Source organism: Malania oleifera, chromosome 4, assembly GCF_029873635.1.
Source record: "Malania oleifera isolate guangnan ecotype guangnan chromosome 4, ASM2987363v1, whole genome shotgun sequence".
Taxonomy (NCBI): domain Eukaryota; kingdom Viridiplantae; phylum Streptophyta; class Magnoliopsida; order Santalales; family Ximeniaceae; genus Malania; species Malania oleifera.
This window is the reverse complement of record NC_080420.1, coordinates 27,098,231-27,170,319: the sequence shown is the minus strand read 5'-3', so window position 1 is coordinate 27,170,319 and position 72,089 is coordinate 27,098,231. Positions and strand designations below refer to the sequence as shown.

The following is a 72,089-nucleotide window of genomic DNA, read 5'->3' as shown; positions in this document are numbered from 1 at the left end:
GAGAGTTGTAGGGGCAATTTAGGTACTTCAGGAGGTGGAGGAATTATTCGGGATTGCCATGACATGATAAAAACGGTTTTTTCAAATTATTTTGGCAATGGTACGAATAATAGTGCGGAATTAAAAATAATCAAGGAAGGAATTCGTTTGTGCAAACGTTTGCATTATGTTAATATGATTATTGAAAGTGACTCGCGAATTGTAGTTGATAGGTTTCGGAAAGGTAGATGTACTTTGTGGTATCTTTGAGAATTTTGGGAGGAGCTCGTGGTAGAGTTAGAAGGAGTGAATGTCATGGTGATGCATCAATATAGGGAAGACAATAGTGCGGCTGATTTTCTTGTTAAAGAAGGAGAAATGAGAAACGATGTAATCTACAAAGAACAACACCTTCAATCACGTTATCTGAAAGGTATCCTTCGGATGGATAGGTAGGGTCTCATTTTCGTTCGTCATTACTTCAACTCTAGAGTTTCGTTTGGTGTATTTCGTTTAGATTTTGGTTGTTATGTTTAGTTTTGTTTGTCCTAGTTTGGTTGGTTTGTTTTAACTTGTAATCACGGTATTCCTCCACCAAAAGTGAGGGTATATTAATAAATAAATGGAGGTGCAGCATTCTTTTAGTAAAAAATAAATAAATTTAATATTCCAATATTGGTAACCAAATTACATGCAGAAATAAAATTCCAAATTCCCTTAATATTTTTTTTATAAAAAAATTATATTATAACTTGGGAATTAATTTCATTCTTTAGTTGCACATGCATAAACCAACATTGAAATTTTAAATTTTACATGCTAATGGCACAACGCAAGAACAACAAACACGCCAAACAAGCATATATAAATAAGAAATATGATATAATAAATATCCGGCTATTATGGTCAAGTATCTTGCATCATAACACCGTGAATCCTTATTTGCCATTATGCAATGCCGGGGGGTGGGGCTCCAGGGGTAGCGCCCCCGGTGGGGTTCGACCTACTCGATTAGGTCACAGGGGTCTAGGTAAATTTTAATTCAAATTCAAATTCAAATTGAAATTCAAATTCAAAAATAAATTTAAATTCAAATTCAAATTCAAATTCAAAAACAAATTTAAATTTAAATTCAAACTCAAATTCAAATTTAAATTCAAATTCAAAAAAGGAACGAAAAACTGCATCACTATTCTATGGGTTTTCCTATTTTTCGCCATTGCTATGCACACGCTGCAAATGTGCCTCCTTCTCGAATGAAGCTGCATCAGATTACAAAATCCTATGCCTCCATAATTGGAGTTCACATGCTACGAATCTTGTAATAAATAATCGCAATCATACATTCGTGTGATGAAGCTACATTAGATTACAAAATCCTATGCCTCCATAACCAGAGTTCACATGCTACGAATCTTGTAATAAACAATCGCAATTACAAAACATATAGCTGGACAGAATGCTGCAAAACAGATGTTAGTGCATACACACGTTCTATCCCAATCATTCATTGATTCGATTTTTGAAGAACACGGTATTATTATCCGTATACAGTATCAATCGAGGCTCTTATACCAATTGAAGGGACTTGCGGAATAGTCCTAAGATCCAGTTGTAGTTCATACGAATAACAAAAAAAAAAAAAAAATCAAATCATGCAATCCCTAATTACGTGATTAGAATTATACCTGTGAGATCTGTTTGGTTTGATCCCAAATCTACAAGTATGAAAACGAGCTCTTGAAGATGACTAGGAATTTTCTATTGTATTCCTTGAACATGCCTTGCTCTTGAGAGAGTGGGCTTGTAAGCGGCTGCTAGGGTTTTATTCTCTCATGAAAACGTTTGCCTCTGTGAGAGTTTGCTCGTTTCCCTAGCTGCTAAATGAAGTGCGTGTATATAGGCTACCACAGGGATCTCTGGGCAAATATGAATAGGGCTTCCCACATAATTGAGAATTCCTAATTCGACCCACATTCATCCTTAATTACGTTAATTATAATTCATACCACTAAAGAATTATAATTGCACTCCCTGCCATTTTGGAAATTAAATTTCGAACTCCTACTATTAAATGCTTATTTATTTGCCCATGTAAAGATTACAGATACTCATATCTTAAATTAAATTATTGACAATTTAATTAATTGACATATTAATTCCCTAAGACCTTCCACTTAACTTAGTTGATGTGCTGGATTCAAAATCTACCGTAGGGTTTGACACAATCAAAACTTATAAGCTTCCTTAAGGGGGTATCATCAATCCCGATACCGGGACGTGGATTCCATCAATAATTAATGTTCACTATACACATAATGTATCACCCAACTCACTGAGTATTTTGATTCATAAAGAATCTCACTATTCTATGAATAAAAGTAATAAACACTATATGCACGTATCCAATAATCATATCAGGGCTAAGAGCATAAGCACTTATAATAACCATGAGGTATTAATTGTTTTACATAGTTAGTATTCAAACAGTTGCCCCAAGATAGTCCTGTTCTATACACACAAAGTGTACTAGCACAAGGAGTTAAAACTGTACCATTCCCAATAGTTAAGACAGATCTATTAAAACCTTGTGCTACAGTCCTACCAATGGTGTGTCCAATTTTATTTAAGACTGTGAACAATAAACTTATATTTTGTAAAAACTAATGATCTAATCTTCTGTGTATAAGTCGTACTCTACACACTAGATCACCTACTATATAGAATAAAAGATACATATGCATAATCATTAAATAAATAATGTCAGGCAAACATTGCTCACTAAGATTCTCATTAAAAAGGAATAACTGAAGCCATTAACAAATACTAAAACTGATTACATAATGTTATCATTGGTGTATTCCCAAGAGAGGGGGGTGAATTGGGTATTTAAAATTTCTTCCATATGTTCAACTAATTTAGCAACAATATTACTCAACTTAGGGTCTATCTATGCAATTATAAACCCAATCGTTCACAATAGTAAAATACAAACATTCATGTGCTACAATTTAAAATACGAAAATTAAAAGCACGCACAAGAAATGTTATCGGTGTTAAGCCAAAGTGCCTACGTCCCCTCCTTGGCTCACAAGCACAAGGATTCCACTATAAGCTCACTTAATGAGTGGAGCAGCACCGGTTACAATCAGGTCAATTAGAGGGGTTGACCTCAACCTACACCTACCAGGATGGTGCACCTAACTTTCCTAACTGGGTCTAAGTCAATCCGAGACTACTCAACAGGACTAGTCTCCCTCTTCAGGTCCACGCCTAAAATACAACAATCAATATAATTTTGCATACAAATAAATGCTTCTTAACTAAACAGACTATGTACCAATTCAACACAAGTACTAATCAATGCACATTAATAATATAGGATCTATAAGCTCAATGCTAAATGTGTGCAATCAACACTCGAGATAATGTCTATACTCAATCAAGCATAAGAGTGTATAAACAAGCTAATCTTTGAAAATATATATGAAAGTGTATCTCAATCACAGCCTAGGGTTCAAAGATTTTCACCAAGATAAGTCAAAATATCTCTAGAAATATTTACTCAATATTTAAGCACAAGAGATATTCAAAACTTAGCTTGTAAAGAGATTTTTGTGCACACAAAAATTATAAGCTAAGGTGTCTTGCAATCTAGATGCTAAGACCCACAAGCTTTCAAGTTTCCCACACAAAATATTTATTGATTTAAATCAAGGGAAAACTTGTACTAAAACTCTCAAATAAAAATCATTCAATCAATTAAACAAATGAGAGTTTAGGCGAGTAGAATCAATGTAGGATGAAGTTGAACACTCTCACACAAGATTATATTTCAAAGGAATGCTAAATGGAAGAGTATTTTTTGGCTTGAAAGAACAAAAGGACCTCTCAAAATTCAGAGAATTTTTCCACTAATCAAATTGCTAATCTCTCTTTAATTTGAGCAAATGAACATATATATATAGGCCCACTTAAAAAATAACTGTTTGTGACACAAGGGTAATAATTAAATTTGTTTTAAAATGAGTTTAAATCATTTAACCTAGTTTTACCCTAATTAACCGTGGTAATATTTTGGCCAACCCGAGAGTTTCGGGCGCCTAACCTGAGGTTCAAGTGCTTGAATTTTGGTTCGATTTGCTGAACTGAAGGTGATTTCAAAAGACTGTGGTTTGGTCGCTTGGTCCTGAGTTCAATTTGCCAAACTCATGTGTTCGATAGCCCGAGACCTTTTTGAACGTATAAGTTCAGGCTGCCGAGTCGATGCAAAAAGTCAAAGTAATGGTTCGGTCGCCCGTGGACACTAAGGTCAAAATGGTTCGGTCGCCCAAAACCAAGTCAATATTCTGACTTGTCAACGGTTCAGTAACCCGAAGTGTTTTGAACACTATAGTTCGGTTGCCTGAAGCCTCACTAATTTTTCCCTTTAAGTCTTGTTTTACTTCAATTAATTCCCCTGATATTTTAAGTGATTTTGGGGACTATATTATGTGTTTGTGCAAGGACCTAGGGTCTTTTCAAGTACGCCCAAAAACCTGGCGTCGGTCGACTGAAGTCAGCCCTAAAGTCATCTGATTAACTTACGGTCTGTCTACGACATTACTGAGCTCATAGATCCTATATGCATGATATGTAGTGATTATTACAGACTGATCTTATATTACTATTATAGACCCAAATTAAACTTAATATACAATTACAACAAGTGAATCTTCTAGGTCTTATTTTGCCTTTGAGTCATCATGTGCCATCATACAATCTTGCTAATATGAACCTGCACAAAAACTTGATTAACATTAAATACTAGAGTATTTGTCATAATCAAAACGGGATATGACCCATAAGGTCAACACATAAAACATGTCTTTTAGTATAAATCCCTAACAACCTTCATGGTGGAGAAGTTGAGATAGGGTTTCAATGGGGGAGAAGTTTTTTTTTTTTGGGGGGGCGGGGGGTTGGGAGAGAGGGTTGAGGTCGATGAATGCATTTTGGGGCTTTTAATTTCTATTAGACATCCCTTGAGTGAGTTTTTACACCAAGGAACTTATTAATACTAGACATATTTCAATATCAACATGATTTTTGGTATTCTATGAGAATAAAGAATAATGTCTTAAGTAAGACTAAAATATTGCAAAGACATATCGTACGCTTACCAAGTTAGTTTTTCCAGTAGACCAAAGAAGAACACTTAAGCATCATGTTCGGAAAAATATTTTAAGATATCATGAACCTCCAAATTAAAAATTTTAAGATATCATGAAACTCCAAATTTTTCTTTTAGATAAATACAAAAAATTGATTATCCACCCTATCCCTTTTGTATCTACATTTTTTTTCCTTTTTAAAAAACTTGCATGGATTATATCCATTGGTCATGATGCTTATAGCTAGCTAGCTAGGCATGCGACATGTGTGTCCTTTAGCCCATTTAAGCTAAGTTGCTCTCCACCTTATCACCTTTTTTCCCATCTCTCTCTTTTCTTGTTGGCCTCCTCGGGCTTGAGAACTGAAGTGTTCAAAGTGCTCCTACTCTCTCTTCCTCTTTCTCTCTCTCTGAGCATCCCCCCTCTTGCCCCAAATTTAGAAAACCCTCCTTTAGGAGGAACTCAACCCTAGTCTCCCAAATAGGTAGTAAGGAGGTGAACCACATGGGCACAAGGTTGGGTTCACTCTCTTTCTTAGTTGGTTGTTCAACTTGAAGATCATTCTTTGATTATATCCTTATTAACGTTGAAAATGGTTCATCCACACAATCGTAATCTTGAACTAGTGTCATGGTCATGGTTCATAGGCCAATAGACATGTTCGTTTTTTTTGTCTGACCTACTTACAAGGGGCACCTTGGTTATTTTTTGAAAAGCACATAACAACTCTCTACTTGGCAGACCAATTTGTTAATGCCAAGAATCGAGCCTTGATTTCCATGTCCTCATACCCTTCAATCAACAAAATGAAAAAAAGAGTTTGGGAGACTCTCAATGATCCAAGGCCTTCTCCAAATCACAATTTAGAATTAGCAAGGAGTATATGTACTTTTCATAGTTCTTAGTGTCTTAAAGAGTGTTAGAGTATGTCTTTGAGAGCGCCTGACCTTCTTCTCCTTTATAGAGGTTTCACCCCTTGGCTTGAATGCTTTATTAATATGGGGTTATCATATTTATATTTGTTAGGAAATGATCGACGAGCAACAATCGCACAAGCAAAATTACGCAACACAAAAGTGAGACCAGATTTACGTGGTTCAGTCCACTGTGACCTACGTCCACGGGAGAGTTCAAATCCACTATAATTACTGGGAGATTTACACAAGGAGAAGGAGGAGGCTACTACCCTCAACTCCTCTCTCACTCTCACAAGGATTCACTCTGCCTCACACACAGCCCTCTACACGCACAACTCTCTGCACTCTGCACCTCACAACACAGCACACTTCTTCAATTCACCACACCAATTCCACACACACATACATTACATATATATACACATGGGAGGGGGAAGAAGTCAAATATGGAAGTTGTAATTTCAATGTGGTAGGCAGGTTGTTGGTGGCCGTCCATCTCCAGCTTCAACATTTCAGCTGGGTGCGGCTGCCGACACACATACGAGCCACACATCTCCTAACAATATTGATGACTATGTTATTTATCTTCTTTTACTTAGGATCATGCTCCTTCATATTTCTCTTTTAATTTCTCTCAGGTACCATGGAATTTTATGCCAACGAACTTATTGATAGTTGAGATTTCAACCTCTTCAATTTGAATTTTGAAAATTTACGAGATATAAAATATTTCATAAATGTCAAGTATATTCGCCAAATTGGTTTTTTAGTGGACGAAACACACTAACATCCTAAGTGTCACAATATGATAATATTTTAAGATATCATAAACCTCCAAACTTTTCTTTTTCACATAAAACATACCACAAATTACTTCCTAGTTCTTATGCTTTTTATGCCTCGATTTAAAACGAAAAAACAAAAGAAAATTGCATCCATTATATCCAAAGGGGATGAGACTCATAGCAAGCTAGCTAGGCATGCTTTATTAGCAGTATTTTAGGCTATCAAGGCTCTCCATATGTCATTATCTGTAGAGCCTTCACATTACTTTTTTGGAGCTACTATTTCATTTTGAGACTGAATTCCTAATATTCTACCCTACAATTTAATACCTTATTAGTTAACCATTCCATCAACAACAGTTATATGTAGAAGCTATATGCAACTTTCCTGGACTTAGAAAAAGTACTGGGAAGCCCTTTGTATATTGTACTTGAGATACTTCAGTTTTGATTTGAATTTTGAAAATCAAGATCATCTTTTAAATATAAAAGCTTTAGGGACATAAGCTCCCCAAATTAGTTAGTTCCAAGCATCACAATCTAAAAGAATATTTTAAAACATCATAAACCTCCAAATTTTCCTTCTTTACATAAAAAAAATATGGCAGTTAAAGTGATCACCCTTCCTATTCTTTCTATGACTAGATTTTAAAAAGGGGAAAAAAATAAAAAAAAAATAGTTGCATCCATTATATCAGAGGGGATTGAGGGTCGAAGCCAAGCTAGCTAGCTAGCTAGCAAGGGAGGCATGCACCATATGCATCCTTTAGTCATTTTCAATACAGGTTACACACTGTAATGTGAACGGAGGACCAGAAGAGTAGAGCTAAAAAAGGATAGGCAGAGGGGAGTGGTGGGGGAGGAGCAGAGTAAGGGGTCCATTCTCCAATCCAAGAAGTAAAATAAGAGAGAGAGCAGTCCGTGGTAGGGTTGGGGATTGGGATCTGCACGTGGGTATGCATGACAAATATAATCATCAAAAGGCTGCCCATGTTGACCTGACCAATCACGTTCTGTCCTGGTGACGTGGCACTCTCCTATGTGGCCGACAAAAGAATTTTAGACTAGGACCCCCCCCCCCCTCTCCTTACTTCATGAAATTTCACCCTCTATGGCTAACTGGCTATTGCTATGGCTAGCTACCTCCTTTACTTCCAAATGGAAATTTCAACTTTACACGCAGATGATGATGAAGTTTCTGACTCTGACTCCTCCCCCCTCTTGCTTCTCTCTCTCTCTCTCTCTCTGAGCTAGCACCTAACACATCTATACCCTTTTGCTTATCTGTGTTAAAGGTGGATATAAAACAAGTTAAACTTTTACGGAAAATATTAATCTAACTTGGTATCAACATTTTGTTGCCAAGAGATCATCATGAGTTCTAGTTTTACTATCCACATTTATTCTGTGGTATTATTTATTATTTATTTATCTCTCCACGTATAGTGTCGAATTTTTAGGTAAAGTGGTAATCTGACCATCTTGAAAGTTAATCTTAAACATAAAAGTATTTGAATTCTTAGTTGGTATTGAAAATGATGAATTTTAAATTTTAAATTTAATTTTGAATGAATTTATATAAATTTTAATATAATTTTATATTATATTTTATTTAAATTAACGATATTTTTAAATATAGAGTTAAAGTCTTCTACATAATCGATAAATTTATCGGGAGAAGATATTTGTCCTTTTATTATCTTTTATTTAAATATCAAGATTTTGTTTTTACTAAAATGTTGTAACCTTAGTTAAGACTCAAACTGACTCAAACTTTGATAAAAAAAAAAAAGTTTTGATTTTAATTGTTGAGTGAATTATCAATACGTTCTTTTAATTTTTCATAATAAAAAAGAGAGTACTAAGTGATGGACAATCATTACTTTATTTAACAGTTAAAGATGAGATAGTTAAAACTTGAAAGGGTATTTTGGGTCTAAAATAATAGTAAACATGATTATTCAAAAGAGTTAAAACATAGTTAGCCTGTTTTTAATAATTTGAAAATTAAAATGTACGTTAATCAAATATTTTAAATTGTTTAGTTTTTAAAAATAATAATAAGAAACATAGTGGCCATTTGCACACTTATTTTTTTTCAAAGAGAACATATTTATACATATTTGAGCCAATCAAAATACAACTTAATTGTCGGTGACTTATGTGATATAATTTTTTTTTTGAAAATGTCAGTATTTGAGATTCTTTTGAACACTTGAATAATCCACATAAATAATAAATTTGCATCACTATCTTCCGCTAGCTGCTTAAATACTAAAGAATAATTTTAAATGACAAGTTAAAATTCTAAAAACTCAAACCTTTACACTTTAATCAATAAAGCCCTAAGTTTATCATGTTTCATTTTAACTTATCACTTTAGAAAAAGTTGTTCTTAATTATGAGTTAGGGGTGTGCAAACGGTTGGTTCGGCCAAATTTGATTAATTAACCGAATTAACCGAATTTTTCAGTTAATACTAATCCCTAATTGAACTAGCTGAATTAGTTGCTGTAACTGACTATACCCGACCGAAACAATTTTTCGGGTAATTCGGTTAATCGAATTGGATAGAATAAATTTAAAATTAATTATAAAAATAAAATATGATTGCAAATTTTGTTTTTGGTTTACCAATTCCAGCTTAATTAACTATTAATTTTATTGATAAAAGGAATATTTTAAGATTTAACATATATATCATATATTAATATTATTAATTTATATTAAATTATTAATTAATTAGTAATTCGGGTAATTCGTCTAACTGAATTAAATATCCCCATACCCAAACCAAAGATCGAATGCCTGAAATTATCTAAATCTGGAACCGAACCAAACCTATATATTAACCGAACCGAGCCGATTTGACTGAACTTGGTCAATTAATTTGATTAATTCGGTTAAACACAAATTATGCTCACCCCTCCTTATCATCCTTTAATTCTGTTAAAATTTTTTCAAATATCAATCAATGTGAAATTACAATTCAACCCATTGCGTGTAAATCTGTAACACTTCACACTACTTAGAATAGTTTTCCCTTCATCTCATCCATTCACGTTTCACAGAGAAGTGAAAGAACAAACAAACACTCCCTTTGTCCTTTGCTTCTTCCACCTCTTTCCTTCTCTTTTCTCGTAGGGCATTTGGCCCATGCAAGAAAGAAGAGGGAAGAACAAACAAAGGGGGATCCTTTTGGATGAACAAGGGACAATCTGTGGCCGTACACGTGGCAGCCTAGCACACGTGAATATGGGTTGGAACCCATTATTCAACAGCCCCCTCAAAAAGTGTTTTGACCACACCCAACCAAAGTAGCTTTAATTAATTTAATCCACCTCAAGGCTGCGTTTGGATGCCCCGTTTTTTAAATTCCTTATTTCAGAACAATGTCGACTTGGGCCTCTAAAGCTCCTGACACTCAGGTGCGCGTCCATGCTGTTTGGTTGAAGACAAGAAAATCAAAAGAAGGATATGAAGATGATTCATCAATTGCCCTTATTTTTTTTCTTTCTGTTAATCCTATTTTGTTTGTTAAATAAGATAATGTTCCACATAATTTAGATACTTGGACTAATTCATTAAAATAAAAAATGAATTCATTAATTCTAACTATTTATCGAGAAAAGTACTAAATTTATCGATTGTGTTATTGACGCTTGGATATTAAGTTCGTTTATTGAAGAAAGTCTTGAGTTTATGACTGAGAAATAAATTATAATTCCTTATTTTTGTTAAACATGATTTCTTTTATGTTGCATTTGGAAATAGAAATTTTAAATCTTAAATTTGAGCTTGGATAAATTTCAATATAATTTTATTTTACACTTTATCTAAATCTAATACAATTCCAAATCAAAAACCTATCCAAACAAAAGCTCCGACTAGAATTGAAGACCAATATGTAAAACAAAAGAGAGAAGAATCCTGTAAGCTGCAATTTTTTGGCAGTCAAAAACTACTATCAAGAATCATAGAAGGCCAAACAGCATTTAGGGTATAATTAGCCTAGTTTTTGTTTGGAAGTGTCCACCAAACAGTGCTCAAAAGGTTGAAAATATTTCTAAGTATATATATATATTTTGAAGGATTAAGGGAGATTAAATTGTAGGATCATCATACCATGGATCATTAGAATGACCACTTCAAATGATTGATGGGCCTACGTGATGGCTTCATCTCTCCTTAAACCTACCTAACCTACATCCTTACTTATCCACCATATGTTTATCAGCTAGAACTATGCAAACTTTTTTGTTTTTGAGATAAAGAATTTAATCTGGTACGGTGACCCATCCTCTTCAATAAAATAATGAAATCAAAAGTGATTGATGAAATGATATTAGTCAAAAAGTTTATGTAAAAGGATTAAGGATTAAGGAGATAACAGAAAACGACCAACTTCATGCCATGCTTTGTTTTGCCAATCATAAAATATGAAACGGGTAATAATTCTTCATTTTAGCTTCTCCCCTTATTAAAATTTTATGGAGAAACAAGAAAAATTCTGATGAGTAGAATCTGAACCCTGAATCCTGGATCTTCAGAAAGCTGGAAAAGCATTTTAAGGAACCCAGAAAAGGTTCAATCTCTGTATCTCCAAGCCTATAGAGATTGTTGACTTAGTTGCAGCCAGTGCATGGTATGGTGGACAGGATACTTCATAGTTCACATTAATTAGAAGTTTAGAATTCCCTGTTCTGAGATTATGCTGATGTTGATGACTGTAGCAACTCAACGAAGAACAAATATGCACATATTCAAAGAAGGGGTAAAAGAAGAAAATTAGACGAAAAATGAAAAAGGAACATTAGAAGATGTTAAGCTATAGTTTTTTCAAATAAAATCTTAGATTAATTCAAGCTATCAGATATACATAGAGCCTAATAGGCTAATCAATACAAAAATTGTTAATTAACTCTGCGATAATATCCGATCCGCCTCTAATATTTACACTCCAGCTAGAAGAAAAAAAAAAAAAAAGAAGAAATAAAGAAAGAAAGAAAGAAAATCTTGCTTCTGGTGATCAGGTGGGCGCCTGCCCAGCCCCATCAGTCATGCCAGCAGAGGAGCATGACCACACATCTTCTTATTATGTAAAGCCTACCCCTCTGCTCTCTGAGGATCCCTCCAAGTCCCCTGCTTGAAATCCTCCTCTTGGAGCCTCCTCCCATGGTGGTACTGCCCATCTTCATCTCTCCCTTTTAGTTTTCCTCTTCTGTGAGAAAAATAAGTGTAGTGTTTGAGTTTCACCAAGTGGAGAAGTTTGAGTTGAAGGGCAAGTGCAAGGGTGGGTGTCTTATATAAGGGAAGAGGGTGTGGTCCTGGCTAACACTGGTCTACTAAAGAGGCATCTATGGGGGCATCAAAGGGCGTGCAGTGCCCCAAACTCACCAGACAAAACCATTAGGGTCCCACCCCCACTTGGAATCCATACCCCCAAAGATAAACAAAAGTGATAAAACAATCAAATTTAGGACACCCCTCCTCTCCTCTCTCTCTCCAAGTGCTGCAATGTCATTCTCTGCATCCTAACTCTTGTAGGCATCACCTAACAGCACTAAGACAATGGGTCGACCATTACACAAATGAGGAGCAGTTTCTACAGTTAATTTATGAGTTGCCCTCTAGTTCATCAGTAATTCTGAGGAAATTTTTTCTTTTTTGCTTATTAAAGTATATGTGTTTGTTGATCCTACTACATAACTATGAATTATATGTTATAACTACCTTTAACTAATAGAGTTTAAACCCCATATTTAGCTTATCTTATCTCCTTTCTCCCCTCCCCCACCCACCCTTTTTCCACACCATCCATGTAGGGACATAGGAAAATTATTGTATGAGTTGTGAGATCAAAATGATAAGGTAGATTTTGTGATGTTACACCATACCTATATGCAGTTGGAAGTTTTAGAACATTAAGATTTTAATTTTTTTTAAAAATTGAACTTTACTGTGGTTCTGCCAAGTGTAAAGTTACTTTTAGTTTAAGATATTGCCATTGGATGCCTGCGGGCTGCAGCTGGAAGCTTCTAACTTAATGAATCATGTTGCATGGTAAAATTTGCAGCAGGGAAATGGGAGTGAGATTCCCTACAGTGTTGCAATTCTCAAGATTGCCCATGTTTGTTTGTTTGGAAAGAAGAAAAGGATGTGAAAGAAGGATAGAAATTATTTAGTCGAAGAGCTTGGATATGTATAGCAGTACTAGAAATTGGGATCTCAATGGATTATAGTTTTGGAAAGGTTGAAATCATGATGGAACTGGGGAAAGATGTGATCCAGTGCTCAGTGTGATGATGACAGAATAGAATTTTTAGTCGAAGAATGGTGTAAAATCCTCACCAAATTCTAAAAAAATAAGTTGGGATTTAGAATCTGAGAATTGGTTTCCTTGAATTTGAAGTCACTTCCTCATAAAGAAAAGAATGGAAAAGAAAAGAAAAAGAAGATAGAAATTCAATATTCCCTGAGCACCTCTGATCCTTGTGCCGCATTAAAAAAGAAAAAATCAAAAACCAAGGAAGCAAAATTTCAAGGCCATGAGCTAGATTCTGTAGTTATATTACAAAAATAATAGGCTTCCTAAATTAAATTTTAAAATTAATATAAGAGCTCAAAACCCAACTAAGTGGTGGATTACTTTTATACGAGATATCTATTTTTATACTAAACCAAATGCAAGGCTGCCAAGGCAAAGCTCAACTTGCATGATCTCGTGTTCCTCCCATTTCACTTGAGACAGCTTTGGTTAACTCTCCAATTTTAATAAACAATCTTCTTCCTCTCTCTCTTTGAGCAATTTTAAGCTGTCAATATTGATTTAGGCGCTCTCCAGTTGTCCGTTGCTTCTTACTGTCTCCATTTTTAAAGTATTGACAGATGATAATTAAAGATACCGTAATGTGTATAAGTAGCATATATTATTATAATTACACACATGACCTTTGGTGCTTAATAATTTGGACAGCACGATGGGTGATTTTGATCTTCAAGATTGCATGCTCAACTCCCACGAGTTTGTGCTTCATTTGTCAAATAAAACTGATTAGTTTAGTCTTTGAATGTCTGTTTGATTCAATGGCTTCTTGTGTGATGTTCACACACATAGAGATTAAGAACAAACACATATATTAATGCGAGTGTCCCAAGAGCTTTGGAAATTCAACTAGCTAGCTAGCTAGATTAGTGAAGGAAACATTAATGATGATAAGATTAATAAGTAAAATGCACAGTTATCCAGGTTTCCCAGGTTTGGTTTGAAGTGTAACCAGCAGGATTTGTTGCACTGAATATTTTAAAAGGAAGAGAGAAAGATGGGGCCTAGTTTTACTCTACAAGGAGGTCAGGGGTGCACGTGAAGGTCTTGTGATTGGCATGGCCATTGCCTGTTAATAGACTCAACATCAACAATCTATTTCTATTTTCTTTTCTTTTCTAGTTTCTATGATTTGAACTTTGAAATGCATAATTTATTAATTGCTTACTCCATCACCATGCTCGTTCATGACGTTTCTTTATCAAGCAGCTTCCTTCCCACATGCTGTGCTTCCCCTTCCCATCCCAGTTGGGTTAATATAAGCAGACAGTAGCAAGATGGCCATAACATTACATGAACTGTTTTTTTTTTTCTTAAAAATTTTAATTCCCCTGTGGGAGCATGCATTGTTTGGCTGATACAGTTCATTCTCACTTGCATAAAATCAGATTTTATTGAAATTTAATTAAGATCAAGCATGTATGAATCACATATGCCATCTTTAGATTATTTGCTAATTACAGTACATTTGCTGTGTGAACATATAATTAGAGCGTGCATTGTTGTCCGTACCATTGACTCTATGTAGCCAGCTGGGCAATTGCTGTCTATGAAAGAATTATGGGTCTTGGCTTGTAAGTAATACGAGTCTTCTGTTGGTTGACAAGTTAGGATTTGGACTTGGATTACCATAAGAACTATATTTGGTTGGCATGGTTTTAATGAGGAGAAATGTTCAAGTTAAGGTAAAATTTGTCACTAATTTCACCAATTTGAAAGTACATTGATCTTTTGACATGGCTGCTAGATTTAGCAATAGGCGGTGAGCCATCGCTGTGGGAAGGTTCAGATCTTGATTCTTGATAGCATAAGGTTGAACCTGCTGTTTTGGAGTCCATTTGTCTATGGGAGATGATCATGTTTTCCTAGAGTCCGTCCACTTGTCACTTATAAGTTGATCATCTAGATGAGGAAAGCAATGGCAGTTTGATCAATCATGTGGCATTTCTTTCAGAGAGAATACTGGTTAACGCTTTAACGGAAGGTTCAAGTCATTGGTACGAAGGAAGGAAAAGGAAGAAATATGAAAAGGAGTGGAGGATGAAAATCAAGAAAAGGGAAGAATGTTGACTCCAACCCCACCTCCCCGCCCCACGCCCTTCTGTTCTTTAGTTAAGCAAAGGAAAATGGAAGTTAATGCGTAAATATCTTTTACCTAGTTTCCTTTCATCATCTGGAATGATTTAAGGAGTGGAAATGTTCATGTCCATCCTCAACCTCATCCACCATATTAAATGAAGGAAAAATATTGTTTTTTCACTCACCTCTTCCTTCCATCCCTTTATCTTCCTCTTTCCTTCCTATCAAACATAATTTTAAGTCAGTGACATGCAAGTGCATTAAAAATATAGTAAGTACATTTCTGAGGGCTTCTTTTCTTTCATCTTTAGACAACATGTTGTTCAGCATATCCGTAACATTAATGGCAACATAAAATTTACAAAAGTAAAAAATAAGAAAAAAATTGTACATATTAACAAGCATCAATTAGTCATTCCTCCCTGGGAATCCACTTGCTCCACCATAAGCTCTTCCTGCGTTGGTTCAGCTCATCCATGCTTTCGTTGAGTGTTCTTATAATCTTCCTCTGAAGCCGAAGGGCTGATGCAAGAGCATTCCTTTGAGCACTCGCTTTCTTTTTAGGCTCCTTCTCCTGAAGGCAGAAAGAGGCAAAAGCAATTATTAAAAAGACTAAAGGAAGTTCTCAATCAAGAATTATTGCAAAATATTATCTTCTAATTATGGTTCAGAAACAGACTCTGAGGTCCTGAAGTTGAGCTTCTGTGAAGCCACCATCCTGCTTAGTTCCTGATTTAGCCATTAGGCGAATAACCCACTTGGCAGCTTCTCCATAATCTTGTTGTGTAGCTCGAAAGAGTTGCAGCCTTAGCTTCTGCACGAAGGACAAAGCCAATAAGCCTTCCCTGTCAAAGTAGGGATGAGCTAAAGCTGTTTTTGCACTGGTTCTTTGCCCTGCTTTGTACCGAACCATTGATGTAAGAAGCTCCCATCCTACCCCACCATCTAAATCCAACAACTCAAAGCCCCTACGAAGTTCAGTGCTGGCACGAGGTTCCACATTCTTCCTCCAACTAACTAAGTCATACCCACACCTCTTTAGTTGACGGTTGAATTGTATGAGACTACCGTCGGTACGTAATGCTGGGAATGCCTGAATAATGAAAACTATCACTAAGTTGAGTAAAATAAACAATTGAGAATTCAGAATGAACGCAATAGAAGAGATTATTAGTATGAATAGTGTCTAGTATCCTAAATGATGTATGATAGACATGCAAGTGATATATATTAACCAGATATGACATTTGTGGTCCACCACTTTAAGGACCAATTGCTTAACCTAAATTCAAATTCAAAACAAATAAGAAAATTTATCAATTATGTGACTGGAATATTGAAAAAAAAATTGACATTCCAATATTGGTGAAGCTATTGAGAAACTGTTAAAATCTTGAAATGCCAGCCAGGCTTGGATTTCTTCTCTTTTATGCAAAGTTTCCGTAAACTAAGTTGGCGCAGTTTTTTCATAGTTTTCAAAGTTCCAGTAGTTCAAGCTATTCTGATCAAGTTAAAAAAGAAAAACCGAAGCTGAAATTGGGACTGTAAATGGTGCTTTGAACTTCATTCAATTTCCTGAATTAATTCCATTTGCAGGATATTCAAACTTTTAGCTGAAAAGATACCGTTTATTGATATTTGAGGTTTAAACTCACCATATTATTTTCACTATGGAAGGGACAGAAATTTAAGTTGAAGTATAATTTTAGAACTATAAATCTAACCTACTTTTGCACTGTGACCCTTAACAACATCTTGAATAATAAATTTTTTAGACAGCTATTTTCCATGCTTGTTACTCACCATTTGTAGGAAGATGAGACCGGTACTGTACATATCAAACCTATCAGGCAAATTCAACTGTTCATAGCACAACCGCAGTGAAAAGTTACTAAATTGACCAAGGAATAAATCAAACAATATGGAAGAATTCACATTTGAAATTGCACCTGCCATAGAACTGGGGAAAGTGCAGTTGCTACTGGAGCTGAGGGAGCAGATGGAGTTTGTGTGCTCATGATGTACTGCTCTGGTGCTGCATATCTAAAGAGGGAGGAAACAAATAGAAACATCATGAATGCCATATGATAAGGGAAGCAGCCTGGCATTAATACTGTCTGCCGTGATAAGTAAAGCATCCCGGGTATTTATCCTATCTGCTAAATTAATGTAAAATAGGAAAAATCCAGCCAGCAACATTTTTTATGCATTAAGTGTTGAGAATGTCATGTTAGATGATGCACAACGAGCTCACTCCACATTCAGTTTACTTTGCAACAAGCCAAGCTTCTTGCAAGAATTTCAATATGGTGGTTGACACAGCTTCCACATGGATAAATGGTCCAAACATGATTTTGAGCCTGCTGATTGGGTTGCCAGTTTTAAAGCAGCCTTTGAGTACTGCTAAACTGGGAAAGCATCGTGTAAACACAAACTGTTAGTTTTATTTGTACTGGATTCTCTATATGTTTGCATATTAGATAATATCGATGAAGAATAGATGAAACCTACAATTATTTTTCTTTACCTTCAGGCCACCAAACCAACAACAGCCATATGTAGTGCAGAAAATTAATTTTTTGAATCTATAGAATAGAAGATGCATTTAATCAATCCATTGTCAAGTAAATCAGTTCTGGTAAAACTATAACACTTGCTATGAGATAAAGCATTATTTAGTATTTATAACAAGTGAAACTGTTCAAGGAATATAATAATACATGTTTAAGAGGGCACTGGATGAACCCATCTTTTCAATTACTCCTTAAAATGGTCATTCATTTGTTTTGAATGTTGACAGCATGTAAACCGGTCATTGTTTTTCCCAGACATATTTTAAAATTAAGGACACTTCGGATTTTAATAAATGCCCTCATTCTGTTTTGTTGAAAGATTGTGGTGTCACACGATGCTTTACGAACAAAACTGGAGTTTTTTGTGGGACTCCATGCACCCACTAATAAATTAAAGAGAACAATGCTGGCCAGGGATGGAAATAAGGATCACATAAGAGACCCCAAGCATGTTTGTGCTAGATTGTGCCTATTATGTTTGAATTTCATTACTTAATACTTGGAGTTTATATAAAGTAACATTCAAAATGTCTTTGTCAGTCCATTAGGCCCAGATTTATTTTCAGTCGGTTTTAACTGGGCCGCTATAACAAGAAATCACTGATTTTGTCTTTCCCATGGTGCTGCAGACCTGCATTAATTTCATCAAGCTCGTAAACTTTTCATTTTATTTTTTAACTTTTCACAGGAAGAGATGTTCAAACTCGTAAACTTGCCACAATATCAAAGGTTAAGAGATCAACATGCTAGAAAAACAAAACAAAAAAAAGGATTATCAAACCTAAATGTGCTCCTCCAAAATGATTTCACGTATTAAATTATATGAAACTAAATAATGCTTTTTAATACAGAAAAGAAAAAGAAAATGGATGGAAGTGGCTAGACTACACCAACAAAACATTATAGAAGTTCCATCACCATCAGGTACAGTGCACCATGCACAGCAAAGAAAATGGAAATCCACAATTCATACATTTAGCTTGTTAGACAATGCCTCAGGGACATATATTATTGGCACGGAATTTTTGCAATATTTGACTAAATACGAATCAGAACTGTGTGAATGTGATGTGGAAATTACCTTGGGTCTAGAAGAAATTCTTTTGGAATATAGTTGATGCCTACTCGCAAATCTGCAGCAGCTCCAAGATCAATGATCTTGAATGTGCGAGAACCTGCTCAAGTTTTGGGAGAATGAAATTACTTGATTTGATAACAGTTACACTATTCCAATTCTTTTATTTTTATGGTATGAGGTTATATTTGATTTGAATTCAAATAGGGAGCATTAATATATCCATGCACCACAGACACAGTAATATATCTCATGTTTATTTGTGACAAATGAAGCACTAGAATGTAGTAAGCATTGGGATTTGGTATCCCCTCAGTCAACTTATGTGTATGACTGCATGTGTGCATATACATACTGTATATGGACCTACAAGTATGTACATACATATGGATTTGTAGAGAAAATTTTAGGTGGTCAGTGGCACAAATGGTGGTCTTGGACTCCTATTTTGACATGCAAGCATGTGGGGAACACATTTTGACCAAATTGGAAGAGAGAACTAAAATGTGCTCCATATGTCTAGGTATCAGAACAACAATGGTCAAGAACGCCACTCATGCAGCTATGCGGTTCTCCATAACCACCAAAACATTTCTTGCATATTTATGTTTGTTTGTGCACAAGCAAGTTTGATTTCTAGGGAAGAATGAAGATTTTCCTTTTTCTAGTGTGATTGTGTGAGTTGTTACTGCAGTTTGGCTTGTGTTGTGATATTTTAATTGTTTATGCTTGTTAAAGCTTGATAAACAATGTTGACTCACAACCTAACAGTTTAAGCTTCTAGGTAAATTGTTAATCTAACATGGTATCAGAGCAAGTTACTAGAAGGTCTTGGGTTCTAGTATTGTGCAATAGATCACTCTACTTTATCATCATACTTCATCTAGCAGGATTTTGCTTATTGTGTATGTGGATGACATTGTGATCACTAGTGATGATGATTGAGGCATCCAAGACCTAAAGCTTTTCCTATAGCGTAAGTTTCAAACCAAGGACTTGGTACCATTGAATTACTTCTTGGGTACAGAGGTATCGAGATCTCGTATGGGAACTATGTTGTCATAGAGAAAGTATGTTCTTGATCTGTTCTTGATCTTTTAGATGAGACGGGGTTGTTGGGATCCAAACCTGTTGATACACCCATGAATCCCAATAGTAAGTTAGTGCTAGATATGGGTGGTTTGTTGCCTAACCCAAGTCGGCATAGGAGAATTGTTGGAAAGTTGAATTATCTCAGTCACCCAACCTGATATATCCTTCACAACAGGTGTTGTGAGTCAGTTTCTTGATTCCTCGAGAACAAGTCACTGGATCCAGCAATTCACATTTTGAGATATCTCAAAGGTGCACTAGGTGGAGGTCTCTTATATCAGGATCAGGGTCACACTCATCTTTGTCGGTGTTAATTTGGTGTCTTGGAAAAGTAAGAAACAAATTGTGGTGGCCAGGTCGAGTGCTAAAGAATATAGGGCTATGGCGCACACTACATGTAAACTTGTTTGGCTAAAGAACATGTTGAAAGAAAGAACTAGGTTTTCCACATTCTCAACTTATGGAGTTGATGTGTGATAATCGAGCTACTATTCATATTGCCTCCAACCCTATCTTCCGTGAGTGGACAAAGCACATTGAAGTTGATTGCTATTTTATTCAAGAGAAACTTGCATAGAAGCTCATTACAACCACTCATGTGAAGTCTGAATTTCAGCTTGCTGTTTTGTTCTTAAAGCCTTGAAAGGTGCTCGTGTTAAATTCATTTGTAATAAGCTAGGGACATATGATGTATATTCTCCAGCTTGAAGGAGGGTGTTAATGGTTATTTAGCATTATTATTAATTGTTAAGAGTTTGGTTTTGTAATAAGTGTGAGTTATTAAGGGTATTATGGTCATTTCAATAAATAGAGGGAGAGACCTATCATTGAGAGTAGGTCTTCCATTTTACCCAATTATTCAACAGGATACAAGATGCTACAAATGCAGCAGTATAAGGTGCACTGCAACACTAGTGAACAGTTATGTATTATTTGTCAGCTGCATACTATCATGGCTAGACTAGACTCCATGGACAAGCAAAAAGGATTCATGGAAGACACTGCCTTCAATACCTTTCGCCTTCTTAAGGGAGCTTTTGCTACTATGTATCCATTTAACCAGTTTGATTATGGAATTAAAAGTTTAAGGCCCTGTGGTATCATTGTAAAAGTTATAAAAATGAAAACCAGAAACAAAACTAGAAACCAAAGCAAACAGCATGAAAAAAAATATATTCTCAAAAACTGAAACAAATTAAAACATTGATTAAACACATGTTCCTTTTTTTGTTGGATCAAATAACAATTAAAAAATATGGTTGGAATATTGAATCTTCAAAAGAATACAAATAAAAAGACAATATAATAAAATACAGAAATTAATTAAGTAATCTTTCTTAATTATTATTTATTCTAAACATTTTTTATTATTCGAAGAGCAATATTTGTATATGAAGGCTGCCAATGCTGTGATGATCCTCCCCCTACCCTCGCAAAATGGGGAGCCTTGTGGCCTAGGGATGCCCTTTAATGAAGGTTGAGAATTGGGGAATAATTTTTTTGAACATTTTTTTTTATTTTTCTTTCAAAATTTTAGAAAATTTATCACTCGATTTCATCATGGTCAGCATCCAAATTTTCAATCCATTCCACTCCTACCCCATTCCATACTGCACCAAACATGATTAAAAGGTCAAATAAAATGTAGTGGCTAATATCTAAGTTTGATTTTGCATAGAATTTCAAAATTCGGAAAGTTTCATATCCTAATTGTAATAATATTTATTTTCAATTGTTTTAAAAAAATAAGATTTATTAAGAGAGGAAATTCATTTTGGGATTTGAATATCAAATTTCAATTTCAAGGAAGTTTTGTTCAACCATAAAATTTTCAAAAGATTTTGTTGAAATTTCATGGTTTCAATAAATTTAGGATGATTCATGGATATTTTGCCAGAAATTTTTTAAGACAGAAATTGACCATCAGTTCAACTTGAAGGGTGCTGCAAAGTTTTCAAGGGAATTGCATATCATGGCTGTCACTTGTCTCAAGGGTTACTTAGTTGGAATTGGATGAAAGAGGGGATAATACAGAAATTCTTAGTTGGAATTGGATGAAAAAGGGAATGATACAGAAATTCATACCATTTAATTATGCCCAGGATTTAAATGCTAGAACGTGTGACAAAGTTGTTGATACTTATGCTCGAGAATTTCAAAAACTCATCACTAGTTGTCAGTGGGATGAGAACAAACAACGTGCTATTATATATATTGGAGAACTTGGACAAAATGTTTAGGCAAAACAATATGGGGAAACTTTTAATTCTGTAGACAAGGCTGATTCTTTTACAAAAATGCGAAGAGGAGATCTAAATTTCAAAGGGAAATCTTAGAAGCCTGTAGCGCAACCTATTTCTGTTTCTGCCAAGGCCTCAAGTTATTGGAAGACTGATAAAAACCCAGTGGAAGGTTATAATTATGGTGAAAAGGACGATGGCTTTTGTCCTAAAAATAATCAAATTAGGGTTGTATAGCCAAAAAACAGTCGAGTATGATGAAAAGAAGGCTCACATTAATGAGGATACTGTGAAAAATTTATAATGCAGTTAAGTATTCCATTACTAAAGAAGAAGATGGAGATCGAAAGGTTGTCAATCATTTCTTCAATTGAATGAAGTTCCATCAGACTGGTATATTGTGCATGATGGGAAACAATAGGTTCACACTATTGTTGATATAGGAGCTTCTGTGAGTGTCATATCTTTGTGATTGTTTATCTGTTCTAGTTACCTCTAATATGGCCCCACAACTTCTGTTTTACGTGGTATTCTGTATTCAGTCTAATTGCAGTTGTTGCTTCTCATTGCATGTTGACTAATTTGTGGATCGGAAAGTTGAGCTTCTTAGTTCATTGTTATGTTTATGACTTAGATACATGTTACATTATTCTTGGACAATCTTGGCAGTTCCAACCACATGATATTTGATGGCAAGATGAATTTGTTGAGTATTATTCTGGCTTTATAAGGTATGATGCGCACTCACAGTCAGTCACAGAGCTGCCTCCAGTTGTTCTTGGAATGGAAATCCAAACTCTTTTGAAACAGCAGAGAATGAAACAGCAGGGCCACATCCTGCCTCATCGGCATTGCTCAAGCCCAACAAGGAGAAAGGGGCACGTCCATATTGGTTACACCTCATTTAGGAAGAAGAAATTTTAATTGTTTTTTTTTTTTGGAAATTTTGTTTTATTTTTATCTTAGGAAGGATTACAATTAATTTTTTTTTTCTTAGGAGAAGTAGGATTGTTTAGTCTCAAGAAAATTGCCTCAGTTAAATATTTTTAGCAATAATGACTACCTTGGGAATTGATTTTTTATTAGGGTTTTAATTCATTTTTATTCCTTTTTTGACTTGTTGTAAATGAATGCTTGTTTCTTTAGCTCATGACAAAGTTGGAGGTTAACATAATTGGTACTGTTAAGGTTAAAATGCATGATTTTAGCATAAATACTTTTGGTGATCTAAGCATGTGTCAAAGCTTGGAAAGAATTTATTTTCTTTGGGTTGGATTAATTCATTGGGTTATTGTAATTCCATGAAAATTTGAACTTCAAAGGCTAGTAAATGTGTTTGAAGGTGATGAAGGGAGCGAAAACATTTTTAACAACTTGTACAAATTGCTAGGGGTATGTGATGATATGCATAATAGAGTTTGCACAACATGCAAGAAGAAAATTTCATTTGCAGTGGAGAATTCAAGCCAGCATGGAGATTTATTGGATTTTTTAAAATTTGAATTCCCAAAGGCTGCATTTATCCAAGCAGCACTACACAATAATGTGTTGAGGTTTATTGGTGGACATGGAAAGCATTTTTTTTTTCAATAGAAAAAGAACTTCATTAAATAAAGAAAGAACTTATAATCAGGACAGAAGACATCTCCTTAGCAAATTCAAAGAAACTCATTAGACAAAGAAAGAATTTATAATCAGGAGAGAAGAAATCTCCTTAGCAAAGTCTTATAAAAACCTCAGGAATACTAAAAAAGAAAATTGCAAAAATAAAAAACAACAAAAGAAACTCAAGACGCGCTAAGAAGAGACTATCAATCACGCTGAATATCTGAAACACGCATTCCCTTGAAATTTCCATAGACCATACACCATAAAGAAACCATAAAAAGAATCGTTTCCCACACCAAACAATATGGTAACTTCCCTAAAAATATACGCAAGTTATGTTCCTTCCATATGCCCCAAAACACTGCAAATAAAGCACAGTTCCATAATGCAATTCCTTCCTTCTTCCTCCCAAACCCCACAAAAGAAATTGCCAAGAACTCCTCCACTGTTCTAGGACAAACCCAGCTTTCTTCAAAGTAATTGAATAACTTGTTCCAAACCTTCCATGCAAAATTGCAGTGCAGGAAAAGGTATGAAACAGGCACCGAACAATTAAAGCAAAGCATATATATATATCAGTTAGGAGAGCCTTTAAAGGTCTCCTCATCTGCAACAAGTCATTAGAATTTATCCTATTAAGCACAAACAGCCAAAGACACACTTTGATTTTAGGGGGGATTTTGACCTTCCATATAACCTTGTAAAGAGGCAAAGAGGAATATGTCCAAACCAAGAATTCAAAGAAAGATTTACAAGGATAGACTCCTGAAGAATCCAACAATGAATATCAACTATCATTTTTGAAAATACCCTACAATGTTCAACATAATCAACAAAGAAGATAACTCAATAGTTTCCCTATCATTCAAGGCTCTCCTAAATTGAAAATCCCATGAGCGTAAAGGACCGCCTGAACGAAGAAATGGGATCATCTTGCCCTGAGCTCAAGAGAAAAAGGCAAGGAAAAGAGGTGGGCAAAACAACATTCGCCATCCATAGGTCTTTCCAAAAACAGATATTACAGCCCTTACCCAAAACAAATTTAGTATGGGGGATAAAGAGAGGGTAAATCTGAGATATAGCTTTCCACAGACTTTCCGAAGAGCATCTAAAACATGTGAAGCAGTATGATTTGATAAGAATTAGGATTTGTGTGTGTATGACTTTAAGGGAAGCAAGGTTTTTCCTTTTGGTAGTGTGGCTGAGTGAGTTGTTAAGGCACAATTCTGGTTTACTTTGTGAAGGTGATTCAGGGTTTAAGAATTTGAGTGGGATCTTGGGTGGATGGGATTATTTGTGAGTTTATTGATTGAAGAACTGCAATATTTTACCATGAGTGATGAAATTTTTGTGGAGGCAGCTTGACTGAATTATGTTAGATTTGTGTGTTGTTTGATTGGCTTTTTTGCCAACAACAGGGGACCCCCACCCAGCCTTTGGGATGAGAAGAAAACCCCTGGCTCAATGTAAACCACACCAGCTACATGAGCAAACAAAATCAGAATAGATGCATTAACATTAATTTAACAAACATTGTGCAGGCTGCTCATACCTTCAGAAAATATAACATTTTGTGGTTTAATATCTCTGTGAACAATCCCGGTAGAGTGAAGGCCATCCAATGCAAATAAAAGCTGCCTCATTATTGTCTGAATGATTCTATTTTCTCTTTCCAACCCCTTTGGCAAGTCCTGAACTTCTCCAAGAATCATTGTTTCCACCTGACAATAAAAGTAACCATCACCAAAATTTCCATGTAAAGCAGACCTACTCAAAGACAGTTTCTTTTTTTGGGGAGGGGGAGAGGGGACGCAAACTAGGAAACAAATATATGTTATACTAATTCATCCAAATAGCAGTTAGGAATAGGTGGATTGAGATTTCCTATTTCACAGAGACCTATATACGGATTAGCAGATAATTGAGTGAAAACAATTTGTATCCTTGTCATAATAGGGACCTTCTTGTTAATTCCTTGTCAAACACCTTTAGCTTTGAAGAAGAATAAATTCTAACAAAGTTATACCAGCTGCCATGGATAATACATGAACCTTAGTTATAATGCGCTCAGTTAATGCGAACTCTTCCACACCATGTCTATTTGGGATGGAAATGGATTTAACAATATATTAATGACACAAAACAGCTGCCAACATTCGGAGCATATGGAGTATAGACAGAAACCTTATTAATTAGGACACTGGCATCTTTACTTACAGATGGCAGCCCTAGACCTCATAATATTTTTAAATGACATATACCAGTTCACCATTAGTTCATGGAACCTTGATTATATCAACAATTTGGCTTAAAAGGCCAAGATTTTCATGGAACTCTAAAGGATAGTCTAGAGTATCTTTGAGCTTTACATTACAAGGAATATTTAATCTGCTACTCTTACAAACCCACAACGAAGTAAAGTTTGGATGAATACTAACAGCTATCAATAACATGGTTGTCATGTGCATTGTAGTTGTGATATGGGGATTGGTTCTTGGTTGCTTTAGCAGCTAGCTAGCTGAATTAGTTTAACAAATAGGTGTATACTAGCTTACATTGTGGATGACATTTTCAACAGTGCACTTATGCAATTTACAGTGTTATTGTAAGCTTATAGGGCCAGATACTTGGTGAGAGCTGCATGGATATATTCCTCTCCATTTAGCTCCATGGCGCAATATTTTCTATCAAAATGATAATCAATCAGCCTAGCCTTCAATGCACATGCTAAAACTAGTTCATGAAGTTGGAAATACTCCTATATTTCTGAATATGCAGTTACATAAATTGATTTAGTGAGGAGCACAAGATGTTAGAAGAGAATAGGTTTAGTAATTATATGATGTGAGTGGGGTATTTTTGTCTTCCGTGGGTAGACCTGGAGCTGTACGTAAGGCTCCAGGAAACTACTACCACTTTTTTTCCTCTCTTCTTTATCTATTCTCTTCTTCTCTTCATCTCTAACTTTACAACATGGTATCAGAGCAGTGATCTCCTCTAAATCTGATTTATCTGAGTTGATTTCCGACATTTGTTTTTTTTTTTTTTTGGATAATCTGTTTTTCCTTTTCCTTTTTTATTTTTTATTTTTCGGTTTTTTAAGTCTTCCCCTATTTGGTTCTCAAATCTGATTTTCCAGTTGTTCTGAGATCTGTTTGGGGACATTCTTCCTCTCCATTAGGCTGTACAGCATCCTTGTTTGGATGCTTCGTGTGTCCGTGGTAGTTTACTAATGTGAAGTCAGTCGCATACTAGTTCTGGTATACTGCCTCTGCGCTGATGTTCCACTGGCTGGTTGTGGGCTGTTTTGATGCTCTGGGTGTCCGTGATTGATTCCTTGCAAACTTGTATCAGTTTCTGGATGGTTTTGATTGGTGTTTGATGATTCTATTTCCTGTTCTCGCCCAGACTCAGTTCTAGTTGCTGTCATACATACTGCTCGTAGCTGCTGCCAGGTTGTTTATTAAGTGCACCGGTGCTTTGCTGTGGTCTGCCCTGCTCCATGTGGACAAGTGATTCCTACTAGAATATTGTAACTTCAGTTCTGTGGTCATAGCTGCCACTTGAAGTTCTGGACCTTTTAAGGTCTGAAGTGCTGTTCTTTGCTAGTGTATGCTGGCTGATTTGGCATTGGCGCTGTGTCATTCATTCCCGATACTGGTGTGTCCTGATTGCAGTGTATTGGGGGTGGTTCTGATGAACTCTACACAAGTGCTTCAACTAATACTCTTAACATACAGATCATAACCATCAAATGGGTTGGATCTTCTAATTACTTGCTATGGTCTCAGGCAGTGCATTTTTATATTAATGCAAAAGAGAAGTCCAAGTATTTGCTACATTCTCCCCTGCTTCCAGACTTCAAGGATTATGAAGCTTGGATAAAAGAGAATGGAATATTACTTGTATGATTGTGGAACAGCATGAAGCCATGACTTGCTGCAAATGTGATGTTTCATAGAAGTGATAGAACAGCCAAGGCTGTACCGGATGATTGTTGTGAAAGGTTCTCTCAAGATAAAAATCAAACTCAGGTTTTTGACCTATATGAGAAGCTTTTCAAATATGACCAAGAAGGTAGACAGTATTACAGCACTTTGAAGTGTACATGGTAAGCCAGTGGCTCTGACATTGACATTAGAAAGAGGCAACAGACAGAGTTCTTGGCTGCCAAGTTTTTGTCTTGTTTGGGTCATTAAGTTCAACTCATCCAACATCAGATCCTTGCATGAATCCATGCCATCAATGAATGAAGCATATGCTAGAATCCAATGAATCAACAAAGATGGGTCAAAGTCTTCTTCTCAAGCTTCTTCCTGAAATAGTTCAGCCATGGTGCACTACATGTACTGTGGTAAAGTAAGTGTTGAAGGACAAGGACAGGGTCTCTACAACGCTTGCGATAGAGGTTGTGTAGTAGAGGAAGGAGTTCATCATGGAATTCTCACATTTGCAAGCATTGTCGCAAGGACAATCAAAATCATTGCTGGTATCTCCATGGGAAACCTACTTAGGCCAATGAATCTCTTGCTGAGGGTGTTCAACTGTTTACAATTCAGGTGCACCTGGCCACTCCACCTGGAGGTTGAGTATATCATCTATCATGTCCTGAGAGGAGTACAACAATCCTGTCTGCATGGTTCAACAACTCCAGAGTCAGTCTTCTACATCTAGTACTACCGTGGTCCATTCAAGTATAGTCAGGCCTCTTGCCTCTACATCCTCCGCACCATGGGTTATTGATTCTAGTACCCCCTCCCATATGACAAGAAATTCTCATTCATTTCAGTCCTTTGAAACCAGTTACATACTAAGGTTACTCTTGCTCATCATTCTATTGGCAATGTTCTTTTGTTTCCTTCTATTCTTCTTTCCCTTGTGTTATATGTGCCTAAATTTCTTGGTAGCAACTCCACTTGTTAGTTAGTCAATCAACTAAATCTCATATCTCTTCCATGACCTTCTTTCCTACTCATTGTGTTATTTAGGATACAAACAACAACAACAACAAACCAAGTCTTAAGTCTCAGTAAGTGGGGTCGGCTACATGAATCTTTTTCCACCAATTTATGCGATCATGAAAAATTTCCTTTGAAAAATTCAGGGCTATTAAATCTTTACTCACTACCTCGTTCCAAGTTATTTTAGGTCTACCCTACCTCTTCTACTGCCCCTCACAGTAACTAACTCACTCTTCGTCACTAGCACAGTATGTGATCTATGCTGCAAGTGCCCAAACCATAAGAGTTGTCCCTCTCTTATCTTATCTTCTATAGGATCTACGCCTAACTTACCACGAATATTTTCATTTCTTAATTTATCTTTCAATGTTATACCACTCATCCATCTAAACATTCTCATCTCGGCATATGTTTCAAGCACCTAAACCATCTAAGTCGTCCCTTCCTTACCACGAATATGTTCATTTCTTAATTTATCTTTAACGTTATACCACTCATCCATCTAAGCATTCTCATCTCAACAACTTTTACTTTTTGGATATGCTATTTCTTAGTTGCCCAACATTCTGATCCATAAAGTATAGTTGGTTTTACAGCCATCCTATAAAACTTCCCTTTAAATTTTAAGGGTATGCTATGATCACAAAGCACACTTGAAGAACTTCTCCATTTTATCCAACCTACTTTAACTCTACGCATTACATCTTCTACAATTTCTCCTTTAGCTTGTATAATAGATCCCAGGTATCAAAATCTACTAATGTTATTGATTTCTTCATCATCAAGTTTAACTTCATCTCCAATATTCCTCCTATTATTACTGAAATTACATTTCATATGTTCTGTCTTATTTCTACTTGTCCTAAAGCCTCTAAATTCTAAAGCTTCTCTCCATAATTCTAACATAGATTCTACTCCACCTTTAATTTCACAACATACACCATGAACCTCATTTTGGATACTCCTAGTCAGTTCATCCATCACTAAAGCAAAAAGACAAGGGCTTAAAGCAGATCCTTGATGTACACCTATTGTGTTGGAAATCTCTAGTCTCTCCACCTATAGTCCCAACACTAGTCATTACTCCATTGTACATGTCCTTAATGACATCAGCATACTTACAACATACACCCTTTTTTTCTAAAACCCACCATAAAACTTCCCTAGGTACTCATATGCTTTCTCTAAGTCAATAAAAACCATATACAAGTCCCTTTTCTTTTCCCTAAACTTTTTCATTAATCTTATTAAAAGATATATAGCTTCTGTAGTAGATCTCCAAGCATAAACCAAATCGATTTTCTGACACCTTCACTTATAGCCTTAATCTTCGTCCAACTATCCTATCCCATAGTTTCATTGTATGATCATTAGTTTAATTCCACGATAGTTATTACAATTTGAATATCTCCTTTATTTTTGTATATAGGCATTAAAGTTCTTTTCCTCCATTCATCCAACATTTTATTAGTTTTCTATAATTGTGTTAAATAAAATAATTAACCATATAATTTTGTTATCATCTAAACATTTCCAAACTTCTATTGGGACGTTATCCGATCCTATAACTTTTCCATTTTTCATTCTTTTAGTACAAACTTAACTTCATTGACTCTAATGTTGCAACAAATCTCATATTTTTCGTCTTTTCCTCATTTGTCAATTCTAAGTTTAAGTATTCTACTTGGTGTTCATTAAATAGATTACTAAAATAACTTTGTCATCTTTCTTTTATGTCTTCTTCCTTAACCAAGACAATATCATCTTCATGTCTTGTACATTTAACATTACCTAACTCCTTATTATTTCTTTCTCTAGCTCTTGCAAGTTTAGATATGTTTCTTTCCCCATCTTTTGTATCTAATCTAGCATACAAATTATTAAATAATCTATGTTCAGCTTCACTAACGGCCATTTTTTGCATCTTTTCTCTCCTTTTATACTTTACAAAGTTATCCATGTTTCTATAGTTTTGTCATGTTTTATACCAAAATTTCCTTTTGTCTTTATAGTTTTTTGGACATCTTGTCCCACCACCAACTTTCTTTGCTATTCGAGAATCTTCCTCTTGATTCACCTAAAATATCCTTTGCAATCTTTTTAATAGAGCTACCTATCCTACTCCAAAGAGTGTTTGTGTCTACCCCATCCTATATAGTCCAATCACCATCTTTGATCATTTTATCTTTAAATTTTATTATATTTTCTCCCTTTAGGTTCCACCACCTAGTTCTCTTATACTGGTTTATTTTATCCTTTCTCTTCCACTTTTTAATACATATATCTAACACTAAAACTCTATATTGTGTGGTTAAGCTTTCACCTGGGAGAGCTTTACAATCATTACATGATAAACAATCTACCATCCTACAACAACAAGAAGTCCTTAGTCCCACTAGGTGGGGTTGGCTACATGAATCCTTTTATGCCAATTCACCTAGTCGAGAGTGTTTTCCTCTATTGGATTAAGGGTTATTAAACCCTGCCCCACTACCTCATTCCAAGTTATTTTAGGCTTACCCCTACTCCTTTTCATGTCAAAAACAATAACTAACTCACTCTTCCTCACAGGTGCTTTATTAGGTCTGCGTTTCAAATGTCCAAACCCTCTAAGCCGCTCTCTTATCTTGTTTTCAATCGGTGCTATTTGACTTTTATTTTGTCCATTTTTGAAGGTTATTAAGCGTTTTTCTCTTTTCTTAAAGCAAGTATTCATTGTAATAAAATCATATGACATGGCAAAGTCTAAGATCATCTCCCCAGGCTCATTTTTGTTTTCATATCCATATCCTCCATGTATCATCTCATAACCTTTATTATCTCTTCCAATGTGTCTATTCAAATTTGCTCCTATGAATATTTTCTCAGTCTCTGATATGCCTTGTATAATACTATCCATATCTTCCCAAAATTGTCTTTTAAGGTTTTCTGCTAAGCCTACTTGAGGAGCATTAGCACTAATGACATTTATTATCTCTTGGCCCAAGACCATCTTGATTTTTATAATTCTATCCCGTACTCTGTTAACATCTACAACGTTATCTTTTAAGTTTTTGCCTACAATAATTCCTACCGCATTCTTCTATTTTTCTTTTCTGGTGTACCAAAGTTTAAATCTTGATTTTTCAATTTCTCTAGCTTTCTCCCCCACCCACTTAGTTTCTTGAAGGCAGATTAGATTAATTTTTCTTCTAATCATTGTGGAGAGCTTGAGAAGGGCGCCTATTTCAATGGTGTTGGTGGTGGTAGATTTTTACTCTTGTCATATGCTTCTATTTCTACTCATGGTGCTTGTCTGAATCAATGGCATGCTCATTTGGGTCATTGATCTCTTCAAAAACTACAAGTTTTTTTTTCCCATGTTCAAGTCTATTTTTCTCATTTTTTGGAGTTATGTCGGTCAATTAGGAAAGCATATTAAGGCATGTCTTCCATCTAGAGTTGAGTCTCATAATAAATCATTGTTTTCTTCATTCATATTGGGGTATGTGTGGTGTCAAGAATTAGAATAGTTGTCGATATTTTTTGTCCTCTGTGAATGATTTTTTGTGTATAACCAAGATCAATCCTTTAAAATATAGCTTTGAACTTCTTAATGTATTTACTTAATTCCACCAAGAAATAAAAACTCGGTTTGGCATTAGTATTCAAAATTTTGAATCAAATAATGCACTTGAATTTGTTCAAAATCAGCTTCAATTTTTTTTTCTTTTTGCTTGGCCAAAGGGATTATTCATCAAACCTCATGTATGCATACTCCTTAACATAATGGAATAGCTAAATGGAAAACTAGACATTTACTTAATATAACAAAATCAACACTCTTTCATTTGCATGTTTCTGAAACCTTTTGGACGGATGCTCTTCTTAAAGCCTATTTTCTATTAAACAAGACGCCGTCCAGTCTTCTAGAGGGACAAATTCCCATCACCATTGTGCAACCAGAAACATGCATATTCTCTATTGTGCCTCGTGTCTTTGGGTGCACATGTCTTGTTTATGTTCCACATACTTATCAGGACAAGTTCTTTCCATGTTGTTAAATCTATCTTTTTTGGATGTTTGAGAACTAAAAAAGGGGTAGATGTTATACTAGCACGAAATATGTTAGTGCAAATGTTAGCTTTTTTAAGGGGACAATATACTTCTCTAATATTAGATCCTCCTTGGATGAGTCTATTTTGAGTTTATCAACAATTTTTGGTCCCCACTTGTATGTTTACCATTTGATCTTCCTATTCCTACCCTTATCCCTTTGGTGAAATATTCTACTCCTTTCCAAATCCATCAATTATTTGATTAAAAAAAAAAAAATTAAGGGTTTATTAAAAATGGTAATCAGGCATAGATATCAATACTACTGTGTAGCTGCCTTTTTTGGCCTTCACTGTTTTGAATTTCGGTTTTGGAGATCCATTCAGTACTCAAACATGTACTCGACAGTCCTTAATCCTTGGTGCTTATTATGTTTCAATTCTTTTCCTGCCTAGTCCTATGTGTTCTTTTGTGTTGTTTGTTTCCTCTGTTTCTTTCTTTTCTCATCTATTGGAGCACTTGCTAATCCTAGGCAAAAGCATGCAACGTGTTGGGGATTGACCATGCAAGGAGATAACATAGGTAGAACAATGAACCAATATGTTAATCTCCAAGAATATGTGCCCCAATATCTTCCCTTTAGGGATTTATATTGTAAGCATTATCATTGAGTATGAATGTATTGTTGCCTTATTATCGAATAATATGAATAGATCATTTCTCTATCATATGCCCTATGATGTTTATTTTTTTATTGATACTATTGTGTGATGGATCTCTATGTTGAATGTGGTCCTTTCCTTTTTGTGTTGCGGCAATGTTTTAAAAGGCAAAGGTGTAAGGCAAGGCATTTTAACCCTTAAGAGGCGAGGCATAAGCCTTAAGGCATTGGGGCATAAGCATTTTAAGAACTTGTTTTTAAAATGAAAATATGTAAATAAATTTTGTATATTTTAAAAATAAGGAAAAATTAGGAAAATCACAAATAAAATGTAAGAAAGAAAAATTATATATACATTGCAAACTACTTGTTGGCCATTCCAAAATTTCTAACTTGAATACATGACATAAATCATGACGAGATAGCTATACTATTACAAAGTTCAAACTATTTTCATGATCTAAGATACAACTCTCAATTATTTTGAAAAGATTGAGGTCCAAGAGTTCTAGAAATCAACTCATATTATGACATTCCTTTTATACAACCATGTTGTTAAAAGTTTTTAACTTCTTACCTGAGAATCACACACCCAAAATGGATAAGACTCAACTAAAAAGGCGTAAAAGGCACGCTTTCTGTAAAAATGCATAAGCCTCAACATGAAATGTGTTGGCCTTTTTGGAATTTGGTATTTTAGATTAAGCCTCAAGGCATTTTAGGCATGTCGTGCATTGAGGCGAGCCTCAAGGTGGGCCTCAATTGAGTCTTTTAAAACATTGTGATGTGGAATACATAGGACATTGTCCCTTTACTATTATTATGCTATGATGACTTATGAGATGTTTGTTCTAGCAGAATCGATCGGGTGAACATTGGCTGATTTGGTTAGGGGATGGCTCTTAACAAGTGTCGTACTAGCCTCTCAGATAGGAGGAAACTTGGGGGCCATGACGGTATTAGAGCAAGGTTGATCACAATGAGCTCTAATCACAATGATTGGTCACCCAAAGGCTGCAAAGTCGGCAAGATCGGAATGGAGATATGAATTTAAGGCAAAAGTGATTGAACTTGAAACATTGGAGGTGAAATTTGCTGATTTTGAACACTATTGGAAAATTCCCAAAACTCCAAGGGTATGCCAATAGAGCTTGAGACCACCCACAAGGGCAGCAAAGAAGCCTTTGTGAATAAGGTTGTGTTAAAGAAATGGTTACTAAACTAGAGAACCTTGTTTCTTGAGTGAAATCCTTGGAGACTTGGCCAATAGAGTTTAAGAACTCCCAGCAGACTATGGGACAAATGCAAGCCTTCAAGGCTAGACTGAGAGAACTTAAGGGTCTAAGGCCAACTGTAACTTCAGAAAAGGGAGGATAAACAAAGCTTGAGGCCCCCCTATGGGAACTTTCTAAAACCTTTTATTTGTTTGAAAATCATGTCAAGTAATCTATAGATGCTATTAATTTGAGACTAGTGGCAACGCCACATAAACTAAGGAGATTAAGAACACCATGACCCAATTACAAAGCCAAATGCAAGAATTCAATGCAAAAGTGAATGTGCTAATGCAACAAGTTAATCAATAGAGAATAGGCTTAGTTGATAAGAGTCGGATGAGATTACCAGAACCAAAATCTTATGATGGGGTTCAAGATGCTAAAGAATTGGATAATTTTCTGTTTAATTTGGTACAGTACTTCAAGGCCTCTTTGATGGACATGGGGGAGGCAAAAATATGGCAACTATGTTACAAATGACGCCAAGTTATGGTGGAGATTGAAACATAAAGGCATGCAAAATGAGTGTTGTACCTTGAGCACTTAGGATGACTTGAAATGGGCACTAAAGACTTAATTTTATCCGTAAAATGCAGAGAACCTGACTCGTTGTAAACTATATGAATTACAATAGACTGGCTCAATTCAGGAAAACCTACAAATGTCCTTGGCGGTAATGCTTGATATCAAGAACATGATAGACATTGACAAATTGTCTTAGTTTTTCAGAGGATTGAAGCCTTGGCCAAAAAATGAACTACTGAGTCGTCAAGGGGTCTAAGATCCTCTTGCAGCTCTAGTGGCTATAGAATGATTAGACGATTATTCAAACGGTCCTTTGAAAAGGAAGAACCAATCACCTATTGATACCAAAATCAAAGCCTAATAAGATGAGTTGGCCAACGACTGGGAGCAAAGAGAGAAGGCCTTTTAATTTTGGGAGAGATAGAAGGCCATTTTATTGCAAAGATACAAGGGGCATACAAATAGAAGTCTCAAAGAGCCAACCCCCTATCTCTTGTTTCCTTGATTAGTGGATTGCCCTCACAAGAAAGCTCTAAAGGCCCTAAGTGAGGAAAAGGAAGCCCTTATAGAAGATCCAACAAAAAACAAAACTTAGTGGGAACTTTGAGATTCTTAGGAGTTGGGAACATTTGAACACTAGATGAATGAAAACAAGATCCAGGAAAAAAGTCTCATATACGTTGACATAGTGTGGAATGCAAGAACACTAAAGCAATGATTGACACAGGTGCCACCCACAACTTTGCGACTAATTTAGAAGCTCACTGACTACGATTGCAAGTTGACAACAATAACAACAAGCCTTAAATCGTACAAGGTGGGTTTGGCTATATGAATCCTTTTTTGCCAATTCACACTATCAAGGGCACTTTCCTCCACTAGCTTGAGAGCCGTAATATCCTTTGTCATTACCTCATTTCAAGTTATTTTAGGTCTACCTCTGCCACTTCTAGAACTACTAACAATAACTAACTCACTCCTCCTCACTGAAGCACTACAAGGACTCCAAAAAGTTGAAAGCAATTAACTCTAAATCCTTGTCCACTTTGGGTGTTGCATCTAGAGTACCTTGTTAATGAGACTTTGGGATGGAATGATAGAATTTACAATGGCGCCATTGGATGAGCTTGATGTGATATGTGGGATGGATTTTCTAAATATTACCCGAGCTATCCCAATTCTACTAGCTAACTCTCTCTAGATACTTGGGGATAAACTATGCACAATACCAGTGGTTTTCAACAACATCAATGAAAAGAAACTCCTCCTTTGCCTTTAAATTTAAAAGGGGACTAAAGAAGAATGAATCCTCATTCTTGATGTTCCTAGCAAACCGCCTACTTGGAAGTCTTGCCAAATCAACTTTCGAAGGTGCTCCCACCCCCACAGAAAGTAGATCAAGACATCAAACCCCTTCCACGAGTGAAAAATAGGCTTAGGCACCATATCGGATGGCACCCCTAGGGTTGGCTAAATTACCATCGACAGTCATTTTTTTACCAAACATTTTATAACCTAGCTGAGCATTTCAAAAATTGAGTTGAAATAAGGAAAGAAGGAAAATTGAACAGGCGGTCAACTAGTCACTAAATGGTAGTCGGCCAGACCCTGTTTTTCCTGGTTTTTTGAGCATGCATAAAGAGTTTTTGGCACCATCCTGATAGCAGTCGACCAGTCCCATAGGGCAATCAACTAGTTTTGTTAATTTTAAAATTTTACATTCTTTTGATTTGATTGACAGTCGATTTCGAGGGTGCGCGGTGTCATGGTCATTGCCACGAGTCAGGCAACAAACTAAGTTGTTGTTGGTTGGTGATTGGTAGTTATGGTGCTTGAAATTTTGAATTTAAATTCAAAATTTCAAACCCTCATTTTCCTCCACCATTCATGGTCTATAAATAGAATATGAATGACCTATTTTGTGCACGTCTTAGTGGGGGCTAGGGAGGATTTACAAAGAGATAACTTGGTTTTTTTGGGTGTTTTGAGAATTAGTTCACATGTTGTTTTGAGAGACATCTCTTTCTCTTAATCATCCATTCATATTTTTAGGGTGCATAACTGCATTTTTTGAGTATTCTCCCACTAGAAATTTTTGTAATTTCCAAGTTTGCATTAATTATGCTTGCATGTGTTTATGTTGTTGTGTGTTCTCTTCATGTGGTATGATATTATGAGTGTTCTTGTGCATAGCATCATTTTTTTGTCTCAAGAATGGTTTTCATGCATATTTCAAAGCCACATTGGCTTTGACACTGTTAATATTTGATTAAAATGAATGACCTAAATTAAATACATTCTAATGACAATACCCTTACTAACTCTTACTAATTAACATACAAACACACTTATAATAATATTGAAAGACATAAATAACCTCTAACACTCCCCCTCAAGCTGGAGCATAAATGTCATGCTCCTAGCTTGTTACAAATGAATTTAACATGAGCACCCCCTAACAAAGGGTAAAGAAATACGCTACTAAAATTGGTTGAAGCAGGAAAAATAGGATAGTTTTGGGTGGGGAATGGGCCATTGATGACAAAAGGGCAACGTTTATATGTGCCAAAAGCAAGAAACATACGGAGGATGCTACTGAAGGAATTTCATGACACCTTGTGGGCTAGTCATTTGGGCTAGCGAAGGACACTTCCCCTAGTCTAACAAGGATACTATTGGCCGCAGATGGAGGAGGACGTTATGAACCGCACAAAGACCTATCTAATCTGTCAACGGGACAAAGTGGAAAGGAAGAAAACGTCGGGTTTACGAGAACCACTACCATTACCCACAAGGTCATGGGAAAGTGTTTCCATAGACTTTATTACAGGCCTTTCGTGAGTTAAGGACTATGACGCCATTCTAGTAGTGATTGATCAATTTTCTAAATATGAGATATTTGCGCAGTTTCTAAAACATTGCTCAACAGAGAAGAGAGATCAACTATTCTTCAAAAATTTATTCAAATATGAGATGTTCCGAAAAAGCATTATCTGTGATCAAAATGCCAGATTTACAGGATCTTTTTGGAGTGAACTCTTTTTTACTAATGGGGACGAGTCTTACTCATTTCACAAGCTATCATCCACAAACTAATGGTTAGACAAAACGCTTCAATGGTTTGCTAGAAGAATATCTAAGGCATTTTGTGAACACCTCTAAGAAAAAGTGGGTGTCATTATTAGATTAGCTCAATTATGTTTTTACTTTCAAAAGTCGCCCTTTTGAAATTGTAACAGGTTAGCAACTAGTTTTACCACACTTTTGACAGCCAGTACAACGGAAAGAGTCCAAGCGTACTAGTTTACAAAGGAGTGGGTGCATAATATGGAAAAATAGTTCCTGCTCACTTGGAGAAGGTTTTAAAGTGTATAAAGAAATGGCAAATCAAGTAAGATGTCGACAACAGTTTGATGTCATGGATCTAGAACTTGTGAAAGTGCCTCCAGGGATGTTCTAATTTCTCCGTAAAAGGACAAAAGACTACTTCACAAATACAAAGGACCAATCTAGATCATAGAGAAAGTAGGGCAAGCATCATATCGACTTGAATCACTCAAGTGGATGGTAGCCCACCCAGTATTTCATGTTAGCAAGTTGAAGTCATACCATGCAGATGAAGAAGATTCCAACCGACGGAGAGAAGAGACCACTATTCCAAGAGGATAGCCTATAGTCAAAGATGTTGAAGAAATCATTGTTGACAAAGTTGTCCATGAAGCAGATCGTCAACAACAAAATACTTAGTCAGGTAGAATGGGCTAGGAGAAGAAGAAATCAGTTAGGAGAAGATAAAAAACTTCCAACATGTAGCATAGAAGATTCAAGACTTCCTATGTTCCAAGGCAACAAAATGAAGTTAGAAGATCATAAACATAGCAGATAGCAAAGCTAGTCATTCAAATGTAGGAAATCAGTGAGAACGCCAATAAAGAGTATAGGAGACTATTAGGGGATGACAACATAAGAAGATAATCTCCAAGAATGTGTGCCCCAACATCTTCCCTTCCAGGATGTCTATTGTAAATATTAACATTAAGTATGAATGTAAATTTGCCTCGTTATCGAATAATATGAGTGACCATTTTCCTATCATGTGTTATGACTTTTGCCCTCTTGTGTTGTGGAATGAATGTGACATTTACTGTATTGTGGCAATGATGACTTATGAGATTCATATGCTTGAAGACTTGATTAGGTGAACATTGGTTGACTTGGTCAAGGGAGAGCTCTTGACAAGTGTCGCATGAACCTCTCAAATAGGAGGAAACTTGGGGGAGTCTATAACACAATGCATGTAGATGGATTCCTTGACAACTCGAGGGGCATAGGAGTTGGTAGATGCTCCATCGGAAGGAGTTGGTTAGCTATCTTGAGTTTACACCAGAAAATATTGTCCAGATGGCTATATTGGATGACTTAAAGCTCAATTGATTGCCATGGCATACATTCAAACATATTATATTGATTCTCTTGCTTGACTAAACATATGGTATTGATTGTGTTGTTTGACTAAATTCTTGTATGGGGATTTGTAGAAAGAGATATACATAGAGAAATTCCCTGGGTATGTCATTAGTAAGGTACATAGGTTGCATAAGGCTATTTATGGTCTTAAGCAGTCTCCTTGAGTCTAGTTTGACAAATTTAGTATGGTGGTCTCTACATGTAGTTTTATCTAGTGCCACTCTAGTCATTTGCTCTTTGTCTTCAAAAAGAAGATAGGTGTGTACTTCTACTAGTTTATGTTGATGATGTCATCAACAATGGCAGTGACCAAAGTGGGATTGTAGATGTGAAGCGGTGGCTTCGAGAAAAAATTTTCAAATCAATGACTTAGGCATTATGTGTTACTTTCTCAATACTGAGTGTATAGCATTAGAAAGGGTTGAATTTATCTCAGTGAAAAATGAACCAATTGATACTTCTATGGATCGCAACGTGAAGTTTAGGCATGTTGGATTGAAGATAAACATTGATATAGGTAATTGGTTGGCAAGTTAAGCTAATTGATTGTCACTAGACTTGACATCTCATTTCCTAAGGGAGTGATGGGTTAGTTTATGGGAAATCCCAAAAAACCACACAAGGATGTTGTTTGTAAGATTTTGTGTTACCTTTCTCTCCTGGCAAAGGTTTGATGTATAAATGTAATAGAAACTTTGAGATTACAGGATGCTCTGATGTGGATTTAGATGGCTCCATGATGATCGAAGGTTTACTACTGGACATGCAGGAAGTGATCTTGTTACCTGGCGTAACAAGATAGAAACTACTATAGCAAGAACTAATGTTGAAACAAAATACTGTGCAATGGCTCATATTTGAGTTAGCTTATGTGTTTGAAGTCTCTTATCTCATAGATGGGATTCTCGGTAACGAACCTATAAATATGTTATGTGATAATCAAGTTGTCATATATATTGCTAGCAGCCTAGTCTTTCATAAGAGGGCAAAGTCAAGTTGATTTTCATTTTGTGATGGATGTTGTGTTGAAGAAGGTTGTGAGGACTCGATTAGTGAAAGACAAGTTAAGCAATATTTTCACAAAGCCTTTATTTAAGCCTAGTGTTAGGGAATGACAATGTAATGGGACAAATGTGGGAGGGGGGAGGGGGAGATATTGACTTTACATATATTCTTCAAGGATTTATATGAATATCAAATTACTTGTTTTGATGCCTATATTGTTGTTCTCTTAATTGATGAAAACAAGTAGTCTTTTTCATCGTTGTGTTTCATTATGATGGACTATGATGTACTTCATTGAACTATGAATGTCTTCTATATGAATGCCTCTTGACTCTATAATAAGCGGTTGTTTGTAATGTTACTTTCATGGTTATGTTGTGGTTAAAGAGACTTATGACATGCTCGTGTCTGTAGGCATGAACGTGTAATCATCGGCTAACTTAGTTGGGGGGAGAGCACTTGTTGAGTGCTACGCAGCCCTTAATTGAGTCCTAATTTGAGGGTCTGTGGCAGTTGGTATCAGAGCACAATGTGTGGGCACCATAAGTGGTAACATGAGAACTTCAAAGTTTATAAAGACAAATGCTCATTGAAGCACTTGAGGCAAAAGTTACAAAACTTGAAACCTTGGAGACGAAGTTCATTGAACCCCAAGGGTTTGTGGCAAAACTGTTAGAAGAGAAAAGCGTGCCAATAGAGCTTGAGGCTGCTGGAGAAAACACTAGAGGAAACCTTTACAGTGCACCCGAAGTTGAGGAAAGACTTGTGGAACTAGAGAAATTCATTCCACGTATAAAATACCTAAAGAAAAGGCCAATAGAGCTTGAGGCATTCTGAAGGAACATTAAGCAGTTTGAAGCCTTTGAGAATAGGCTAAAACACATTGAGGGTGTGTTGCCATCCCTTACATCCTAAAGGGGAGAGCCAATAGAGCTTGAGGCCTCCTTACGGGAGCTAACTGACAATTTTTACCAGAAAATGTCAAGGGGTCCATCAGTGCTTTGAAAGAAGATTTGAAGGAAATGGGCAAGTTCCAAAACATAATGGACCAATTTCAGAACAACTTGCAAGAGATGAGTGCCAAGTTGAAATTTGTGGCACAAATGTCTCGAAGACCGATAACTGATACCATCAAGGGATCTCGAATAAAAGTACCAGAGCCTAAATGTTACGAGGTTGTTCGACAAGGCCAACATGCAAAGGAATTGGACAATTTCATCTTTGATCTAGAACACAACTTTAAGTGTTCTTAGATCGAACTAGAAGAGGACCAAGTCAACATCGCGACAGTATACCTTTCCAACGACGCGAAGTTGTGGTGGAGGACCAAATGTGAAGACATTCAAAACAACTGGTGTGCCATTAATACTTGGGAAGAACTGAAATAGGCTTTGAAGGCATAGTTTCGCCTAGAAAATGTGGAGTACATTGTGCATTGCAAGGTAACAAACACCCTCAATGAGGAGCTATATATGGGAGTTCCAGGTCTTGATGCTTGGCATCAAAGATATGGTTGAATCTGATAGACTATTCCAGTTCCTCCGAGGGCTCAAAACATGGCCAAAAAATGAGCTGTGAAGACAAGGGTTCGTGACCTCCCCTCTACCCTCACAACGATCAAATGATTAGATGATTTTTCAAATAGTTCTCTGAAGAGGAAAAATCCAGGTTCCGCCAACAATGAACAAAAGCCCAACAAGATGAATAGACCTATAAACGGGAGAAGCAACAAAGGACCTAATAGTTTTGGGAGAGAAAGGAAACCCTAAACAACTAGAGAGTCGAGGAGTGGATATACAAGAAAAGGGTAGAACCGACCACCGATTTCTTGTTCTCTCTATATGAGACCTCATCGCGTAGTAAAGTGTCCTGAACGAAAGACCTTGAATGCCTTAAAAGCCTTTTCAGAGGGAATAGAAACCCCACAAACAAACCCAGTGGAGAAGCAAGATATGATAGGGGCCTTGAGGTTCTTGGGAGCGTAGGAACGTCAGACAAATATCAGCAAATCCCAAGAAAAGGGCCTAATGTATGTGGATTTACTACTACATGGAAAAAATACCAAGGCCATGATTGACACAAGTGCCACTCACAACTTTATCGCTGCCATAGGACCCCAATAGTTGAAATTGCAAGTTGACAGGGATGCGAGAAAACTGAAGGCAGTGAATTCAGAAGCTTTAGCCACTATGGGAGTCGCCTCTAAAGTTGCTTGCCAAATGGGTCTGTGGTCAGGATCGATAAACTTCATAGTGGCACCCTTTAAAGACTTTGATGTGGTTTTGGGAATCAATTTCCTTAAGATTACTCGCTCGATGCCAATCCTTGCTGCCAAATTGCCTGGTGATGATGGGAGATACCTCTTGTGCTGTGTCAGTAGCTCACAACACTATAAAAGAAAAGAAATTTCTTTCAACCCTCCAATTCAATAAGGGAATGAAGAGGAGAGAACCTTCATTCATAATGGTACCTATAGATTCAAGGGACAAAGAACTAGACACATGCTCGATTGAGATAAGGGAAGTGCTAGAAGAATTTAAAGAGGTGATCCCAGAACACCTTCTTAGGGTTTTACCACCCCGACGACAAATAAACCATGAAATAGAACTTCCCCTTGGTATAAAACCTCCAACTCGCGCCCTATATCGAATGAAACCACCCGAACTAGTTGAACTTCAAAGATAGTGGAACGAGCTACTAGAAGCAGCATTCATCCGATCATTCAAAAGCACTAGGGCCCCTGTTTTATTTCAAAAGAAATAGGATGGAAGTCTTTGATTGTGTGTGGATTATCGGGCCCTTAACAAGGTGACTGTCTATAACAAATATCCAATTGCCCTGATTGCAAATCTCTTTGACCAACTGAGTACAGTCAAATATTTCACTAAGCTAGACTTAAGGTCTAGATACCATCAAGTGCACATTGCAGAAAGGGATGAACCAAAGACCACTTGTGTCGCATGGTATAGAGCATTTGAATTCCTTGTTATGCCTTTGGGACTAACAAACGCACCTGCCACTTTTTGTACTTAAATAAATCAAGTTTTTCGGGACTACCTCTACAAATTTGTAGTCGTCTATCTCGAGAACATTGTGGTGTTTAGTTTGTCTCTAACTGAACACAAAGAACATCTACGTCAAGTCTTTCAAAAGTTTAAGTAAAACTAGTTGTACCTAAAAAGGGAAAGATGCGCTTTTGCCCAGAGACGTATCAAGTTCTTAGGGCATATCATTGAAGAGGGATACATACGAATGGATTCGACTAAGGTCCAAATCATTTATGAGTGGAAACCACCTACATCCATTAGCTAATTACGATCCTTTTTGAGACTTTCCAACTACTACAGGAAGTTCCTAGAGGGGCATTCTAAAAGAATCATACCGCTGACAAACCTGTTGAAAAAGGGGTCAAGTGGGGGTGGTCAAAAGATTGCAATTTACATTTGACGAACGAAAGAAAAAAATTGCAGGGGATCCAGTGTTAATCCTTCTTGATGTGATGAAGTCATTCGAAGTACAGGTCAATGCATCTGACTTTGCACTAGGGGGAGTTCTTTTGCAAGAAGGCCATCCAATTGATTTTGAAATTTGAATAGTACTAGGTGCCAAATGGAACTATACAACCCAAGAGAAAGAACTCCTAGTCGTTGTACACTACCTCAGCGTTTAGAGACACTATCTCTTGGGGTCTTGGTTTGTGGTAAAGACGGATAATGTGATTGTCACACTTCTTACCATAACCAGGGCTAACTTCGAAGCAGGTCCATTGGCAAGAGAAACTAGTTGAATTCGATTTCAATTTTGAATACGAGGCAAGAAAGACAAATCAAGTGGCTGATGCTTTAAGTAGGAAAATGGAATTGGCAGCATTGAAGTTTGTAAGTCATATGTCGATTAGTAGGGCTACTTTATCCATGAAGGAACTGAGTAGGAAAAACTTGAGAACAAACAAGCAGGACCAACCATTGATAAAACTAGTGGAAAAAGGGAAGACGAGGCAATTCTAGATGGAAGATGGTCTCTTAATGACAAAAAGAAGGCGATTGTATGTGCCCAAAGTTGGGAACTTACGAAAGACATTATTAAAAGAATGTCATGACACTTTGTCGGCAGGACACCCGGGATGGCGACGAACTCGGGCACTAATCACACAAGGGTACTACTAGCCGCATATGGAAGATGATGTAGTAAGGTATAAAAAAACATGTTTGATTTGTTAGCAAGACAAGGTGTAGACTGGAGAGAAAGAAGACCCTGGGATTGTTGGAACTTACCAGTACCGACAAGACCATAGAAAAGTGTCTCCCTAGATTTCATTTCCTCCTTACCAAAAGTGGAGGTCCATGACACAATCTTGGTGGTGATTGTTCGGTTGTCGAAGTATGCAACCTTTGCACCTGTTTCAAAGCCATGTTCTGTAGAAACAAAAGCCAGTTATTCTTCAAGCATGTGGTGAAGAGTCCTAGAGAGCCTAATTAGCAATAAAGATGTAAGATTTACTGGTGGATTTTAGGGGGAACTCTTTCGCTTAATGGGATCAAGTCTCAATCTTTCCACAAGTTACCACTTACCACCCTCCAATAGATGGCCAAAAAAAACATTTAGACAGTGCAATTTTGCTTTAATTCTATAAAATTTTTTTTGCAACTTATAAAAGTCCTTTTGAGATTGTGACATGTCAACAACCAACTCTTCCACACACTCTTGACAGTCCATGTAGTGGAAATTTCCCGAGAGCATACCAATTTACAAAGAATTGGTTGCTGAACATATAAGTCACTCGAGCTCAACTTGAAAAAGCTTGAAAACACAGGAAGAAATGGGCGGACATAGAGTGATGACCACAACAATTTGAAGCTAGAGATCTAGTGCTTGTAAAAGTGCCACTAGAAGCATTCCGATTTCTTCGTGGCAAAGCCAAAAGAATTTTACGACAATACGAAGGTCCAATCAAAGTGATAGAGAAAGTTGGACATGCATCCTATCGACTTGAACAACTAGAATGGATAAAGAGTCATAGGCGACCGGTCCATTCAATGTTTCACGTCAACAACTTAAAACCATTCCATGTTGATGAAGAAGATCTGAGCCAACAGAAGTCAAGCATATCAACCAATTTCAAGACGAAGACTACAATCAAAGATGTTAAGGAGATCCTTATAGATAGAGTCATCAACGAAGAAGATCATCAGCAACAACAATTCTGGTTAAGTGGATAGGATTGAGAAAAGAAGAGATCGGTTGGGAGAAGACAAAAGACCTCCAGCATGCCACGTAGAAGATTCAATATTTCTTAAACTCCAAGACAACAACATTAGAATTAGAATACTGAAGACTTCTTACAGTAAATCGACAAGGACGTTGATAAAATGAGTGGGAGAGGATGTTAGGGAGTGACAATGTAATGGGATCAATGATGGGGAGATATTGACTTTACATATATTCTCCAAGGGTTTATATGGAATATCAAATTACTTGTGTTGATGCTTGTATTGCTGTTCTCTTAATTGAATAAAACAAGCAATACTTTTCATCGTTGTGTTTCATTATGATGGAATGTGATGTACTTTGTTAAACTATGAATTTCTTCTATATGAAAGCCTCTTGCCTATGTGATTTGTGGTTGTTTGTAATGTTCCTTTCAAGGTTACCTTGTAGTTAAAGAGACTTATGTGATGCTCATGTCTGCAAGCTAGAACGAGTATTCATCGGTTGACTCCGTTAGGGGAGAGCTCTCAATGAATGTCATGCGGCCCTTAATTGAGTCCTTATTTGAGGGTTAGTGACACCTAACTTGTCTAGTGGTTGTAACTAGCTGGGGTTATGTGATATTTATACACCCCCACCATAATGGGGAGTGCTAGAAGAACATGCTTTTTTAGTAATTATATGGTGTGAATGAGGGTATTTTTGTCTTCTATGATTTTTTTATTATTAGTATGGAAGATGACAGACATGGAGCTCTACATAAAGCTCCAGGAAACTACGACCAAGTTTTATTTCCTCTTTCTCTTATTCTATTCTTGTCTTCTTCTCCCCCTTTTGCTCTTTCTCCATCTTTAACTTTACAACACAAGGAAAAAATAGAAAAAGAAAAACAAAGAAAAGGCAAAGAATTTGTTATGAAGAACTAACAAATATCTTTTTTCAGTAAAGTACCCTTAGGATTTTGTCTTTAATTCAGGATATTATAAATATGATTACAAAACCATTTAAGGACGATGTCAAGCTCAATAATTAACAACCACAGTCGTCAAATTCATTTTTGGAGACTTAATATTACAATTGCTTGACAAGGGTTTGTGATTTACATTTTTCCTTTCTTATGGTATTGTTAAAGTTGGTCACTGACACGCTATAAGCTATTACAATTAGGTTACATTTGGTTCAGCAGAATGCCTATCCCAGGAATAGAATGGTCATAGTATAAGAACTTGATAGCTTACAAAGAAAATGTTTCGTCATCACAAAATAAATGACAATGCAAAATGTTTTTTATTAATTCATAACACAAAATAAACATGGAATCGACAAGGAATGACTAATCTCAAATTTAAGCACGGGAATGCCTATTCCTATTATGTTCCAGGTTGGATGGAACAACAAAAACTTCTGCATGATTTACACTTTTCCAGATTAACTTTTCCCATTCAATTTTTATTTCATTCCCATCTTAGTCCATTCTATTCTATGAAAAGACATCTTGAGGACCAAACATAACCTAAGTATAAGTTTAGAGTCTCAAACGGAAAAATAAAAATAATATAATAGATATGAACTAGAATACAGCAGTTTTGCAACCTCACAGAGCAATTCCACAAAGTACCACTCCCACTGAAGTCTATTGATATAAGCAGCGATAAGGAGAATCATGTTGAAAAGTGGCTTAAATTCAAGGCAGGTTGTATTAAACATCTATACTCTTGCTACATGGGATTGGAGCTCATTAGTTAGTGGACCAATTTCCTTCTTTCCCAGGTTTACTTTGGGAGTATGCATCAAAATTTCATTTCCTTGTGGGGATATCTCGCTTGAGTAAGTATCTATTATTTTCTAATTGCAATAGATGGATAAGGTGCTCGGTTGTTATGTTACAAATAGTCAGGGGGCGGTAGTGCATGTAGGAGTGTGACTCTTATTTGGGTTATTGTGAAGCCACGTGAGTGTTGAACATGAGATGAGGGTACAGAACATGCAGAGGATTTTGTTGATGCAATCTGCGGGTGGTATTTTTGAGTTATTTTTATGCCAATTGTGAAGATTTGTCTGGAAATTTTGGGCGTATCAGGATTGGTGCCTGTGAGTGAAGAGTTTAAGAATTGGAATCATTTTGTCATTAACAGACTTGTTCTGTGGAGTAGGCTTTTGCAAAACCTTTCGATAGGACTTTTTTGTGCTTTTAAAACTGGACATATTGGCCATGAACACCGTGGGAACGGGCTTCCCATTAAGCTTTTGCAAAACTATGTAGTTTCTGAGTCAATTTTGATTCTGTTTTTGTCCCAACACATAGGATGCCAAGATAATAATCTGATCACAAAGGGGGAAAAAGGAACAGGTGCTTATATCTACGTTTCTCTTCCATATTGTTCCCACTCATCTGGATCAATATTTTTAGTATAAAAAACTATTGATATTGGAAAAGTTTTTCTGTGTTCTCCAACAGAGAACATCTGAATCATGAGTGTTCACTTTTTATCCATTAAATTTCTTTTATGGTATAATTTGTTTATCTTGACCCTATAAAACTCCTGAGCATGTCTCCATCAAGCAACCAAAACCCTAATTCCACTAGGGACAGGTTCTCCATTTTATGCGTAAACCTAAGGTAACAGAAGTAGTTAACTTAGGGTACCAAAGGCGATCCGGAAAACCAGAAGCAAATAGTCACTTCAAATATGAGATGGGTACCATACCATCATTACAAAACTTGTCTGAAGTAGCTAAAATTCAATTTGTTCGCTAATACAGATGCAATAAAAGAAGTCGCCCATATTATTTTCCAACTAGTTAAATAATAAGACTTTTTATGCATTTGAAAAAACCTAGATGCAAAACGGGTTCTATTCATATCTTTATTTCAACTGGCACCTAACAGCAATCAACCAATAGTGATGCAACATTAACCATCAGAATTTAAAATTTCCAGTTTATGTGCCTTATAGAAGGATTGAAGCAGAAGAGTCAGAATTTAGCAAAGCAAGCAAGCAGCTCACCCCATTCTCGAGCAGGGCCTACTCCTGCCCCCTACATGCAGTCCAAGGGTGGGGCAGCAAAATAGTTAAGCTTGGAATTATAAAATTTTAAAACTTATCATTCTTTCAACTCCCAAGAAAGAAATGAATAATGCCTGAGGATTTATGAAACAAAAAGGATGCTGATTGAAAATACCAACATTGTAGGGAAACTCTTTACTTAACATCAAATCTGCTAGTGTAGCCTCTCCTTCAAACCGCCATATAAGCCAATATTCACGTCCTTTCTTTGAGGAACTCTGAAACCAGTTTCAGGATAATGGTTGTAATCAGAAAAGAAAATGCTAAATTCAAAATTGCATTTATTAAGTAAATTTCTTATAAAGATAATGATACGCTTAATCCATACAGTAGAAGTAGTAGTAGTAGTAGTAATAGTAGTAGAAGTAGTCATAGAGCAACCACCTCAAGAAAGCCGTACACAAAATCAGCACAGCTATTAGTGCAAGCCCTTCGTACACGCTCATTCATCCAAATCTCCACAGCACCATATTCAGTTGCTTTTTTCAAGACTAAGTCACCTTTGTCCTAATTAACACCAAAACTGAAAAATTATCATATGATACTTGTGACATAACAACGGAATCAGCAACACTTATGCATGTACAGACAAGTACATATGTAATATATATTGCCAGTTTTTTTCTATTAGCATAATTTCAATCAAAATCCATTTAATGGAATTTCTCTGCTACAAGAAAAAGGGGAAAATGAAGCTAAAAATTTAAAAAAAAAAAATTGAAAGCAATCTGTGGATAACATGCTGAGTACAGAATCAGGAATTAATCTTAACTTCCTGTTTTTAGATGACTCATATGCTGAGAAAAAAATTATATAGTATAATTAGCACAAGTAAAAGACAAATCCAAAACAACAAATATACACAAAACATCCATAGGGGGCTTTCATCAAACATCTAGGCAGCACCTTCGATGAGGACTTCTGCGCCAAGGATGCCCTATAAACCACACCGAATGCTCCCTCTCCCAGCTTCTTACCCAGCACAAAATCGCCCTGTGCGCCATCACAAGGCAATCCATATAACTAATAAAGCAAACCATATAAACTATTGCTACAACAAAACAAAAAACATTAGAACTTCGCTAAAAAGAAAATGCAAACTAAGACATGATTCACCGACCTTCCGATAAGTGGGTCTAAATAGTCTCTCAACAAAAGCAAGAACAAACATGTCCCAGAAGGCAGGAGCCACACCAGGAGTAGCCCAGAGGTAGGACACGGCACCCAGAGCCAAAATGGCGCCAGGAACCGTGACGGTGATGCCGCTGGAACGGGGCAGAGTGCTTCGGTATATGATATCCCCACACTCCATGACGGTGCAGGGGAGCCCAACCCCGACACCCACAAAAAGATCCTGAACCAAACCCATAAATCCGCCACCTGCCGATGCAAAAACTAAGCATGTTTTCGGGTTGAAGAGGTTCCTCGTGTGCGGTAGTGACTCGGAACAGGTGGGTTTGAACCTGAGCCTTTTGCCCAAGAATAAAGACGGTGGATTTGAATTGGTGGGATGCTGAAGCCTGACTGTTCCTAGTCCTAGGCCACCTGCTGCCACTGTTGCCATTTTTGCAGAGAGGCACTGCACAGTATAAATTGCTCAAAACAACAACACAATCTGAAGCTCATATGGGTATTTCACTTCATGGGCAGCACCATTTCCACAGGTCTCTTTCTCTTTGAATTTTTGAATAATGACAGTTATTTCAGGTATTTTTGTGGAGGTGGAGGACTGGAGCAGATGGAGGAGCGATACCCGCCACAAGTTATACGGATGTCGCACTCTATTTCTCTCTCAAATCACTGTAGATGTTCATTCATTCATTTTAGGCGGCAGTGTAGTCTTACTACATTGAAATTTGGTGGGATTTTTTTTATAATTTGTTAAGATTGTGTTGGGTATTCCTATGACTTTTTATTTCCTAATTTTTTTTTTCTAACATTGGTCGACTTGCTGCGCAGTTGTCTTTTGCGATTCCCCTTTTTTTGTTTTTTGTTGAAATTGTTGGCATTGCTGATTTTTTTTTTGGCTGAAAAAAAAAAGATTACCAAGTAATAGTAAATTATTAGTAAATCAATTTTGTCCAAAATTTGTGCAATATGTTGTTACTTGTTAAGTGATGAAAAGTCATTTCAGATACATGGTTATTAGTTAAATAGATTTTGTTTACTTGTGGAAAGTAATCTTTATTTCTTTCCTTTTTTTTGTTTTTAAAAACTATAAAAAGTTGTTAATTTAATGTCTTAAATATTTTACGCACGGTCAATTCTAAGCTTCGGTAATTGAGGGTTGCATTTGAAAATTGATAGTAAGGTAAAACTTATTAAATGTTTATGATATGAATCTTTACGATTACTTGTTGGGGTGTCTCGATGCGTTACATTTACACCACCTAAATGTAGTGATAATGGGTAAGAGTTGGTTCATAGGTGTGATAATTTACTTTATAGGCGAAGTCTCTCCTTTAAGTCTAAGATAGTCTAAGGTGCACTAAAGAAAAGAATAAAAGAAACATTTGACTCCTTCATACATGCTCCCCGACGGGCTCGAGAGGATATAATTCAGTTGGTAAAGTTTGGCTCTTACAACTGGAATTGGAATGGGAATTGGAATTTAAGAAGGAGAAAGAAGAGGAGAAGAAGATGTTAAAGTCAAGGGAAGAATTTTCTGTTTATTTCACAATATCAATTACATGGAATAGTAGGTAATTATATACAAGAAAAAATTCTAATTTTAGAGTACACTAATTTTAAGCCTGGAATTAAGAATGTCCCTTGTATCAAGGAATTTACAATCAAGGCCTTGATACAAGGGATTTACAATCAAGGCTCTTTGCTAGAATCTTTCTAAAACAACCCACGCCAACACTCCCCCTCAAGTTGGTGCATATAGGTCTCGCATGCCCAATTTGTCAAGTGAGTTGTAGAAGATTTTGCTATATACAGCATTTGTGAGTACATTTGTCAATTGGTCTTCAGACTTAACAAAAGGAAATTGAATTGTCTTGTCCTTAAGATTCTGTCTGATGAAATGTCGGTCCACCTCCACGTGTTTAGTTTAGTCATATTGGACAGGGTTGTGTGAGATTGTTGGCCTAATAAGGCTTACGAATCTTATTTTGATGACAACAAATCAAGAAAATTTAACATGTTTGGTTAAGTGATCATGTTTCAGGTAACTCAAGTATGAAGATCAAGTGACTCAAGTGATCAACATCAAAATGCTTAACAAAGTCTGTAAAAAGTTTGAACTTAATGTGACAAGATTTCATGAAGTTAAAGACAAAGCTAAAAGTCAAGCTCAATATGAAGAATGGAAGTTATACATGAAAACTTAGTGATTAGAAGAGTCATAGTATTTAAGAAGTCTCATGTAAGTACTTCAAATTCAATATGAATGAATAAAACTCTTAGAAATCTTTTATTGACTTAGAGACCAATTTTTGAAAACCCCAGAAAATGTTCTTTAATTAAGTTACGTTGAAGTTTTTCAAAAATTGAAGAATTAAAGTCTTGAAAATCAAAAAATTGTGAAATGTTGCACGATCAAGCGACTGACATTTTTATGCTGAAATAAATTGGGAAACATAATAGGCCCAATCAACTGACCTCATTTTGACTTTGAAAGTTTGCTGGTTTTTAAAAGATCACGCGACTGACCCTGATAGTCCAATAGATTGACCTTCGTGAAATTCAAATTTAAACAGCGAATAAAAGTTTTCAAAATAGATTGCTTGAATCCCAAACTTTATGAAAACTTGGGAAACACTCTAAGTAACTTGGGGAATACGAAAATTAAACTTTTTACATCGATAAATACATGTTATATCAAAGGATTAAAGACACCAATACATACAATCAGCATTCAAGTATAATACTTTCTACTCTTTAATGGTCTCTTGCTAAAACACTTTTGCTGAAATTTTCTACTGAAAATTTGCTGATCAAAGCCTACGGTTGTTTGCTTTTCTACTGAGTTTCTCAATCTAAAAAGGAACCTCGGTGATAAATTATTGAGCTTCATTTTCTATATTGATTTTGATTGAAGTATGTTGTGAAATTCACTTGTACTAATCTACTCTTGCACAGAGTTTCTTCGTACACAAGAATTGTTTTTGTTTTTCTTGTTGTTTTTGATGGTTCAGGATCGTTGAATCGTTGGACTACTGAGTGTGGGGTATCGCTTGAAGATGAGGGCTCCATCCTACTTGAAGGAGTGTGTAAATGGTTTGCTCCGCTTTGTTAAGGGAGTGGTATAGTGAAATCCTTGGGTGGTTTGCCTAAGGCGAGGATGTAGGCAGGTATAGCCGAACCTCGTAAAATCTCGGTGTCTTCCTCTTCCCTAAATCTCTTTAATTTTATGCATATATAAATTGTGTGGATGTTTACTTAATTGTTGGAAATTAAATAATCATTGGGAATTGCGGAAACCTTGATTAAAGAAAGTACGTTGATTGCTGAAATGTTGATTAAAGAAAGTGCGTTGATAATATCAAAAGTTCATTAAACATACTTAAACTCAAGTAACTTGTTTGATATCAAACTCTGAATTTTGGAAGCTTGTTGAGATTTATATTTTGTTTTATATTGTGAAATCAAGTTTACCTTATTGATTGGATTGAGTGTTGGTCTTTGCAAATCAATTATACTTGTGTGATTGTTGAATATAAAAGAGTTGGGAAAGACTTAATAAAAAGATTTGTAAAGAAAATTTTAAAAGCCCACTTCACCCCCCCCCCCTCCTTTTGGGAGTACACATTACTTCTCAAAGATATCAATTGTGGGTTTATTATCACAGAACAGGTCCATCTCACAACTTGGGGCAAAACCTATTTTAGTTAGTAGTCTCTTAAGCCAGAGGAGTTCATAAAGACCTTTAGTCATTCCATGGAACTCAGCTTCAGCACTTGACAAAGCCACCACATTCTGTTTCTTACTTATCCAAGTTACAAGATTCCCGTCAACAAACATGAAGTACCCCAAGGTAGATTTTCAATCTGATATATTTCCTGCTCAGTCGGCATTTGTATATCCCTCAACTTTGAGGTGTCTATACATAAGCCCTTTCCTTGGAGATGACTTCAAGTATCGAAGAATTCTGAGCACCGCATCCATATGATCCTCAGTTAGACAGTGCATGAATTGACTTACTGTAGTGACCCGAAAAATAATAGCATTTTAAATATCATAGGGAGAGAAAATAGAAACAGAAATAGAAGGAGGCCGTAGACTTCGTCGACGAACAGAGGGTCTCGTCGACGAAGGTCTTCAGAATTTTGTTGACGAACACAGGGCTTTGTCGACGAGAAAACACCGAGAGGCAGTTTGGGTGCTCTGAATTTCGTCGACGAACACAGGGCCTCGTCGACGAATGTTGTGAAGGGCTCGTCGACGAACATAGGGTCTCGTTGATGAACCTGACCCTATAAATAGTGGAAACCCGGGATTTAATCACATTTCTCTCGCCGCTCTCTCTCTCCTCTCTCTCTCTCTCTCTTACGACTCTCTCTCCCTTCTCTCTTCATTTCCGGCCCCACCAGTCGCCGGATCGACGATCCGAAGCTACCACGACGCTCTTGGCGGAGTTCCCTACGCTTCTACTGGAGCGAATCGTCGGGAAATCAGAGTTGGAAATCATCCCAAATTCAGGATAAGCCCTTTTAGCCACTTTTTGGCCTCATGGCAGTTATAGGAAATAATGTAGGTAGGAAAATACTAATGTTTAGTTCTGGAAAAAATTAGTTTCAGAGTGTTTTGTAGGAAGCCCTGCGGGTATTAGGCTAGAATACAGTAGGGGCTTTTCAGAGTTAAGGTAAGGAAAATATGCTATGTTAGGAAAGTTCTGAATATTATGCAGTTTATTTATTTATGAAAATTATGTATTTTAGTATGGTGTGGCTTATGATTATGTATATGGTACGGGGATATGTTTATGAATTTAGTTTCATGATTTTACGAATTTCAATATTATGATTATACGCATTTCAATATCATGATTTTACGATATTTCAGTACCATGATAACACGAATTTCAGTATTACGAATATGCAGTTCCATGTTATAATTATTCAGATTTCAGTACGTTATGCAGTATCATGGTTATTTCAGTAGTTCAGAATCATGGTAAATCAGATAGACATGTATATAGAAATATATTATACGATATCAGACTCTGTTGGGCTTGCAACTACAGAGCACAGTACCGTTGCTACAGATATTATGTTACTTTATGAGTGCAACCACCTATTCAGATATATGTGGTACGGTCAACCACCTAGGCCCTAGAAGAGGTTAGGCTCCCCATCTAGATATGGGTTGAGGAGGGCAGGTCGACTGACGGAGTTCAGTGATTTATTCCTGGTTGGCCAGCTAGGGTAAATCCTGCCTACGGGCCGCACAACCTCGTCATGAGGGGCATGTCATGACACAGATAGCCACAGGGAACAGTTTCAGTTACTATTATTTACGTATTGATTTACAGAAACAGAGATCCTACTATATACACTAGAAGTATTTTGAATTATAACCATAATACTGATATGTTAAGCAATAGGGAAAAGGGGTGGTGTGCTTTATTACTTGTACTGTACTTTGGTACTCAGTTATTCATGTTTATATGAAACAGATTTCATGATATATAGTAGCTCATTTGCCACACACTAGTAATAGCATATTTTCTCTTACTGAGCGTTGGCTCATCCCAGTGTTGATATATTTTCAGGTGATCCAGGTAGGCGAGCAGATCAAGCTCGCAAATAGAAGGGCTTCAATAGTGCCCTGACAGAGAGTGAGTATCATTTTTGGGAGCATTTTTGTATTACCCTAGCTTGTTGAGGGTATTTTTGGGGAAGAAATGTATTTATATTTTGGAAAAACAGTGATATGTATATAACTCTGGTATTATATTGTATGGATGTGTTTATTATGATTTACGCTTCTTGCTGCTTAGGTTAATGACGTAGATGGTATCAGAGTATATATTTATATAAAAAAAAATCAATTAATTAAGCAGTTCATTACACTTACTGCATAAGCAATATCAAGGCGAGTGTGTAATAGATAAATAAGCTTTTCGACTATCCTCTGGTACCTTTCTTTATTTGTTGGCACATGGTCTGGGTATTCTCCCAGTTTGTGGTTTTGAACAATTGGTGTGTCTGTAGGTTTGCATTAGAGTAGTCCCAGCTTAGATAGCAAGTCTAGGATATATTTCTATTGGGAAAGAAATATACCTTGCTTTGATCTAGCAACCTTAATTCCCAGGAAGTATTTAAGTCCTCCCAGATTTTTCATTTCAAACTCAGTCGCCAAATGCTCTTGGAGTCTTGATATTTCTTATAGATCATCTCCTGTAATAATCATGTCATCTATGTAACGCCTCGACCCTCCAGGTGGACCCAGAGTGTTACTATACATTCGTAACTTACATATCCCTGATACCATACATATACAACCTGCCCAAATAAGGGAAATCAGGTGTTTCATACTGATCTTCATAATCATGCACAGCGGAAAAACATAAACATACACCTTCTAATACTAACTTGCCAGAGTTTCTAACTATTTTCTCACATACATCCATACATACTAAAACATAATTTGCTATTACAAATTCAAAAACGTAACTTGGCCAAAGCCCAGTACATATATAGGAACTTACATAAACTTTCAAAACACTACACCCTAGAATCCCTCTAGCAGTCTAGGACCGGTTTCCTACAGGACCTGAAATAAGATTTGTATATTGGGGTGAGACACTTCTTAGTAAGGTAGATCATATTAAGTCAATGTGTGACTTCATGAGTTTATTCCAGTAGAAAACAATTATACATTTAAATAATTCTCAATCTTGTAATATAGAAGATATATATACAATTCCTGCAAAAGATAGTTTGGCGCATTACAAGCAAGAGTTCCCGAGATTAGGGTAAGGTACAGACCCATACACTGTACAATCCCTCTGCTCGGTACTCATCATTGTGACTTTGCCCATTTTAGTTTCTAAATTATGTATATGCATATTGAACTCATCCCAACTATGAAACATCATAACAACACCATTTACTTCCCCCATGGTAAGGGTTGTGCGATCCGTAGACCCTGAATAGCTCTGGCAGCCACCACACTAGTCACGTACTTTTTCTCCAACCCGACTTGGTCTTCACCATCCCAATACATAACCAGTGGTCCATCGCACCAATCGACTACACATAAATACCCACACTCAAGAATAACGTGTGGTTGCACTACATCTCTCTTTTTAGCAATGGGCCCATACATTGTATAATCCTTCTGCTCGGTACTCATCGCTGTGACTTTGCCCATTTTAGTTTCTAAATTATGTATATACATATTGAACTCATCCCAGCTGTGAAACATCATAACAACACCATTTACTTCCCGCCATGGTAAGGGTTGTGCGGTTCGTAGACCCTAACTAGCCCTGGGGGTCACCACACTAGTCACGTACTTTTTCTCCAGCCCAACTTGGCCTTCACCATCCCGGTACCTAACCAGTGGGCCATCGCACCAATCGAATACACATAGATACCCAAACTTAAGAATAACGTGTGGTTGCACTGTATCTCTCTTTCTAGCAACGATACGATGCTCTCTTAGTAACAAGCTTTCTAAGGTGGTTCATATTTCATACATACAATTTATAACATAAGTACCATAACTTGTTTTCATTCCATAAGGCATTTAAGCAATTCCAGTATCTTTCACAATCTCATTCATTCATTCTTTCATTCTTTGGTATAAACCGGCACACACAGCTCTTGTTTTAACCCTATACATACATCTCTCGGTAATTAACTGGCATCTCTTTTATACATTTCCTTATAGCAATTTAGAACTCCAATTCCCATATCTAATACTCATATTTCTCAGTTCAGTATACTTACATTTAATATCTCATGCCACACTCATTTGGTTTAATTGCAAAAGTATAGTAAATGGTTCATAAAATATGATTTAAATTAAAAACAAGGGTTTCAAGCATCTCCTACTTTAAGTTTAATACAAATAAATGAGTTTTAAAAGATTGGAGACCATACCCCAAAACCCTAGTTTTTACCAAAACCATAAAATTTAAAAATCGGCAATTCCATCTAGGGAAATTTTCCAAATAAGCAATCCTATCATACATATAAACATAAACTATAGTTCTACAGGTTTAGATTTCGAAAACAACTAATGTAAATAAATCTCCTTACCTATATCCTAAAAAAATGACCCAAAACGGATGAAAACCCGAAACCCTAACTTTTTGAATCGATTAAACAACGAGATCCTATGAGTTGGGAGAAGAGAGAGAGAACCGAGGAGCACTAGCTAAGAGTTCCTGTGGCCAGAGAGTGAGAGAAAATCGAATCTCTAATTTTAGAGAGAGAGTTATATAAAAAAAAAATACATAACTTAACTCTTAAGTAACTATAAATATCTCCTCCAAGATATTTATACATAAATATCTAAAAATATCTCCTCCAAGATATTTATTATTATATTTATTTCATTTATTTATTATTATATTATATTATATATATACATATATATATATATATATATATATATATTTTCAGGTTACTACAATCTACATAAATTATTAGAGTTGTGACCTTACCATGTTTATGCTTTAAGAATAGTGTAAGATCTAAGTTGCTCTGTTGATAGCCATATTTCTTCATTGCCAAGCTTAATCGCCCGAACCATGCTCTAGGTGATTGTTTCAAGTCATACAATGCTCGTTGTAATTTGCACACCACCTCAACTTCGGAGGTTGCTATATAGCCTAGCGGAACATCCATGTAGACCTCCTCCTCTAGATCTCCATGGAGAAAGGCATTTTTTACATCAAACTGGTGCAATGGCCAATCAAGGTTTGTGGCAAGGGATAACAATACTCTAACCGAGTTCAATTTTGCTACTGACAAAAAGGTCTCTTGATAGTCTACACCATATGTTTGGGTGTAACCTTTTGCTACTATTCTTGCTTTGTATCAATCAATCGAACCATCTGCTTTGTACTTAATAGAGAATTTACACCCCACCGTCTTCTTTCCTTTGGGCAAGGGAACAATAGTCCAAGTTTTATTTTTCTGCAATGCCTCCATTTCTTCCTTCACTGCCTAGGTCCATTTAGGATTTGTTAGGGCTTCATGAATATTGGTGGGAACACTCCCCGAGGAGAGTTTGTAACGACCTGCCTAATTTACCATATATATTTTTTTCATAATAAAAATTAAAATAATAAATCTGATGTCTTGTTCAACTGAATAACATAAACAACCTAGACCCATGTGTACCAGGGATACACCCAAAACACCATTCTGTTGCCTCTGCAGCAGGAAACGCAATCACATACATATCATCCAGCCACAATACCAGAGTTCAACTAAACCTGTTATATTTACAAGCATCCACCAAAAAGGCCAAATGTACCCTAGGGTCATTACCCAAAAATAAACCTGACCCTAACTCAACAACTCACCCTTCAGATAGGGTAGCCTCACCGGGCTCTACTGTCGCGGAGCTCGATCCACTCCTCTACCTGGATTTCCTGAAATATTTATATAGTTGGGGGTGAGACACCTCTCAGTAAGGGACATAAACTAATATCAGTGTGTGGCAATATGAGTATTTTCGTGGTTTACATAATATTAGTACATACATCATATTTGGTAAAAACTATTGATATCATACTTGAATAAAACATGATTCCTCGTAACATAATATAACGTACTAAATTACTAACATGAAAATCATCTTATATAATTGTACAATACTGAAATACACCTAGGATGGATAGCTAGCTAATATCATGTCTTACCCCCATATGACTAGGTTGTGCAGCCCGAAGGTGGGACCTTGCAATGATTGGCCGACTATGCTAGATCAATCATAAGTCTGTAAGTACGATGGACCCGCCCCTACCTGGTCCCAGATTTCTAGGGGGACTATTCCACTCTACACTAAAGCCACATTGACTACCATCTCCCACACTACTGGTCGTGTGGTAGCACTATCATAATTCTAAACATATAGCTACGGTACCGTGCTTCTGAAATTGTACTAAACCATGTCATCCAAGTTCTAATATCATATAATAAGTTTCATATACTGAATATAGTTGTTTCATATTTCATAATAATAATTGTCATATACATATATCATAAATTTTGTCTGATTATACTTGATTATGGCATCTGCACCAACAGAATCTCGACATCTGCGTCAGCATAACATAACATGAAATACGACATCTGCGTCGGCATAACATAACATGAAACACGACATCTGCGCTGACATAACATAACATACTAAACATAATTTTTTTATACTATTTAACATGTAAAATCATGATTCCTGTACTGTTTTATAATTGCCATAAAAACTATCATATCATGCTTGATCTGGGAAAAACATTTTATTCTGATATACACAAATATATGGAAATTAAACTCATGCCACACAGAAAATAGGGTAACCTCCTGAATGTAAAATCTGTTCCAAAATCATATTTTTTGATTAAACACATTTAAATCATATCCCTGTTCATGACAATGTTTCCCAAACATAATTTATATAATATACATACTTTCTTAAAATTTAATGTTGTAAAATAATAAATAATTTCATGGAAAATTCTGACTTAATTTATCCCCTTACCTGACTCACTGAGAAGCCTACAAAACACTAAATCCTACCCCTATAGTGTTCCCAGTACAACACCCTGAAATTAACATTTCTCCAACAAAACTTCAGTATTATCTTTCCTAACATATTATCGTCGGTACGGAAACACCAAATACCCAATAAAACTAAAATTAACTATCTTACCCAAATTTTGGGATGACACCCAAGTTGGCCCAACCAACGATCCACTCTTGCAGAAATGAAGAGAAACTTCTCAGGAGTTGCGTGACAGCTTCGGATCGTCAATCCGACGGAGAATCGGGCCAAAAAGTTAGAGAGAAGGTGAGGAGGGCAAAACTTTAGAGAGAGAGACTCCACATGCAAAATTTCTCACCAAAAACCCGAGTTTAGCATATTCATAGAATGCAGACTCGTTGACGATCCACGTCATCTCGTTGACGAGCGCAAGAAGGAGTTTCGTCAACGAGCACTTATTCCTCGTTGATGAATTTTAGGCGCTGAAACACTCCTCTCCATAATTCCTTGTCGACCAGACACGTCTCCCTGTCGACGATCCTAATAAGCCGCTTCATCGACAAACGCAAAACTCTTTTAAAATTTCCTTTTCACCCTCTTTTATTATTTAATTTCTATAATTCTTTGGGTCTCTACACAGTTCATGTACGAATGTCTTGACTGGTTCGAAAATCCTTTTTGTAGACACATAGTTGGCAATTGGATACTTTGAGTTTCGTCCTTCAATGTTTGGAGAATATCTATTTGGTGGTTTTCTACAATTATGCCTGAAAGGTGAAGTGTAGCCACCATGGATATCTATATCATTAGAGTTTGAAGGTCTAGGAGTGTTTACCTCAGGGATATTCTTAGGAGATGGTCTTTGGGTATTGTAGTGTGAGGGGGGTTTTCTATTTCAGCTTCAGCTTCAGGTGATTTAGACATATCTCTGGAACCTATATCCACTTCTGAAGTCACACTTTTTTTTTTTGTATTGGGTTCATCATTGACATAAATTTCAGTGTTGTGTTCGTTTAGCCAGTCAAACCGCAGCCAATTTGGCTCGTCATTATTGATCTCCCCCTGGTGTTGGCAATGCAAGTGTGCTGGGGTTGATATGTTTTGAAGAAATCATTTTCATCCAATGTGATTGGTAGCTCCCGAGTCAAGTATCCACAAACTTCTATCACCATCACAAGACGAACTACAAAGAGCAGTACCACAGTTACCTGGTTTCAAGATCGGTGAATCACCCTGGGCAATCTCCATGTGGTGCGAGAGGGAGAGTCTCGACTCGGCTGCAGTTACTGCAACTTGACCTGTTCCTCCAAAAGTAACATATCAGCATTTTTTTTGCCTGAAGTTCATTCCACCAATTAGGATATTCATGAAGTTTGAAGCGATTATCTCGGGAATGTTTTAGATTACCGCAATGTGAACACTTGGTGCCATCTGAGGGACAGACTTTCTTCCTGGAAGAGGTTCCGGTCTTCCCATTGCCCAGAGATAGAGATTGGGTAGAATTTGAAGTTGAATGTCCAATCTTGAAGCCCTTTAAGGCCAGAATTGCTCATTGAGTCTCGACAGATCCAGCAATGATCATAACAGCTTGCCGGACAGCTTCTCGGCGAACATAAGCATAGGCTTGTTCAATTGTAGGGAATTGTCACATCTGTAATATATCGCTGCAAATGTTATCAAGTTTATCATCCAGGCCATCCAGGAAGGCATACACTCGGTCTTCTTGAAGCATGTCGTTAAAGTGCTGAATATCAACAACACATTCCATAGGATTTGGACGACAAAAATCAATCTCACGCCATAACCCCTTAAGATCATTAAAATATTTCTCAAGAGAGCTACTCGCTTGTTTCAGATGGGTTACATGCCGCCAGAGGTCATATACCCAAGATGTATCGCTTCTATCAAAATAAGTAGTAGCAATAGAATCTCATAGCTATTTTGTAGTCGAAAACCGAATAAAGTTCCCGATTAGTGATGGGCCCATAGAGTTGTTTAGCCATACCTTGACAATGGCATTGTCTATGCGCCACTTTCGAAAGTATGAGTCAGTATGTGGAGATTGGGTAACATCGCCGTTGATAAATCCCAACTTATTTTTAGCAGAGATGTACATTCCGATAACTTGAGACCAAAGAGTATAATTAGAACAGTCCAATTTAATACCAATTGGAGCTTTCAATGGCCTCGGTAGGGACCGAAGTTTTATTTATGACTTCAGTAATTGGGGTGGTTAGTTCCGTGATGATGGCATTGGAGTGAGGGTCGTTGGGTTCGGCCATAGGCACGATGGAGTTGTTAGGTTCTGCCATGGGTCCAATGGAAGAGAAAAACCGCAACAGTAGAGAAGGTAAAAAAAAAGAAGACAAAACGCTTCGTCCAAATGAGAGGCGGAAGTAAAGCGTTTTCTTGTAGAAATCTCCCAAAGGAGACACCAGGTCTCTCGGTTTCAGAGAAACAGCAGGTCTCTCGGTGAGAAATCGCCCAAATGAGACAGCAGGTCTCTCGGCTTCAATAAACAGCCAGTTGCTCAGTGAGAAATCGCCCAAAGAAGGTAGCAGGTCCCTCGACTTCAGATAAATAGTAGGTCTCTCGGCTTCCCTCCTCGTTTCCCTCCCTTGGCCTCTCGTTCTCTGGTGAGTAAGCTTGTCAGTAGGTTCTGGAATGGCATCTTCGACCTCGGTAAAGCGCAGGCGTAAGGACTAGCAGGTAGAAGATGATGGCCTGCAAATCGGACGGTAGAAATCGTTCCCGCGAGAGTTCGGATCTCTTAGGCAGCGCTAGAATCAACGGCTGATCGGAAGGCGAATGAGACCAGAGAGAGGCGGCAGGCATCTCGTGGGCTCGCCGGAGAAAAAATAAAGTTGGGTGTGCCTTTTTGAAATAGTATACGGCGACGGCAAAGCGGGTTAGGGAAAAAAGCTAGGTTTAGGATCAGAAACTTGCTTTGATAAAACACAGTGATAAGCTTGTCTACCTTATCCTCTTTATTTTGTGTTTTGTGCATAATTTATATTTGATATATTATAATATAATTGCTTATATCTTACCAAGAATTGTATTTTGTAGAAAAAGTCTAAAATACGAGAAAGGGTCAAGCATATCCAAAGAAGCTAATGTGGAACTATATATAATGGGGATTGTGTGAGGTAGGAACATGTTGTAACTCTTGCGATTTTGTTTCAAGCAGTTTATTGAGCAAAAGTTGAGCAAAATTAAATGTGTATATTAGGACACAAGAGTATATAAGATTTTATTAAGTCACAAACTCAATACTCATGATTTTCAAAGATAAAACAAAGAGTTTGCCACAATATTCTATACTCAAATATATTTTCAAATGGGACAAGTATTAAATAGTATTTGTGTCATAATTTTTTATATACTTGGTTCAAAACAAGTTTTATGTCCTAAAGACTTAAGAAAGTTAAGTATATTTTTATATAGTACATACTAGCATATAAGATATCAAAATTAGTTTTCAAATGCGTTTTCATACTTATATTCAAATGAAACTTCACGAGGACAAGTATTAATCATCATTGGCTTTAATATCTTTCATATACTTTTATCGAAGAATGTGTTAATTCAATAAAAAGCATATTAGTATGAAAATTAGGGCAACTAGTCGACTAATTGAGTGTATTTATTGACTAATTAAACTAGTAGCCAATATGAGTTTTTGCCCAGTGAAATCATCGACGAATGGGGTAAATCGTCGATGAATTGAGGGAACTTGTCGACGAATTGGAGCATATCTTCGACGAATTAATTCAATAGCTAAATGAGTTTTATACCCAGGAAAATCGTCGACAAATTGGGGTAATTTGTCGATAGCTTGGGGCAACTCGTCGACGAATTGGGTATAACTGTTGACGATTGGCATTGAGACCTGAATCCAACGGACAGAAAAATGACTAGTTCTCGAGCCATTCAAAGGGGATTCACTTTATTAAATAATAGAATAATATTAAATAATAAAATGTTTGATATATTGTGGTACGATTATTGATTTATTATAACATCATTCTATAATCTTAAAATCAAATAGATTATTAATTACTAATATAATTATCTACAATATGCAAGGCGTAATCAAACACATAATAATAATAATAATAATAATAATATTGTTATTAGTAGGATTAATTATTATATAATTAAATAATAATATAACTGTATAAAAACCATTTACTCATAACATTATAATTCTATACTAAACTAAAAAAGCTTTTTTTTTTTTTTAATAACCCATGTAGTAACATAATTAATAAATTAAACTCAATTCTTATGTTTATATGCACCAAACCACGACAATACAGTTTCAATTTCCAATTCTTTTGTGTTAAAATACTACTTTAGTCATTCAACTATGAAGATAACCCGTGTGTAGAAAGTTTCGCTCCTTACAAAAGAAGACAAGAACAACTATTACTACTAATAATATCTACTTCTATTACATCACATATTCCAAATGACATCACATATTCCAAATGGCAGTCATCATAATCGTGCAAGTCTCCCACTCTCATCACTTTACCATCCATATGCATTGGATCCTTTTGCTCTAAAAGAAATATTGAAAAGAAAAAATCCAGCATAGCCAGCCATTGTTGTCATTTTCTCTTCACCATTCTTTCAAGTTGCCATTATTTTATAATCATTTCATATTTTTTTGAAATAAAACACGCATTCATAATGAGGCATAATATGCTATCGCTATCTACAAGCCAACGCCCATTATTCAAATACCCAAGTTTGAAGCATGAAATGTAACAAAAGAATAACCAACCAATTCATACAATGCAACACGCCCAAATGAGACAATTTCATTTATGCCCATTCAAGAAAATCTTTCCACCCAAAAAATTAAAAACCATGTCCCCAACCAAAATCAGGGCCGTCGATCGCGCATCCATCAACGACCCTCGCTTTATGCTCTTACCGGATCCGACGAACAGTCCGAAAGACCCCTCGTCGTACGTCACCGTATTTGTACACTTGTATCCTGTTTCGTCTTTTCGCACCCGACGCCATGACAAGAGCTCCGTCTCCGTGCTCAACCATGACAGCAGTACAGCACTAGTGGGTTTTTTTCCAGTGCGTCAGCTGTCGGAAATCAGCGACGCGTGTCGGAACAAATCGTAAGGTGCCCACAAGCTGTCCAGGGGACATGGCCGCTTCGAGTCCAGTCTCAGCCATGGCTTCCCCTTTCCACTCCAGTGAAGAAGACTCACCGGCCCTGGATGAAGGTCCCTGCACAGGCCTTCCAGGTTGTCGCCGCCGAGCCCGTGCTGGTTCCACCGGTGCTCTACCCCTTCCACGTCGCCGGCGAACACCAGCAAGAACGGCGGCAAAGAACCTAGCTCGTAGATTCTGTATTTCTTCTGGATTCTCATCCACGTCTCCAGTTTTTGTGTGTACTTGCCCTCTCTCCACCCCGCAAGATCTATCACCATGACCCCTGTGTTGAAGTAACACGGCCGGCGGCCGCGAAACGACGCGGAAAACGCCGGATTGGACCAAAATTTTCCGGTGAAATAGTGGGTGAAGTTGGCGTGACAGTACACAGGCGCGCCGAGGACGTGTTTGCCGAGATTGATTTCCCAGAGCTTGGCGACGTCGTCGACGACGATGAGGTCGGAATCGAAGTAGATAATCCGGCCGACGCCGGCGGGGAGGAGATCGGCGAGGTAGATTCTGGCGTAATTGAGGGGCTGGTCAAGTGCTCGACGAATTGACAAAGAGATCTTGCCTTTGACGATGTTTGAATCGAAGTGGTAGAGGTGGAATGTGAGGTAAGGGAAGGTGTTGAAGATCGTTCGCCGGAGCTCCGACCGGCGTTGAGATGCCAAGAAGTGGAATACGATGTTCTCGGGACACGAGGCGTGCTGGAGGACGGAGAGGACGCCGGCGACGGAGCCCCGGAGGTAGGTGATGTCTAGAGTCATCGCGATGTGGATGATGGAAGGATTATGCGACCTGCTCTGCGGGGACCATGTCGTTTTCGGACATTCCCTGCCGTTTCGAAATGCCGGAGCCTCTCGGAACGTGGGGAGATCGCCGGCGAAGGACGCCGCCGGGGAACGCGCGAAAATGCACAGGAGGAGGAGGATCGAGAAGAGGAGCTTTGGCCCCATGGTGAAGGGACTAGTTCTGAGCCTTGTCCAAAGAGCGTAAAAAGAGGGAGGATAAGGGACGTGAGGTGATAAGGAATTAGAAAACCTTGGGTGGTTTTGTTATTATGAATAGTTTAGGGGCGGGCCCACGAGGGTTGAGTGAGGGAGCGGAGAAGAGAGAGGAATCAAATGAGGCAGAGCCAGCTGGAATGACGCGTCTCTGGCTTTGGGTGAGGGGAAGGTGAAGTGTTCCGGTGATGCGCGGACCATGGAAGCCTGGTGGTGCCCTCCGAGGACGGCCGTAGGATTAAAGTTGGCGTATATGATGAAGTGGGTGATGGGGTTTGGCGGGGGCCACGAAATGTACACATCCGTTTGTCGGGATGTTGGAGTGGAAGGTGTTTTTCTTTTCTTCTGCTTTTTTGAATGGTAATTTATTAAATAGGTAAAAGATCAAACGGAATGTCTTTGCCGCGAAGGAAATGGTGTGATTAACATTTAATGATTTCTAGAAAGGGACTCTTATTAGCATTCCATATATATATAATATTAAGCAACAACCTTTTTTTTTTTATTTTGTAAAAAATAGAATGGAAAAATTTTCATTGTTGTGTGGAAAATGGTAGAGGGAATATTTTAGAAATTAAAATTTAAAAAAATGAAAAAAGAGAAAAATATTTCAGATATTATTTTACTTAAAAATAAGAGAGATTAATGTGTTAAAGGAAAGAGAATTTTATAAGATATATTTTCGAATATTTATTCTTGTTCTAATGTATTGGTTATTATTTGAAAAATACATGCATGTTAAGGCAGTATTTGACAATTTCTTAGAAAGATGTTTGAAAGTTGTTTCAAATTTGTATAATAAGCCACCATATTTATTTTTATCATATAAAATTAGTGAATGAATATTAGCATGATATTTGAATAATAGACATAAAATAGCAGTAAAAAATTTAGTAGTTAATTTGCAGTATTAGTATGCTATTCAAGATGAGACATTGAATGTAACGCCCTGACTTGCCACGTGGGCCCGGAGTGCTAGAAAATATAATATAAAACAAAATACTCTTTGATATCATTTACAAGAGGGTCCGACCCCAAAGAGTTCACGGTTGCCCTATCTATAAACAACATATAATAAAGCAACGGAAAAATTTCAATTTCCAAAATACCAGACCAGAGTTCTAAGTCATTATTATTATATAAGTACTTCCAATGTTTCAATTACAACCCCAAAAAGATAACCTGACTATAGTCCAGTACTTACACGAGTACTTACAAAAAGGACTCCCAAAACACTACGCTTCAAAACCCTCTAGAACGTTAGGTCCGGTTTCCTACAAGACCTGAAACAAGATTTGTATATTGGGATAAGACACTTCTCAGTAAGATGGATCATATTACATCAGTGTGTGATTACATGAGTTTATTCCAACAGAAATCAATAATAAGTTTAACTGAAATGAATTACGCATTTAAAACATTCTCAACCCTATAATATAGAAGATATGTATATAATTCCTGCAAAAGATAGTGTGGCTCATTACAAGCGAGAGTTCCTGAAGTTGGGATAAAATACAAGGCCATACACTGTAAAATCCCTCGGCCCAGTACTCAAAACTGTAACTCCGCCCATTTTATTTTTTAAATCATGTATATGCATATCGGACTCAGCCCTGCCATGGAACACCACATAAACACCATTTACTTCCCTCATGGTACGGGTTGTGCGGTCCATAGACCCGATCTAGCTCTGGCAGCACACCATTTTAATCTCTTCAATGTTACAAGTCTGCCTTGGTCAATCCCACCCTAGATCAAACACTAGTGATCAATCGAATTTTCAGATACCCACCCTTACCAATAAGGTGTGGTTGCACTATATCAGCCACTAGCAATGGTACCATACTCTAATAGTAACCAGTTCTTCACGTGGTTCATACATCATATATACAATTTATAACGAAAACACAGTAACTTGTTTTCATTCCATAAAGCATTTAAGCAATTCCAGTATTTTTCACAAACTTATTCATTCATTGGCATTACCAGACATTCACAGCCCTCGGTCTTAAACCGGCATCTCATTTTCCACATCCCCTGAAAACAATTTGGAATACTAGTTCCCATATTTCATACCAATATTTCACCAGTTCAATTCATTCAAATTTATCATCTCATGCCACACTCATTTGATTAAATATGCTATAATATAATAAATGGTTTGTTAAACTACAATTTACATAAAACAAGGTTTCAAGCATCTCCAAATTTTAATATAATAAGAATATATAAGTTTAAAGAAAAATGGAAACCATACCCCAAAACCCTAAAGTTCTCGAAACCATAAAATATAGTTTATCGGTTCAGATTTCTAAAGTAATTGATGTAAGACAAATCCCCTTACTTGACTTACAAGAAAGCCCACGAGAAACCCCAAACTCCACGCCCTAAGGCGTTTGCAGTTCAAAACTTTGAAACCACATTTTTCCCAAATAAATCAACACAAACTCTAGATTAGCAACCATTATTAATTTCCTAGGCCTTCCTATAGTTCACAACAACCATAAAGCTTTAAAAAAACCTACTTACCCTGATTTTGGAGTAACGCCTAAAATGCTTAGATCAAAGATCTGTTATGCTAGACTTGTAGAGAATCTCCCCTAGACGCTTGTAGTAACTTCCGATCGTCGAATCTATCAACAAGTGGTGAGAAATCGTAGAGAGAGAGAGAGAGAGAGAGAGAGAGAGAGAGAGAGAGAGAGAGATAATGTTTTTTAATAAAGAAGCAAACAAAATTTCTATTTATAGACCCCTTGACCTGGTCAAATTCATTGATGAATAGCGCCTTCGTCGACGAACTACTGAAGGTTGTTCGTTGACAAATGAAGGGCTTCGTCGACAAATTCTAAGCTTGATATTTTCGGAACGTTATGGATCTCTTCGTTGACAAAGCTCTAAAATTTGGCAACGAACCACTGAAGGGCCTTCGTCGACGAACATAGGGGACTTGTTGATGAAGCCTACTGAAATCCCCTTTTATTTTCCCTTTTTTTCTTTTCTCATTTATTTCTTTATTTTCCGGATTTGGGTCTCTACAATCTCCCCTCCTTATAAAAATTTCGTCCTCAAAATTTGCTAACTAATGCCAATTACCTCTTTATCTCATAATCCATCTTTACCGAAGAGTCGATAGCCACCCACATAGCGGCCCCATCCCAAATTTATTACCCACCCTCACTTATGGCAGATGAATGCCGTGGTTATATACACTATCTCAGGAGATTACAATATCCATACAAAACTCTCCCGAAGACCAAATATACACTAAGCTATAAACAAACCTACTCTAACTATAATAAACATAAACCCCTTACTTACCATCTGCTTACCTATCTAACTCTGAGCGTCTCTGAAAAGATAAGGATACTTATGACGTATCTCTGACTCTAGCTCCCACGAAGCCTCTTCCACTACGTGATTACGCCACAATACCTTTACCAATGGAATTCTCTTCGTACGCAACTCCTACTCCTTATGATCTAGGATTTGTACTGGTATCTCCTCATATGCTAACGTGTCCCCGAGTTCCAAAGACTCGTAACTAATCACATGGGAAGGATCCGAGATATATCTCCTAAGCATGGACACATGGAACACATTGTGAATCCTAGACAGTTTTGGGGGTAATGCTATCCTATACACCACCGAACCAACTCTTTATAGGATTTCGAATGGCTCGACGTACCTAGGGCTTAGCTTGCCCTTTTTTCCAAATATCATTACCCCTTTCATCGGAGCAACTTTCAAAAATATGGCATCACCTATCTTGAACTCCAGCTCCCGTCGGCGAGTATCCGTATAACTCTTCTACCGACTCTGAGCTGTCTTTATTCTCTCTCTGATAACCTGGACTTTCTCAGCAGGCTACTGGACAAACTCCAACCCTAAAATCTGTCGCTCATTGACCTCGTCCCAATAAAACGGAGATCGGCATCTCCGACTATACAGTGCTTCGAACGGTGCTATCTCGATGCTGGCCCAATAACTGTTGTTGTTGGCAAACTCAACTAATGGCAGATATCTGATCCAACTGCCACCGAAATATTGTACACACACCCATAACATATCCTTTAAGATCTAGATGGTCCTCTCTGACTGACCGTCTGTCTGCAGGTGAAACGCTGCACTGAATGTGAGTTGAGATCCCAACGCTTCCAGAAGACTCTTCTACTCGTGAAGTATTGATGGAAAACCCATGAAGAAGTCCAAGGAAATGTTCTTCCACTTCCATTTAGGGATAAGAAGTGGTTACAACGGTCTTGCTGGCCTCTGGTGCTCGGCCTTCACCTGCTAGCATATCAGGAACTGCTCTATGAAACGGGCGGTCTCTCTTTTCATATTAGACCACCAGAAAGATTCCCGCAGATACTTGTATATCTTCGTACTCCCTGGATGTATTGTGTAGAGCGAGCAATGTGCCTCTTCTAAAATGACCCGTTTAATCTTGGTGTCATTCGGTATGCAAATCTTGGTATGGAATCTCAACATCCCATCATCTAAGATGTTGAAATTCGGTTTCAACCCATTCTACACTCCTTCCAAAACCTTTACCAGCTCTAAATCTTTCATTTGAGCTGTTCTGATCCTTTGCCTTAAGGTCGGCTGCACCACCAAGCTACCAATGGAAGTCTGATGATTTCCTTCCACTAACTGCACACCTAACCTTTCCAGGTCCATACCAATATGATGCTAAACACCCATTGCTAAGACTTAACGCATCCACTGACTTCCAACTTAGAGCATCAACTACCATATTAGCTTTTCCTGGATGGTAACTAATGGTACAATTGTAGTCCTTTATCAGCTCCAACCATCTCTTCTGCCTCATGTTCAGCTCCTTCTAGGTGTAAAAGTACTTAAGACTTTTATGATCGATAAAAATTTTGCACCTTTCACCGTACAGGTAGTGCCTCCAAATCTTCAATGCATACACTATTGCTGCTAATTCCATATTGTGTGTCGGGTAGTTTTTCTCGTACTCCTTGAGTTGACGAGAAGCATAAGCAATTACCTTTCCCTGTTGCATTAGAACACACCCGAGAGCCTTCTTAGATGCATCACCAAAGATTACAAATCCACCATCCCTTGATGGAATGGTTAGAACTGGTGCAATAACCAGCTGCTGCTTCAGTTCCTGAAAACTCTGCTTACACTAATTAGTCCATTTAAACTTTACGTTCTTCCTCATGAGTTGTATT

At 36.9% G+C, this 72,089-nt stretch overlaps 3 protein-coding genes across 5 annotated transcripts; all 3 read right to left on the bottom strand.

The window, feature by feature from the left end:
• Positions 1–11,713: 11,713 nt before the first annotated feature.
• On the bottom strand, positions 11,714–12,093 carry LOC131154276 (small polypeptide DEVIL 4-like). Its single transcript, XM_058106947.1, has one exon. It carries the CDS (start codon positions 12,030–12,032, stop codon positions 11,889–11,891), a length of 144 nt encoding a protein of 47 aa, XP_057962930.1. The 5' UTR covers positions 12,033–12,093; the 3' UTR covers positions 11,714–11,888.
• A 3,379-nt stretch (positions 12,094–15,472) lies between these two features.
• On the bottom strand, positions 15,473–50,853 carry LOC131153098 (serine/threonine-protein kinase STN7, chloroplastic). Of its 3 annotated transcripts, none has more exons than XM_058105148.1 (10): positions 50,154–50,853; positions 49,940–50,026; positions 49,418–49,540; positions 49,153–49,251; positions 25,379–25,547; positions 18,893–18,986; positions 17,188–17,281; positions 17,042–17,098; positions 15,918–16,331; positions 15,473–15,812 (listed from the first exon to the last, which is right to left on the bottom strand). In XM_058105148.1, exons 1-10 carry the CDS (start codon positions 50,595–50,597, stop codon positions 15,651–15,653), a joined length of 1,743 nt encoding a protein of 580 aa, XP_057961131.1. In that variant the 5' UTR covers positions 50,598–50,853; the 3' UTR covers positions 15,473–15,650. The 3 variants fall into 3 exon arrangements, with proteins under 3 accessions (XP_057961131.1, XP_057961130.1, XP_057961132.1); XM_058105147.1 differs by having other exon boundaries at positions 49,153–49,258; positions 49,419–49,540; positions 50,154–50,784; XM_058105149.1 differs by lacking the exon at positions 17,042–17,098 and having other exon boundaries at positions 50,154–50,780.
• A 14,483-nt stretch (positions 50,854–65,336) lies between these two features.
• Positions 65,337–67,332, bottom strand: LOC131153100 (probable galacturonosyltransferase-like 3). Its single transcript, XM_058105151.1, has one exon. The coding sequence runs from the start codon at positions 66,841–66,843 to the stop codon at positions 65,809–65,811; it is 1,035 nt and encodes a 344-aa protein (XP_057961134.1). The 5' UTR covers positions 66,844–67,332; the 3' UTR covers positions 65,337–65,808.
• Between the last annotated feature and the right edge of the window lie 4,757 nt (positions 67,333–72,089).

Coding starts and splice junctions, on each gene's coding strand:
- LOC131154276 (XM_058106947.1), bottom strand. CDS start 12,032: ATGAAGATGGGCAGTACCACCATGGGAGGAGGCTCCAAGAGGAGGATT.
- LOC131153098 (XM_058105147.1), bottom strand. CDS start 50,597: ATGGCAACAGTGGCAGCAGGTGGCCTAGGACTAGGAACAGTCAGGCTT. Junction 18,987..25,378: donor AAATGTTATATTTTCTGAAG/GTATGAGCAGCC, acceptor AAACTTGAGCAG/GTTCTCGCACATTCAAGATC. Junction 17,099..17,187: donor TTTCCCCAGTTCTATGGCAG/GTGCAATTTCAA, acceptor TGCTATGAACAG/TTGAATTTGCCTGATAGGTT.
- LOC131153100 (XM_058105151.1), bottom strand. CDS start 66,843: ATGGGGCCAAAGCTCCTCTTCTCGATCCTCCTCCTCCTGTGCATTTTC.